General features: G+C 41.2%; 1 protein-coding gene across 1 annotated transcript; it reads right to left on the reverse strand.

Annotated features, from left to right (window-relative positions):
- Window positions 1-20345: 20345 nt before the first annotated feature.
- CPO (carboxypeptidase O) lies at window positions 20346-45264 on the reverse strand. The gene is made up of 9 exons (XM_019446235.2): window positions 45128-45264; window positions 34538-34637; window positions 32375-32476; window positions 30800-30904; window positions 29642-29752; window positions 28423-28513; window positions 26560-26762; window positions 21614-21698; window positions 20346-20751 (listed from the first exon to the last, which is right to left on the reverse strand). Exons 1-9 carry the CDS (start codon window positions 45193-45195, stop codon window positions 20489-20491), a joined length of 1128 nt encoding a protein of 375 aa, XP_019301780.2. The 5' UTR covers window positions 45196-45264; the 3' UTR covers window positions 20346-20488.
- Window positions 45265-60948: the final 15684 nt, after the last annotated feature.

Raw genomic sequence — 60948 nt, forward strand, 5'->3', positions numbered from 1 at the left:
GTCTGTTTGATACTTGTACTAAAAATCTCTTTATTGAGGCAGTGTCTATGATGATTAAGTGGTCAAGGTTATTATTCAGCCTCCTTGTACTGGAAGTGTCTTGTTGGGAAGGATGGGTTTCTCCTGCGGTGATCCAAGGGAGAAGGGTCTCTGCCAGAAAGTTACAACAATCTCTTTGTTCAAGGTTATCTGCCATGTACTTCTATTTCCCCTTTTATGTACCTGTGTTCTCCCCAACTAAACTGAAAGCTTCTTTAGGGAGATGACTCTCCTTACTCAACTTTTCATCCTCTGTAGCACCTGGACCATAATGCTATTAAATTTGCTGACAGTGTTTATGTAAAAAGAAAAAGAAAAAAATAATAAAGAAACTTTCTACTTCAATAATTTTGCATTTGGGCAAAACTTCTTTTGCCTTGATTTAGGAAATAATCACATTTCTTTCCTTTTTTTGTTGTTGTAACCAATCTCTCTCCTCAGCTTTGTGTCAATGAGGAGATAGGTTTATTTAGCCAGTAATTTCCACTGCAGAAAATCTTGGGCCCAGATTGCCCTGCAAAAGCAATATGTTCTGTTTTATTTTTATATTACATTATATTTATTTTAATTGCATTCTCCATCTGGTCAAAGATAGCATTAGGCACCATAGATGGAGAAAAGAAACAAAGAGATATCTAACCATGATAATAACTGGATTATTATTTTTAAAAAAATCATCCAAGGGTACTATAACCCGCAGGCACGAGACACGAAACAATAGCCCTCACGTTAAAGAGCTCTAGAAGGATTCTGGAGAAGAAGAACAATGAAGGGAAATGGACCAGACCAGGACTCTTAGTGTCCCTTGAATGGCCCAGAGTGGACTCTTGCACTCACCCCACACCTGGAACTAGTTCAAGGACAGTGTGGGCCCCAGTGACAAATGATACATATAACCCCTGAGCTATCTTGAGCATTTCTACTATTTCCAAAGTAGTTTCAGCAGTTCATTAATGCACAGTTCCAGTCACATGTTTTATGAATAAACTTTAAAGAGACCTCCATGAGAGAGGTCATTTTCTTCTCATTTCGGGGGATGTTTCTGCAAAACTCTGCTAGCACCTGGAGGTCTTCCAAATGAAGCTGATGTTCTGTCAATGGTTTAGCAAGTCAAAAACCAAATCCTAAAATTGGATGCCTGCAGTGGACAGCTAGGCGCTCAGTTTCCAGGTTAGGATGGTTTATGAGAGGTTGTCAGAGATGCTGAATCAACTGTTCCTGCTTTTAAATCTGAACAAATGAGGGGACTCGAGGGGAGGGTTTACACGTGAAAGTTTGCCAAAAACGAGTAGGTGGTGACATTCCCGACGATGATCCATCTCTCCTCCCACCCTCTGCAGTCTATCGCTTAGGATAGTTTATGTTTCAAGAAACAAAAATCCATTTGAAACTGGCATCAGCAACTAATGGAATATGTTGGTTCACATACTGACGGATTTAGGGGTATATGGCTTCCCGGACGGCTGGAAGCAGAGATTCACCATATTCTCAGGGCTCTGTTGATTTGAAAGCCTTTTGTCCACTTTTCGTGTCAGATCTTTTCTTCAGGTTGGTCCCAGGCTCAAATTCCAGAAATGGAATCACATCCTTTTCCCATGTCAGTCAGAAGACAAGACTACATCTTTACTAGTCTTTAATAAGACAAAAGAAGCGTTTTCACCCAGGACTCCAAGAAAAAGTTTCCTTGTATTTTATTGGCCCAAACCAGGTCATGTGCTCACTGCTAAGGCAATCCTTGTGCTTGGGAAGGGGTGCGTTGGCTCTGCAGATTGGCTTAAGTTTATCAGAGCTCATCTCTGGAACAGAACAAGGTCATTCCCGTTGAAAGTGGGGCCTTTTACCAGGGGGAATCTGTGATGCTATCATCATGAAAGGGGGGAAATGGATACAGGCAGCAAAATCCCAGATACCTACTACAACGTTCAGAGCCATGAAAGTACCACTGTCCAAACCTTTCCCTAGCTGGGCCCCTTTCACTTACAGTTACTACTCTTAATGCTAATTTCAGTATATTTTGCAGAATAATTAAAGAATCTGTATACCAACAAAAGGCAGAAAAGGACAGCTGTTATTCATCAGGGGAGAGACTTTGTGTCCTGAGAGGTCTAACAGGAACTGTCCTTGAAACAGCAAGCCCAACAGGAAGGTGGGTTTAACCATTAGAATGAAAGAAGGCTGTCCTAGACACAACTGGTTCCTCACCTATATCCCTTTTATCGGGTTACAGGCACCTTTCCCCAGCTGCTAAGAGCTAACAGCTTGAAGTTCCCCATTCTTTGGGGATGAACTGTGATTGGCTGATGGTCGTTAAGCCCTGCCTTCCTCCCTTACTCCCAGCCAATCACCAACTGATGAGATACAAAAGCCCCACTCCCTTTCCGCAAGCTGGGACCCACCTCTGGTGTGTTTTATCTCCTGAATGCCTGTGCTTCAGGGTGAGGCTAGACTCTAGCATCCTTGCTCAGCTCTTTCCCCTTCCTTTTGATTCCCTTACAACTTCTCCTTGAAGAGCAGCCCCTGCATAAATACACCACCTGAATCTCTACCTCAGACTCTGGTTCTAGAGAACCTGACTTAAAACAGAGGCCACATGGTATAGAAGAGGGAAAATCAAAATACAAACTAACAAATGGGAACCAGGAGCCTTTGTTCAAGATGAGTTCCCAGAGCTAATGCATTATAAGAATCAGAAGGTATTAGAATGAGTTAGGACTTTACTGTTTTCCCAGGAACAGGAGCCCCCACTCCCAAAGCGACTTAAATGTAAAAGGGAGGAGGTATTAGAAAGGACTGGGTGCCACAGAGGACCTAAGGGCTGCAGGCAACCCTCGGTAGAAGGCTGTTCACAGAATGGGCAGCATCAGCTGCTGCTTCTTTCCTGCTCTCTCTCACTCTGTGCTGGTTTCATTGTTTTCTTCTCTACTCCCCAGGACATGGAGGTGGAGGAGGGGACAGAGTCACCCCAGAGCTATGAATATTTCTCTCTTATACCCAGGAGATTGGACTGGACTCCATTGTCCAGTTTGGTTCCAAGAGAGGGAACTTTGGCTGACTTATATCAAAGATGCCCCGGACCAATCAGTCGGAGCCAGGGAGCAAAGTTATTTAGCAACGACGACTGCTTACTAGTCATTGACACCACAAACAGAGAGACTTTTTTTTAAGGTTATTTATTTATTTTGAGAGGGGGGGGGAGGGGAGGGGAGGAGAGGAGAGGAGAGGAGAGGAGAGGAGAGGAGAGGAGAGGAGAAGAGGGAAGAGAAGAGAGAAGAGAAGAGAAGAGAAGAGAAGAGAAGAGAAGAGAAGAGAAAGAAAAGAGAAAAATCCCAAGCAAGCTCAGCACTGTCAGCGCAGAGCCTGCCTCGGGGCTTGAACTCACAAACTGAGATCATGACCTGAGCCAAACCAAGAGTGAGACACTTACCCAACTGAGCCACCTGGGCAACCCAGAGAGACTTTAAAACCCAGTTCCCAGGTTAGATGGGTTATCTGGAAATACAAGCTTAAGAAAAATGGAACCAAGAATGATTTGACCAGAAGGGAGAAGGCCTGAAGAAATACCAAGACAACTGCATTCAGATACTCAATAAGTTGTCATGTAGAAAAAGAAATAAGGCTGGTCTCTGCTGCTTAAGAACATAAAAAAAGTACATGAAGTGTCAAATAGAGAGAAGCAGAGGCAGATTTGTGCAGAATAAAAAGGAGCTTGCTAACAATTAAGGATGTTCTATGTGAGGGAATGGGCTTTATTTCCAAGTCTACACAGTCCTTGCAAGTGTCCAGGAAAAGACTGAAGGTTAACAGGGGTAATACTAGCTGCCATTGTTGAATACCCGCTACCTGCCAGGTTCCATGGTAAGTGTTTTGTATACACTATCTCAAATTCTCACAATAATCCTGCAAGACAGAAACCCTATTATTCCATTTTAGAAATGAAGAGCCTGAGGTCTAGAGGATTAAGTGACTTGTTGAAGATTGTATTACTTATAAGGGGCAGAGCCTGGATTTGAACCCATGTCTGTTTAATTCCAAAGTAGAGATGCTGCCGAGTAGATTCCTGCCTCAGAGGGCAGTTAGATTAGACAACTATTAAGGATTATCAGAGTAATTTTGCCAATGTACTGGACCTCAGTTTCTGCCCAGTAAAGTTCATGACCTCTGAAGTCTTTACCAAAGAAAGCATACCATGATTCTAAGTAGGACCTTCTTTTGGGAGAAGAGACCAGATGTTCTACCTCACTGAGGTCAGAATAAAAGAAAATCGATCTGTCAGTAAGTATAGGCCGCAATGATGAACAATTCCAAAACCTCAATGGCTTATCCCAATACCTCCAGCAGAGGTGAGCCAGGGAGCTCTTCCCATGACAGTCAGGGACCCGGGCTGATGGCCCATGCTTGCATTACCACAGCTGCAGCAGGCAAAAAGCACAACGAATTGTGCACAGGCTCTGGATGCTTCTGCCTAGAAGCGACACACATCCCTTCCAGTGACATATCTTTGGCCAACTCCTGGTCACAGCTGACTTCAAAAGAGGTGAGGAAGTATAATCATATCACAGGACCAGTGATGGAAAGACATAGATTTGGGATTGTATTAATGAGTTCCACAATAGGAGTTTGACAACAACAAATAGTAAGAGTTCACATTAAGTAATCATGATAATTAAGAATTCTGAGAGGAAATTGTGAAAATACAGTGTGAAATTCATTCTCTGAAAATTGGGGGGACCATAAATTGGCTCACCGTACCAGGCTGCCAAAAGATGAACCAAGCCGGTCATTTTCATTCTGTGCCATGGAATGCCTCAGATACCTCTGTAAAAAGTTAAGGGTGGGGTTCTGGATTCCCCTCCTTTTCTCTCCTCAACTATTTTCACCTGTTTCACTTGGGGTGTGTGTGTGTGTGTGTGTGTGTGTGTGTGTGTGTGTGTATGTGTGTGTTTACGTGTTTGATGGACTGGATGTGTTTTGCTTCTCAGCATCCGTTCCTTCTTTCAACCAACACCCCAATAGTCACTTGAAGAATTACTTTTTCTATATTGTATGCAACCTTAAGATGTCCTATCCACCAGTCAGAGACCACCGGCTCCTTTTACTTGCAGCTCTCATCATCCAGGTACAGCCAAGCACGTGATCAAAGCTTAATCAGATTCTCCTTAAATTTTGACCCATAGACCTGTGACTACAACGGCAAAAGAAATGGTCAGAATTCATTCAAGACCACTTTGGTTCCTGCTACCTTGTGTATTCTCAGTCTTATGCTCCCATCCTTCCTTCAGTCATATGAAAATACTAATATATTTCCAGTAAACTCCCTTATGCTTACAACCAAATAACCCTAAGTGGATAAAGTTTCATTAAGATTGGTTTTTCTTTTTTGCTTGTTTGTTTTTTACATAGAGTTCCACTGCTAAAATATTAGAATTTGTACCAGATGGTTTCAGATGTCGTTCCTAGTCCTATGTGTTTAAGTTTAAAGAACAATAACAGAAGAAAATGCTTATTGCAGATCAGGCAGCTGACTCAATACAAACATTACCACCAACGGGGAACCACAAAGAAACCTAGGTCAGTAATATGCTTGCATAAAAAATGTCTCAATATCTTTCCCACCGATCTTCCTGCACTGGCTTGTGAAATGCAGCTCTTTCTAATGTCCAAACATTCAAAAGCTGCAGGCTTGCACATTCTGGGGCTGTGTGATTTGGGTTTCCTTTGTGAACTTCACCCTATACTTCTCTCTGTAATGGAGGAGAAAGATCATTGTCCCATGCACTTGCTGACTTTGAACGAAGTGCTCTTTAGGTTTGCGCCATTTCTGTACAACGGAGACACCATTTTTGGTGAATAATTTGTATGATCCTGGCACTACCTCCTCAATCTTCCTGGCTGATATTTACGAGTTTAAATATGGCTAATGATATAACAATCCTGCCAGATGGTCAATAGGAACTACATGGATTTAGATATCTGAGCATCAGGCAAAAAGCTTGATTCTTTTGACTGAGACTCAAACATAAAGCCACTTCTGGAAAATAATTTAATTGTGAGGCGTCGTAAGCACTGTAAGAAGTAAACAGAAGTAACCAGCTCAGGTAAATGAAACAAGAAAGAATGGTCTTAGCGTGGACCATACATTCTTGTCAGCCGTTGTGTCTCCAGGGCCGGCCCGTGTCTTAGGACTCTCTGCTCGTGGGTTCTGTCTGGACTACCAGTTATCAAAGGGGCTGCAGACAGTTAACGCATCTCTTCTGTGATCTTCCCAATATTTACTTGTTTTGTTTGGAGGACCTGGCTGCCTCGTTGTAACTGTGCATAGATTTTCCTGATCGTTTTCATCACCTTCGTGGTCTCCACTGCGTTTCTCTTGTAAAGTGTCTCGTATGATAGTCTGAATATCCATCCTGTCGTGCTCTGTCTAGGGGGTGCTTCATACTCTTGTTCTCTGCCGAGTCTCTACCCTGAATGCCCATTCTGTAGTGCCCCCCGGCCTCCCTGTCTCTGCCTCTCTCACTTGCTTATCGACGGTGTCCTTTGAACTCCCAGCACCCATGCCGAACAGCCCAGTTCTGTGCTCTGAATTTTTTCTCACTCTGTGCCAAATGTATACATCTTCCTACTTGCCCAGAAAGCAGCTGGGCTGCTGCAGAAAGGCTGGCCTCTTGAAAGAACACCATCCCAGCACTCAACACTGAGTTTTATCTGTAAATTTCCATTTGTTTGTTTGCTTTGTTTTCTAACTTTTAAAGTATCACTCGGCTGTGGCAAAGGCAGGCGTATATCAAGTGCTGTCGGCAAAGCATGGAGACGCTCCTCCCGTGCATTTATTGTCTATCCTTTAAAGGCTTTGAGTGAGGATTACTCTTAGAATTAGGGAAGAGGGTTGAATGAAGAAAGCGTTTTAACGGAAGAAAGGATTTGTGGAGACTATAGTACAGAGTTCGACCGGAAGAGGGTCAAGGAAGACAGAAAACAGCTAGCTTTCTATAAAAATTAAAGGGAAATCACATACAGACCCTGGAAGAGTTCAAAGACACGTAAAGACTGGCTGCCGCTCCTTTAAGTATCATTTTCCTTTGTACAAATTTCCCAAGCAACCCACCTGGCTGACCTTACTGCTCTATCATCCATATGGAGGTCTCTGGCAAAGTCCAAGGAGCTATAAACAACAACAAAAAATACAAATAAGAACCCTGGAAATAGAGACTCAGGTCCCAAGCTATGAACACAGCTAGTAAATTATGTGAAGTTACTAAAGAGTCGTCGCAGTCCTCCTGACCCTGACCTTATAGGGCTCATTCATTCTTATAAATGCGCCTGTGGAAACCAGCCTCAGCCAACAGCTTCCTTCAAGGGAAAGATATTTGCCTGTCCTCTCTTCCGTCCTCCATCTTTTGGTCTGTCCTGAGATGTCGCTGTCACGTCTTGGGAATTACAGCATCAGTCTGCCACACCAGTAATGCGGTCAGCGTGAATACCTTTCTTAACGTGTGCATCACACACGGTGACTCTGTCCGTGGCCACTATTCTCCTTTGTCCCCACTCCTCCCCGTCACCCCCACATCGGCATTTCCCTAGCTGTGTGGGATCCGGGGCCAGCCTTGAGAACAGCTCTGCCTCTCAGGGGAGAGGCTGATCGGCTATGCTCTTCACCCCGAACGAGGAGCCCTTTCGCTTGAAAAGAAAGATGTTTTATTTCCTCCCGGATGAGAATAATGAAATATTCCTTGTAAACCTGGAAATTAACATGCAGACAATACATGTCCTTCAGTTCCCTTTTATTGGTCTTCAGAGGTGAGCCCAGGAAGAGCTGTAAATACGTATCAGGGTCGCTGCTGGCCTGGAGGTACTGAAACACTGCTGACAGCCAGGCCAATTGTTGCTGTCTGGTGACTCCAAGAGCCCCCTCTCATCTCCTCCCCCCACCCCCCGCCATCTCACTTCCGTCTCCCTACCCTGTTTACAGTGACTTTGAGACTGGTAAGAAGCATTTTGAGGTGACACTCCAGCCGCTGTATGGTCTGGAATGCATTATAATGCTATGTCTCAATTACAATGTTCTTTGGTTGATGCAGAAGGCATGAGCCAGGGTCCAGCCTTAGAGCACACTGCCATCTCCTGGAAAACCCTCTATACACGAGGCCTGCTGTCATTGCTCCTCTCGTGCCAGGGATCGGAAAACAGGCCTTGGTCATGGCCCGCTGTCGTTAGCACCAAAGATCTGGGTGCACCGATCTGGGTGTCCCTTCAAATGGGAACACACCAGTTCCTGAAGGAAATGCAAAGGTGTTGTATTGGCATCTTAATTAAAAGCAAGTAACTAGGTTGGGGAGGCCACTGGTGCCGAGACTGTGATTACTACTCCTGCCTTCTGCTCCCGATGCTGGTAACAGACGCTGCTTCCTGTAAATGAGTGCCTGGCACCGGTACAATCCTGCCCTCGGGATCTTGAGGAAAAGCAGCAACCTTATTCACACTATTAAGGACAGCACTGAGGACTCTGGGAAGAAGTCACCGGCCCAGGGAGAGCGTCAGAGAGAAGAGAGCCCTGAGTCCTTCAGCCATTTGCTCTGTGGCAATTGTTTATCGAGATCCCACTTTACACACAGACTGGGATAACTAATGAGATATTTTCAGAAAGCACCAAAGACACAGAAAAGCACCTCTGAGTTTCCATTTACATTCACAGCCTATGAAGACCACCCAGCAGTGTCGTAGGGGGCCGGTGGATTTCCTAAGACACAGCTTTAGTGATTAGAGCTGGTTGGTCATCAGATTTTGGCTGGAACAAAATGCATTTGGGAAGATATCAGATTTTTCATCATGAATAAGAATAGGGTAACGGATTTCTCTACTAACAGCTTTCTTTTGAAATAAATGATTATCCGCATAAAGACAAATACAAAATATTCTCATTAGCTGAATTAATTGATTTCAGTTAACTAACTGAATTGCTTAATTTTCACTAGCCGCCCTCTCAATGAGTAGTTCTTATCTCTTGGAAGACCCTTTGAGCAATCTGAAAACGTACGTATCCTTTCCCCGGGAAAATGCGTACATGTTCCATATATGATTTAATAAAGTTCATTACCATCATCATCAAAGCCAATTAAAATGCAGCTAGAATTCTTTTGCAAGCCTGCCTTTAAGTTTTGGGTCTCCTGGGGGAAAATAAGGGCCACAGGAATATTTGCAAATGAGCTGACCTTTGGGTTGGCACCTGCAAGGAACGGCCAGGAATATTCCCCTTCCCTTCCATTCCCTGGCCTTATATTGAAAATAGGTTTAAATGTTTGAGAATCCTGGATTTGCAGACACACATACCTGAGAACACCTTGGTTCAGCCTGGCTCCAGGAAAACAGAGTGGAAGCACGTGTTCTGCTCTGGCACCTGGTTGGACTCATCCTTTGTTTTAACCCCCAGAGAGCAACCCTAATGCAAGTAATTTGAGAACACAGCCTTCCACGTGACAGGAGGATCAGACACCGCCTCTTCTGACAAGGTCATGGTGGTAGCCCCACAACCCTTTCAGGGGACTCTTGTATATGAAGAAAGGAGCACATCTCATGACATGAAGGGTGGGATGGATTGTAAAACCTACATTAAAATAGCAATAAAACACTGACATACAGAATTTATCCCAAGGTTTGGGCTTCTCACCAAAGACTTGTATCTTTGGCTCTGTGTTTTCATCTTTGTCATCAGTTAATAGCAGGAAGCCTTTTGTCTTCCCTTTCTCATCTGTTGCCAGAGGCTGTATGGTCACATGAGCACGTTCTGATTCGAGCCTTCAAAGAAGTTTCTATTCTCCATTTTGGCTTTACGTGGATCACTCCAGCAGGCTACTGGGAACACACCCTTGTTTCTCTGTCTGAAGGTGATGCAAATGGCAGTGTTTCATATCTATATAATACTTGTAACTTTTTGGAAATTTCTCCTACTTCAGCCTCATTTCTTTCCATTTAGCAAATGGGAAAACTGAAGAGCGCATAAGAGAAGAGAAGGAGCACGAGCTTCTTGCACACAGTAATGATGATGACAAGGAAGCACGAATCGGTTCTTGTATATTAGGCAGTTTGTTTCGCACATCACATGTCTTGTCTCGTTTACTGTCCCCAACAGCCCTATAAAAAGGTACGATTATGATCCCTTCTTTTTAAGTTAGGAAACTGGGAGGAGATTCAGTTAGCTCTTGCCGCAATAATGCTGTGTAACAAACAACTACATGTTACCAGTCGCGTGCAACAGTAAGTAGCTACTGACGTCATGCATTTCTGGGTTTTCTGGATGTTGGCTGCACTCAGCTGGGTTCAGCTGGGGTGGTTCTTCTCCCTCTGTCTCTCATCCTCCTGGATCAGTGGACTAGGTGGGCCATATTCTCCCCGCGGTGCTGGTAGAGATGAAAGCAACAAAGTGGAAACGCACGAGGCCACTAAAGTCATAGACTCAGGACTCATGTGGGGCTGATTCTTCTTAACATAAAACTAACCAAAGTGAGTCACATGGGTGAGCCCAAACTCAGAGAATGGGCAAGTACACCCTGCCCAAGATGAAACCATGGCAAGAGTAGATGTAGGGAAACATGAAGAACTGGAACCCAAGCTAGCTAAGAGGCAGGGTTAGAATTTGAACAAGACTTTAAACCCAAGTTCTTAACTACTATCTTACATCACAGGGACTTAACAAAAGGCCACCATTGTTATCTTGAAAATGCAATTTGTCCCTTTATGGATTAAATGGATTACTGTAAACAAACAAATGAGAGTAGGAGACAAAAGCTCTTAATAAGAAGCCATGGTGGAAGAATAAGAAATGGGACAGAGAAGGAATTGGTAACGATAAATCAATTACCCAGCGCTCACTATTTACAGAATACTTTGCTCCTATTTTATATCACCATTTCATAGCAAATGAGGAGAATGTCTCATTTTTGTCTTCTGTCTATACTGGCATGGGTCAAATGTTTTGAGATTCAAAGTCACTTTTAAGTCGTGATTTGGGACATGCGCCCCATTTTAGTGGCACGCTTAACTTTAGATAAGTCAGGTACACTGTACTCTCCTGGAAAGGGTGCAGGGGCCAGAAACATCAGGCTCTGACCTCAAGAGGAACAGCAGGAAAGCAAGCCAACATCGATGAACCAGACGAAGACAAATAGAAAGGAATGGGCCAGTGGCTTAAAATGACCCACGAAGACTAATGAGATTGGGATAAAATACAGACACGGATAAAGAGTAGATGAATGACACATAAGAAACCTTTGCCTCCCAGGAAAGTAGGATGACCTAGTTTCTGTAACTTTGTAACCTCAATTTGGAGGTAGATGGCTAGTGTCAACCACAGATAATCTCATGGAAGGTCAACCCTTGTCAGGGCCAGTTATCCAAATGTCACCCTCCAGCAAGAAGCCAATGAAGGCTGGAGAAGAGGTCATTAAAAAAGAATTGACTGACCCCCTCAGCCATCTAGGACCTTCTCACTGGGTTTCCTCCTTTTTTTTTTTTTTTGGAAGTGATCTGTTGGGACTACCTTACACAATGATTCTACTTTCCATCTCCTCTTCCCCTAACCTGAAATCATATTTAAAGGACTACTGATAACCTGCTATTTGCTGTACATGTGTATGCCTCATTGCTGTGATGCAGAAACTTGTCTTCTGGAAGGAACAGGGAAGAGATCCCAGAGAGCCCAGAGAGGACCAAGAACAACTCTGGGGTCAGCCAAGGAAAAAGGCAATGAGAGGGAGAGGTACTTACAAAAGAAGGGAGACAATGGGGCGCCTGGGTGGCTCAGTCGGTTGAGTGTCCGACTTCAGCTCAGGTCATGATCTCGCAGTTTGTGAGTTCAAGCCCCGCATCGGGCTCTGTGCTGACAGCTCAGAGCCTGGAGCCTGCTTCGGATTCTGTGTCTCCCTCTCTCTCTGCCCCTAACCCACTTGCATTCTGTCCCTGTCTCTCTCAAAAATAAATAAACATTAGAAAAAAAATTGAAAAAAAAAAACAGAGAAGGGAGACAAGATCCCCCTTCCTGGTGACATCAGTGAGGTGTGAGTCTCAGAGTGAGTCTCAGCGTCGGTGCTGAGGCCCAGCAGGTCGCCAAGATGTGGGGGAACCCTGTGGTGCATTCTGGAGTCGTTCACTTATACTTTGCCTCCCTCCTCCACCCCATCCCTCCACCCCATCCTTCCATGCCAGGTGTCCTTGAAGGACAAAACCCTCTTCAGTGGTGCCACTGTGAGACATCTTACTGATTCCAGCATAACAGAATGCTGACAAACCAGGAGACAGAAGAGAGAATATTGCGAAGATTTAGTCATTGATAATCACATCAGACATATCCTGGGCAAGGCAGGTCACCATGGTGGAGGACAGTTAACAGTTCAATATACCCAGGCATGCTTTCCTTTTTATTGTTACTCTATGGTGAGAGTGCCCTTCCTGTACCTTGGAATTTCCCATGAGGGCTGGGGAAAGGGGTACTAGAAATAATAGTTAGTCTCAACTCCTTACGTATAGCGAGCACTTACTCTGTGACTAGTGAGGTGGTCTAGGGTGGACAAGTGACTTTGTCATGGAAAACCAGCCCCCTTCCAAGTGTTTTACAAACATTATCTTACTGAATGTTCTCAACAACTGTGTAAGGTAGATTGTCTTAGTATTCCCATTTTATCAATAAGGCCGTTAAAACATAGGTTCAGTAACTTCCCCCAGATATACAGTCATGAAGTAACGGGGCTGAGCTTTTGACCTTTTGAAGCCTTTTCAACAAGGCTTCAGAATTTTTGCCACTGACACTACCCTGTAGTTTCTCCCATAGATGAAACCTGGGAATAGTCCATGAAAACAGTTACCTGCAGAACTCGTGGGGAGGCCCAGAGACATTGTTGCTACAATCAGGTAGACCTCATGATTAGAATGGGCTTTACTTTGGTTTGGGGGACCTTGAATCTAGTTTTGAAAATATGCCCAGCGCACAGTTTCAAGAAATGTTTGACTTGCTTCTTGGGAATATGATCCTCGGAATCTGTTGGAACAAATTCTGAGAGAGGCCCTTCCCTCTCCCTGGTAGAGTGGTCAGCTTTGCTTTCTGACTGACCGGTGCCCACCCATCCTTCTTCCTCTACAAGTGCCTGACTTCACCCCTTGTCTCAGTCTATATGGTTTGGGAGAGCTGATCTATGAGTAGACATGTGGCCCAGGCCTGGATATCAGCATATTCCCACTTCTTGACCCAAGGAGGCCCATTCTTGGGTCTTACTGGAACTACTGGAAAAGAGAAGCACTTTTCCTGGTAGCAAAGAGGCTAGGATACAGTCCTGGAGCTGTTAGGGGTTGCTTGTCCCCAAATGGGAAGGGTCCGCTTCAGTGAAACCAACAGAAAAAAAGCAGATGCAAAATTAAAATATGAAAAATCACCAACCCTGAGAACATATTTGGAATTCCCAGATCCTTCTGTTCCTGAACTCCCTAGTCTAGACATTTCTGTTACACAAACCGATAGATTCCCTTTTTAAAGTTTAAAGCCAGATTGTTTGAGGTTCCAGTCCCTTGTATCAAAAAAAAAAAAAAAAAAGAGAGAGAAATCTGGCTGGGACACCTGTGGACCCTTGGAGGAAGGCACACCCCTTAGTCCTAGGACTTAAGAACTCTATTCCTTCAGAAGCAGGGTCCTGGGCATTTCCTCCTATTATCAGGGGCAGCAACTGACATCAGATGCTTAAGGCAAAGATCCAGAAACAACCAGATGTTTCTGGACTGAGAGTTAATTCCAGCCTTTTCTTCCCTGCTTGAGAGAGGGTTTGTTCAGGCTTATCCCCACAGCCACTGCTCCCCTGCAAGCCCCCTGGCTCCCGATTCTACTCCTCCAGTCCATCCCACCCAACCCCATTCTGCCTCATAAAAGACTTTGAGAGCATTCTTACTTACAAAAACATAATTGAATGGGAAATCTATAGCCATTATCAGGATCTCAAATTCAAGAATGTGTCTTGCATGGGCTACAGGTCATTTACGCAATCTGACCATTTCTAAGTTCTACTCGAGATTTAAGACAACTAGGTGAGGGGCACCTTGGTGACTCAGTCAGTTAAGTATCTGACTCTTCATTTCGGCTCCAGTCAGATCTCACGGGTTTGTGGGATCAAGCCCTGTGTCTGGTTCCACACTGATAAGGTGGAGCCTGCTTGGGATTCTCTGTCTCCCTCTCTCTCTCTCTCAAAATAAATAAATAAACTTAAAAAAAAAAAAAAAAGACAACCAGGTGACATTTTCCCTGGCCCTCACCCACCTCACACAGGGGCTAAGTTAATGGCTCTTTCATTCTTAGTTAGTTCCATGTATATGGCCTCTGTTTTAGTCCTTATCCTTAAGTGAGGTTTACTTTTCTGTGTTTTGAACTAGACTCAAAGTCTCTTTGAGGGAAGAGACCTATCTTTCACATTTTACCTCCTTTCACTCAAAAAATAAATCAAAGCACTCTCTGCTCATCTAGTGGTGGTTTTATCCTGATTTATTTTATCCATGATTATCCCCCAAGTGTGTTCCCTGGAGCAGCAGTATTAACATCCCCAGGGAATCTTTCAAAACTACAAATTCTCAGGCCCCACTTGCTGAATCAGAAACTGAGATGGGGCCCATCAGTCCACGTTTAACAAGGCTTCCGGATGATTCTGATACGTGCAAATTTTGGAGAACTGCTGCTCTAGCCTCTTGCCACTCAATGTGTCGGAGGGTACCCATAGCATCAGCATCACTAGAGAGCCTGTTACACATGAAAATTTTACGCTCTGCCGCGGATCTTTTGGCGTGGCCCAAGAATCGGTGTTTTGACGTGATTTCCAGGTGACTTGTGTACTCTAGAGCAGCACTTTCGAAATTTTCAACGTTATTAAATTACCTAGGGATCTTGTTAAACCCAAATTCTGATACCCGAGAATCTGAATTTCTAATAAGCTTCCAGGTGAGGCTGAAGCTCCTGGATCGGGGACCACACTATGAGTAGTGAGGGCCTAGAGTGGAAACAGGAAGTGTTTCAGGGCTTTGGGGAAATTGTGGGAGGGGGCTGAGGGGTGTCTCTGGACCCTCCTCCCTGTTTTTGTCTGACGGATACATCATGCCGTAAGGTACATTTTTAGTCGAAATAGGAATTCTGCTGTAAAACAAATCTTTGAAGCAACTGCGTTAGAGAAAATAGTCAACCTTTAAAGTGATAGACTTGCGAACCTAATTATAAAATAAATGTCATAGGGTACATTAGCGTATGTGCAGGAAGAAGTTGGTGGATATTATGGGTTTTTTTAAACTTTTTTTAAAAGCTTCTACCAAGTTTCCATATTGAAGGAAATTTTGAAACATAAGATTGAAATGAAGGTTGCCCGTGTCTAGAGACCCGATTTAAAGTTGGAAAATAAACCTAAGTTTCAGCTGACGCTTCACCATGACAATTTCATATTTCCTACTTCCTGTCTGAAACTCAGTGGTTTCCTCATTTTTCCATACTGCTTCCCTTTTGGCTTCCATAAACCCACAAGTCCATTTTCAGCATTGGTCTATTGCACCTTTCTAGCTAGGGAGGGAGGAAACAAATTTGACTTCAGACAAGTTCTCATGATCTTGTAGTTCCACAATTATTCTAGTCATCCACTCCCAATGATTTCAATGTGCTTTTTTCACATTTCCGTGTTCACATAGACCCCACATTGAATCTTTCTGAATAGCACCTCTGATTTCTGTCCCTTGGTTCCATTTTTACAGCCACCAACTCACTTGAGTCTTATTTAGTTTATATGTGCACAGTATATTTTCTGAACTGTTTGCCTCAGACTTCTCCACTCCAACTGTCTCCTTCTAATTCATCCTCCCAGACTTAACTTTACATAACATGTGTTTATTTATCCTCCCTGTGCAAAAGCATTGGTATTCCCAGCAGCCTATCGGGACACTATTCGAACCGTTTGACATTCAGGATCTATAACCACCTGATTCCACCTTGACTCTCTACCTCACTTTCTCTAAGATCCTCTATCTAGTTAACTGGGTTTTCAGGGAGTTCAAACCTATGAATACATACTACTCTTTGCCTCCTCTGTGTTTCTGTGGTTGCTTTTGCATCAGAAAAGACAGTCGCCTTTATTTGCACCATTATTTTGGAGCTGACTTGCTCAATTTTTTTTTTTTTAAAGAACAAGTTCTTAGGGGGAAAAGAAAACCTGATAAGAGCTCTATGGGAAAGGCACACGCAGCTTGGGAAGGAGTTAATACACTCACCATTTAAGCTCTTTGGAGCTTTACTTTTTATTATTATTATTTTAAATGAATGACTCCTGAGAAAGAAATAAAATTCCTTTTTCAGGGTAGCTAAGAAAAGACTATGCAGTCTTGATTACAGCAGAGTGGAAAACTGTTGTAAGTGGCCATTATTTTCTCATAAAGTTTTATCGTAACGCCAAATACTTCAAAATTTACAAGTCCATAAAGGCTAATCTTTTTTTACTTTGCTTTCAATAAAGACAAAACTGGAAATGCATATGTTTTCCTGAAATAAAAGCCTTATCTGAAACCAGATTCCTCACATTCTAGAATGATAACATCTTCAAAATACAAATATTTCTGTTCATGCAACATTGATAATCCCCAGGCATATTCTGATTATTAAATCCTAGCGCTACTCTTATTAAAGGTCCTTTTAGGAAAGTATGACTGTATTTTGTTTGGATAGTCATTCCCACGGGGGGTGTCTTACGTTGGGTTCCCTAGATGTAGACCTCCAAGCGTGGGTTCACGCACCAGTGGTTTACTCAGGAAGTGCTCCCAAGAGAAGCTGGTAAGGGATGGGGGAGAAGGACAGGAAAAGGGAAGCCATGCACAGTTGTAACTTCAGAGAAAGTTCTTCGGAGGGTAACTTCAACCTCATCCCACAAAACCTCTCCAACATGAGTTACACTTGGGAGTTTTCCCCCAACCCACTGCAAGGGGACAGAACTTTACACTCATGAATTTAATGGTTCCCATCCAGGCAGTGCCTAGGGGTTTCTGGTGGTAGGTACGAATCCCATACACGTCTCACTCTCTGTGACTATAGGAGAAGTATGTGCAGTAGCCAAAAGTAGTCTTCAGAAGATGAGTCACACATGTGTGAACGGTTGGAGGCAAAAAATACCTCCGGGGCAGAGATAGATACAGGAGAAGGGGCCTGAAGGGATACGGATGAAGCATTGGCGGTGGTCGCTGGACAGTGCTTCAGATATCCTGGAGCCAGAAAATTCCTACAAATATGAAATTCTCAGTAATTATTTGATCAACCAACAATTATTAAGAGCAGTGTGACCACAGTCATGCTACTTTTCTTTGTCTCGATTTCGTCTTCAAATAAATAAAAGTACCCAACGGGAATCGTATGAGTATTGCACGAAGTAATATGCAATCAAGTATTTCAATCGCTTCATAGTGAAGCGGAAGTGAGTGATTATTCATTTTAATTTTTTAACTTCTTTACAGTTAGCATTGTGATTGTATATATGTAGGCAGTGGGCTTCTCTTAGTGTCATGATACATTTATGCCAGATTACAACGTATGCATGAGATGCGAATCATACTGGGGTGATATGAAGGATACATTTTTAGGAACATATCAAAAGATGGCTAAACTGCACAAGAAAAGGAAGGGAAACAGGAGCTCGGTCATACATAGCAAAAACAAAAATATAACTCATTTTGCCACTGATGTAGAAAAAAATAGGAGTTCGAGGTTTGGCTACTTTGGTGGAAGGAAAGTAACAGAAAATGCAAGATATTCAAACTTTCTTAAAAATTAAAGAAAAGGCACCATGGAGACACCTTTATTAGCCCTGAGAAATTATGTTGAACCACATAAAATCACCAACACTTGGACTTTTTGACCTACGAAGACAGCAATTTCATATGACTCAACCTAATATAATATCTGTTGGGAGACAGTCATCTATGGACTTCTCTTGCTCCTATGCATCTTGCTGCCTATGCCAAGGATGCAAGGTTCTGACCACTCTTCACCTGGCCCATTTCTCTGAGTTGTGTTTGCAGCAAGCAAGCAAGCAACTGTGAGTAATAAGGAAGTGTCTCCTTCTGGGATAAAGAGCGGTCTTCCTGACTGCTTGCTGTAAAAGCAGTGAAGTCCTCAAGCTCAGTGTTTCTTTCCTATGACACCACTCACTGCAAGAGCAGGTGTCATCTGGGCTCTTTTGGAACTTGAGAGCAAGAGGAACCGGTGCAAATATGTTGATGCTCAAGCTGATTATTGCACCGTGAGTAATGTTGTCCTGTGTCTCTGACTCAGGAGTCGCATGTCTTTCAACATCCATGAAACAGTAACAAGCTAAGTTCTTAGCTTTAAATTGGGGTAATATCAAATCCCAGACCCAGCAACATCACAGTACAAACTTGAGACACTCTCAAGTTTGCATTAATTACATCAGTGATGAAGTTTCCCCAACCTACCGCCATTTAAGACCAGGAAGTTGAAAGCTTCCTTAAGAAAGATCTGTGTGGGGAGTGCCTGGGTGGCTCAGTAGGTTGAGCATCCGACTTCAGCTCAGGTCATGATCTCGAGGTTAGTGAGTTCAAGCCCCGCATCGTGCGTGCTCATGCTCGATGCTTTCAGTGCTGAAGCTGTCAACTCAGAGCCCTCTTGGGATCCTCTGTCTCCCTCTCTCTGCCCCTCCCCTGCTTGCATGCATGCCTGCTCTCTCTCTCTCAAATAAATAGACTTTTTCTTTTTTTTTAAAGAAAGATCTGTGTGGTTGTTTATCACCTTTAGATCTTTGCTCTTAGGATCCTTTCACAAGAAGTAAAAAAAAACTTCCAGAAAAAGTAACATACATGTCCTGGCCCTCAGATCTCCTCATGCTCTCAAAGCCATGGGAAGCCCCCCAAGAAAGCTATGATTGTGTCCTAGACTCTTGGGAGAATCCATGTAGGAGGTTTCAGGCAAGCTAATAGCTTGCATTTCCATCTGCTCCCTTCTAATTTTATTTGTCCATAGGCTCAGTCTTTAGACATGAATTAAGTTTTGTAGGTCAGAGTTTCTATAGACTTGGAGGCTCAAATTGTTAAAAGACAACCATAGAAAGTAAAACACAGGCTAGATTAAGGCTGAGAACCTGTGTCCCGAGGCACAGCTCCTTGGCTTTCTTCTTGAATATAGCACTGGTGGTCACAGTAGGTTTCATCCCTCCTGGGTTGACTACTGAGGAGACCCTACCGTTTTCTCCTGACAACGCCACAATTGTGGAGTTGGCATTTTCATGTAAATAGCTGCTGTCTGATTCATTAAGCCCTATTGCCCCTGACATTTTTTTTTTTTCTTTCTGACCCTCATTAGCCGCACACTGGCAACACAGGAAGAAAGAAAGAGGGCAAAGAAAGGCAATAAAAGGGTTACGACCAAGAAGTATATTGTGACTGTGACCAACAAGGAAATTTGGAAATGGGTGACTGAACGCCCAAGGATGCTCTGTCGGCTGGTTACAGCCACAATATTTGTTCAAAGCCTGACAAGTGCTTAGCACCATTTCAAGGTGTCGCATAGAGATACATAGGAAATGACAGTCATAGACACTACCTTAAGAGCACTTACAGTTTAATAGACAAGATAGTACAATTAAATGCCTGTATTCCCATATATGTATGATCCGGCCCTTGCTTACCTCTCTACTTACTCTTTATTTCTCTCATAGTATCTGTCACAAGCTACAATATTCAGTTTATTTATTTGTGTTCTTAATCATTACGGCTCCCCTGAGCTGAGATTTGCCTTGTATGCAACAGGGTGTCCATTTCAGTTATTTATGGCTACCATCCCCAATCTCACCCACTGAAATAGAAATTCCCAGAGGACAGGGACCATGTCCATCTTATTAACCACTGTAAGCCCAGAGCTTAGCAAAATGTACCTAGCAGATTCTCAAAAAAATTTTTCAAGTAAACAAATAAATAAAATATTGAATAAATTAAGGCAGCAACAGCCACCTAGAGGGATTACGTAACATCTTCTGAGTGCCGCTAGTAATTCGACGATACAAAATTAAGTGTGAACCTGGTTCAAAAACACAAGCAAAATTCTCAAAATATTTCGATGAGAAAAAAAAAAAAAATCTCCGGGCCCTGAAACTGACCGCAGATGCGTAAGTGAGCGTGGCCAGGATCAGCAGACCTTCCTCGCTAACCGATAGATTCATGAGCCACTGAACTTTGGTCTGATCGTAGCAGTATTATAGCAACAACTAATACTCTTTTAAAGTAATAAAAATTGATCACCAGCAAAACACACATGAAAATGCAAACGTGATTCGTCTTTATTGAAATGGGAAGTATCTTTGGTTAAATTATTTGATACCTCCTTAACGACAACCAAGCACCATCCCCGCAACCACGTTCTCGTCACTGGGGCTGAGCCGGCGTGGGGAGCATGCACTCAGAGAAGAGACATGAAGGAGAATAGCAGGCCCAGCACCACGGCGGAAGATGCCGCCTTTCCAGCACTGTCCACGCCCCAGTATTTCTCATAGACGTCATCCAGGACCGAGAGCATAGCTGCCATGCTCTCCTCGCAGGTGGCCTGAATCTGAGCTTCTGGCAGAACAAATCCGTATGTACCATTGTCCCGCAGCTCAAACGTGTATGAGAAGGGGATCCCAATGTCCCGAGCCCAGTCTCTTGAAGACCCTGATGTGGCATCTACAAACGAAAGCATGAAGGCAGAGGTAGAAGTTATACTGGGAAAGGACCCGTCTCCATGGCCATTTCACGGAGGAAAGGCTCGGTGCAGGAAAATGAGTAGACTTTTTCATAGTAAGGATTCATGGGTAGTTGTCTTCTCCCTCTCGTTGAAACGAAGCCCCCGTAAGGGCAGGGATTACATCGTGTCTAACTTCTCTGTTCCCTCTCGCCCGTCTCCCAGAGTACCTCGCATCATGCCTGGCACATAGCAGAGGACTAGTTAAGCTTCTCAGCTGAATCAAAAACTAGGAAAACCCAGCATTACATGGCAAGTGAACTGACATATAAAGGAACTGAAGCAAAATGAGCAACAGGGAAAATATTATGCAAATATCATCCAGGTGGTCCTCAGGTGGGTGGGAGATGTGGTGGCTGAGGATGGGGAAAAGCAGTGCATTGTCCTTTTAACTAAATTTTTTATTGTCTTAGATCCTTTCTCCGAGCCCCACCTGCTTTGCTTTTCAGCCTGATAGGTCCTCTGAGAACTGAATCAACTGACCAAGGGTCACTGGAAAATGTCCTTCCTGTTAACTCCTGTACCTTCTCACTTGCCAGCTCTTTTTAACTGAAGCCAGAGGGAGTTCTGGTATGCGCCAGTATATTAATTTTTTTTTTCTTTTAGCTCACACCTTATCCCTAGAGAGCATAATTCTAGATTGGTACAGATTCCCTTTTATCCTCAGTCATTTTGATTTGTACAACTTCCTGTTGACCTCTGGAGCTCTTCCGTCCTTCTCCTGCCCATCCCACTCCCCAAAGTCCACTGGTTTCTTTTGTTCCTTAGATACTATTGAAGAGGAGAAAAAAAAAAGCTACTTACATAAAATATCTGCACTCGATCCAACTCTATAATTGGTTCCATGCTTTTCTTTCAATGCATTTGCTGCCTTCTGTCCAACTTGGATCTGTAGGTGGGAAATGCAGAGACAGATATCTGGTGTTAAAAATAAATCCAACAATCCAGAGGGTTTCATATTTTGTCCAAATCCTTTTCCAGAGTTCCAGACCATCTTCCTAACTTCCTATTGGACCTCTATACCTAGGTAGCCTGCTGGTACCTCTGACTCAAAACATTCACACCCAATTTCATCATTCCCCCACTAATAAAGCTATTCTGGTTTCCATATTTCTGATGCCCCATGCTCCTGCAAACACATGTAAAATCTTGCCCTCACCTTTGACTCTCTTTCTTTCAAATGGTTACCAAGTTGCATCTCCAGTGCCATCACCCTATTTCAGTCTCATTACCTCTGAAATGGACTATTGTCATCTTCTAGTAAGTTTCCCTTCCTTTCACCAATCCTTATCCTAACCGATCTCCTCTGGCTTCCAGGTGAACTTCTATAGAGGAGAACTATGATCATGATCTTGCTCAAAAGCCCTACGCTTAGCTGCCCATTGAATTAAGCCCAAGCTTCTCAGTTTCATATTTGAGATTGTAGGCTTATAGAATTTCAGAGCTGGAAGCAACACCCTTCCTCACACCTACCACCATGTTACCTGACTACACGGGAAATCCGTCAGAACCGGATGATTTCTAATGTTTCAACCTTGCTCTCTGCAGACCCTTTTCTGAGATCAGAGCCACCAATACTGAGAGACCAAGTGCATTGGCTATGTTTAGTAGCCTTCTGATAAATCTCCTCACGTACCCTTTCAACAGTCTTCTCTAAGTATTCTCCAGCCCGGACTCCCTAATGTTTCCCCTTAGATTCTACACAAACACCACCCAAATCCTCTTACCCACTCCCTGCCTAGACTGGGATCTACCTTGGCTTTCTTTACCTCTTAGGGCAGCCTGACTGATCTTGCAGATGCATCAGTTCCCCTGACTTCTGACTAGGGATGAGCCTAACTTTAAATCTTGTCTTTTCCTTCCTGGTCCTGTGTTGTCCAGGTGAATCCTAAGGTATGACAGAGTGGCGCTTGGGTAGAGTAGGGATAGGCACAATGAAATTCAAAAGGAAGAGTAAAAAAGGTAGTAAGTCGTGGTGGGTCACATATAGCAGTTGAGAGTAGCATCCTTAGGGCATTTGGGACTTTCTGTGTGTGGTGAAAATAGAAGAAAAAACATTCAACTGAACATATATATTTAAGATTTTCGCGTCTTTACTCAATACTGAGAATTCCATCTTGGGCCATTCACCTTCTCTCTCTCTTCCTGAAAAGAGATTCTACGTCTGGCTTCGTTCCTGGTCTCACGTTGTCCAGAATTGACAGGATGGGTAGTAAGGGCTAAAGACGCACAAGAAATAAAGCTGGTTTTCATCATTAACACTGCAAAGGGGTATAAGAGTTGTCTGTAGAAGAAGAGAAAATGATAAGAAGGAGAAGAAAGTCAGAGAGGGGATTTCTGGAGAGAGAAATTCTGCTAAGGAAATAAAAATGAAAGGCGAAGAGAAAGGATCACGGTAGTTGCTATCCATAGTGAAATGAACAGCCAGGGGAAACAATTTCTGTGATTTACCAACTACAGTTCCTTTCGAAGTTCTTTCAAAGTCCGGTAGAGATACAAATTGCTTTTAATTATTTGTCATTCCTACATGTCTCTGCATTTCTTTGAGTGAAACTACATGCTGACTGGTCCATGTGGGCCTTAACTTTTATTTGGATTATATGGACCAGCTCCAGGCTATATTTTCCTTCCAAATGGCACTTGGATTTTTTTTTTCTTCTGCACTTCACCCCAGATGATGATTTCCCTCTTCTGATTGCCAGCCATTACTTATTTTATCCTACGTAATTCCTTTCCCTCAAATCCTGGCTGTGAACTTCTGATTTTTTTTTCAATGATTCCATTAGCAATTCTAATGGGGAAGTCGATAGGAGTAGGAAGAATAACATAGAATAACATATAGGACAAGTATACAATGGTGGCCCTAGCTTATAGACTTGGTCCTTTCCAAGAAGATAAAATAAAATGCGAAGATTCTGACTTCTATCTTTCGGGGTGGACCTCCTGATTATTCTTCCCTCTCCTTTTGACACTATACCCCGAGGCCATACAGAGCCAATTTCTCCGCTGCCTTCTTCTCAGCCTACAGGAACTTCAGTCAAAATAATAAAAATCCCTTTGCCAGTAGCACATAGTTTACATTTCTAAAGACCTCAAGCCTCCTTCATAACTCCTTCACTGGGCCCAGAGAATTTCCTATAGTCGTATATGCCCAGGCAGACACACAAAAAAAAAGGTTGATGAAGGCCCTGGCATGTGTGTGGGGGGATGGAGCTTGGGATGGAATCTAGAAGTTGAGAAGGAAAGGGTTCAAATGAAAGAATGTCTGCATTTAAAACATTAGAATTTTTACAGCTATTGTAATTTCCAGAGCCATTTAGAACAGGGCTATATATAGTTATGTTTCCCCTACATAGTGATTGCCAAGTTGTCTATCATGCAGTGTAGTATTTATCATGATTTCTACAAATTTCTGGTTTTGTAAATATATAGAGATTAATTGCTAGTCTCTGGTCGTTGTAAATAGTACCCAAACTGGAAATCTCCTTAAACAGTTGGCTTGATTCCGTGCCTCTGTGCACTCTATCAAAGCTTACCCTTAGGTTCTTAACCCAAAACCACTGCTAGCTAGCTTCAACAAGGTTGACACAAGGTGGCAAAAATTTCACACTGTCTTTTTTAGAGATGATTGTTCATGCTAACTCTTCAGCTCCTGAGACTGTAAGAGATACGGAATTGAAGCAACCTTTCTCAATTCAATGTCTCAGTTTCTGCCTGTCGTTCTAAAGTGTTCTCAGTAAGTCCCACCTTGGAGTTACCATCCAGTAGTGGTGATATCTGTGTGACAGGTCTCTCCTGCCCTCTTGCCTCTTCTAGCCTGTGGCCAGAGGGCTCTAACCAGAGAGCCAACAGCACAAGAACCTCTCACCTTTGCATACAAACCTTGCAAAATTGTCACCTAGTATCTGTTTCCCTGAGCCACAAAAGGAACAAAGTTCCCTAAAATTATACCGGGGTTACAGGCTGCTTTTTTATTTTGCTGGTGGAAGGCGTGTCCCATCAAAGATCTATAACAGCCTGTCTTTGGTGGTTCATTTGTGTTTGCCACAGATCCCTTTGAGCAGAAAGTAGACATCTACAACAAATGCCACAGAAACCGGGATATAAAAAGGGTTCTGGGCGTCTCAGCTGAAAGCCCTGTTTCTACAGTTTCCTTTACAGAAGAAATGAGATTTCTAGAGCTCAGGGATAGGAAGAACTAGGACACAGTGGTCTGGGCATCTAAGTTGATAGGAGTTCCTAGAAGCTGCAAGCCGTTTCAGAGCAGAGAGACAGTTATGAAGTGACTAAATGAATGTAGCCTCTGGAGTCTGAAGACATGAGTTCCAGTCCGGACTCTACCAACCACTGCCTGGGTCCCCAGGCCTCTGTGATCGCAATAACAAGTGTTGATGAGCATGTGGGGCAATCGGAACCCTTGCACATTGTTGGTCGGAGTAGAAAATGGTGCAATCCCTATGAGGAACAGTATTTTCCTCATAAAATTAAAAATGATTCATCGATTCATTTGATGATTCATCGATTCCATGTCTGGTTGTATACCCCCAAAACTGAAAGTGGGATCTCAAAAGAATATCTTTGTATACCTATGTTCATAGAGGCATTATCTGCAATAGCCCAAAGGTGGAAGCAATTCAAATATGCAGTGATGTATAAAGAAAATGTGATACGTACACATGATGGAATACTAAGCCTTAAAAAGGAAGGGGATTCTGACATATGACACAACGTGGATGACCCTTGAGGGCATTATGCTACACGAAATAAGCCCGTCACAAAAAGACAGATATCATACAATCCTACTTGTAGGAGGTTATCTAGAGCGGTCAAGCTCCCAGAAAGTGAAAGCAGAATGGTGGTCGACTGGGAGCTATTTTTAATGGGTAGCAAGTGCCAATTATGCACGACAAAAGAGTTTTCTCGAGATTAGTTGCACAATAATGCAAATACACTTAACACTCCCGAACTGCCCACTTAAAAATGGCGAATTTTAGGTCATTCCAATTTTGTCATAATTAAAAGTCGAAAAAAAAAAATAATGCTTTACAAAAGATACCAAGCATTCCAACAATTCTAAATGTCCTCTCCCTTTACTTTGTGTCTTTTGTCCTCGGGTTCCTGAAACGGCAAAGACACCTGTCCTTTTCAGCAGTTTTGCCCGGTGCTCGGGTAAACACAGCTTCAGAAGAGCCAGGTGAGACAAAGTGCAGTTTCCCTGCCCGGCTTGGGCCTCACGGGCGCTCCCCCTTACAGACATTCCTAGGCAAATACTAGAAGCAGAGCTTAGAAGAAAATAAAGCATTGTGTTTAGCAGAGAAGAGAGCAGATATTATTTAGCCATGTTATTTTAGATATGCCATATTCCACTAACAGCTGGCAAGTTCTTTAAAGCACGGTTCAAAAGCTATAATTGCTGAACGGAGCTTCAAGAGAATTTACAGAAATGAAAGCACATTCCTGCAGATTATTAACATAATCGTCTCATTTATATTATAGACGAATACCTAAGATGTCTCCCAACTTGACACTTTGTGAAACAGGTAGTTAATTAATGTAGGTAAAGCAGCATTTAACCTGAAGCCTTCCCAGCAGGCGTCTGGCAAGGTGTAAAAAGCAGACGAAAGAAAATAAGGAAGAGCGGGGAGAACAAAAGCGGGGCTGGAGCCAAAATCTCGAAAATGGAAACCGAGGAAAGGAAGGCAGGGGTCCCATGGAGGCTTTTGTTAAAGACTCTGCTGCTGTGGGCTTACCAGCTCCTCGTGGTTACTGGACTTATTTTTAGTGTAGCCATAAGGAGTGAGAATGAGCTGCCCAAAAGAGTGCATGGTCAGGAAGCACACGATGTTGTCCTTCTTGCTCTCTATAAAGCTGGAGACAGCTTTTGTCTCTGGTTCCGATACCGGTCCTGTCCCGCAGAACGTTATATCTTGGCAGTTTCTAGATGCGCCGATGCCTGGAATATACGGGACACCACGGGAAGGTCAACATGATGCCAGTTGAGAACTGAGGACAAGGAGTCACCCTTGCTCGGGGCAACCTGTGGGTGGAATCAGGGTTTTTCCTGGCTTGTCGAAGTTAGTTCCCGTTAAATTCGCGAACAAGGATGGTCACTCAAGGAGGAACTCAGAAAGGCAGGAGGGCTGACCTTCAGACTTAGAGACAAACTCCACGCTTCCATGGGCTGCAGAGGGCGATGCAAAATGAAATGGCATTCCTTTTACTTAAATCTATGCGGGGCCCTGAAACAGACGTTTGGGAACCAGTTCGTGGGTTCCTAGGTCAGGCTCTGCCATAGCCTTATTGGCCTAAGTCTCTTTCACTGACTTTCTGGCTTCCATATCATGAGAGTTATTTTGCAAGGACGCAGTGGCCTGTTCTCACTGATAGTATAAGGACCATCAGCCGCACACCTTGTACGCACTGGGCACTGTGGTTGGCTCCTCCTCTGTGGAAACTGATCAAATCTCCACAACAATCTACCGATTGGATGGTATGACTACGGGCCACATCTTATTTTATTTTATTTTATTTTATTTTATTTTATTTTAGCTTAGTTTAGCTTAATTTAGCTTAGTTTAGCTTAGTTTAGTTTAATTAATTAATGAATTTATTTTGAGAGAGAGAGAGAGAGAGAAGAGGAGGGGAGGGGCAGAGAGAGAGAGAGAGAGAGAAGGAGAGAGAGAGAATCTTAAGCAGGCTCCACGCTGTCAGTGCAGAGCTCGACTTGGGGGTTTTGCATCTCAGGAGCCATGAGACCATGACCTGAGCCGAAATCAAGAGTTGGATGCTTAACCAACGGAGCCACCCGGGCGCCCCCCCAGGCCACATGTTAAATAAGAGAAAACTAAAGCAGAGAAAGATGAAGCAATTTTTCCAAGACCATACAGCTGTCAACCCTTATCATCTGGTTTTTAACCAGACTGCTCTGAACTATTTTTTTACCTCTTTATTTGCTTCTGATTCCTTGGGCATGTTGAGATTCAGAAACATGAAAATGCTTTAAGAAAGAAATGTTTGCCTTATTTACTTCTGCCTCCCTGCTATAAAAATAATCTGCACGGATAATTCTCTGACTTTTCTTTTCTTTACGGTAATTCGTATATTTAAAAATAAGGTGTGGGGCACCTGGGTGGCTCAGTTGGTTAAGTGTCCGACTCTTGATTTCGGCTCAAGTCATGATCCCGTGGTTCATGAGATCGAGCCCAGCATTGGTTTCCATGTTAATGGTGTGTAGCCTATTTGGGATTCTCTCTCTCTCTCTCTCTCTCCCTTTCTCTCTCTCTCTTTCCCTCTCTCAAAATAAATCAACTTAAAAAAAAAAGAATTGAAGTTTTAAAAAATAAGGTGATAGATTTCAGACATATTCACTTGATCTAGGTTTTCTTTGCCCTTGTTTACCCCATCCCACTTGATGAGAGTCCTGCATTTGAGTGTTGCTGGTTCTTACTATATAGATGTCATTCCTTAGAACAAAAACACTGGTCAAGAAGTCCAGAGAGTTGTGCAAAATTAGCTGTCTACTTCTGTAAATTATATCTCTAGTAGTTCACCTCGGTCCTAGCTTCTCCTCTCTGTTTTTTGTTCAGCAGGTCATCTACTAAACATGTACTTACTACACCACGATACATTGAAATTTCGATTGAGATCTGTCCCAAAACATGTGCCATTATTGTGTGATGAACGGGATTTCCTCCAAAGCCGATCCTGTAACAGAGGAACATAGAAATGCTGCTGTTCTAAGGTCTCATAAATCACAGTGTTGGTAATGATTGGGTGGCTCTCAAACATAAAAATATTCTCTAGGATTGTCTGGAAAAACTTGCCTTTAACATAATGAAGCTTGTGCATGTAATTTTTAGTCTCACAGAGGGGCCAGCAACCCCCAATAACAGAAACATCTGTACAATCCAAGCGTACCTACATGTAAACCATCAAATTGGATGGAGTATGGCCTTTTCCTCATGAGCAGATAAGCAGTGCCTGGTGGACGTGATCTGCTTAATCAGGGATAGCTTCAGAGAGTCATTTTTTATGTCCGAGTGATACAGGATGAAAGGTAAATAGCTTGGCAGATGGAAAAGGGCTGTTCCAGGTGTATCAGTGATGGTCTCTGCACATTTCTGGAAGCAAAAGACTGATGAGCAGAGATGAAGATAAAGACAAGTTTCTCCGGACAAGCTCAGAGGAAAGAATTTGATTCACACCCACGCCGAAAGGCTATTGCAGAGAAAGGGGTCCCAGGAACAGCTTTTGGAGGAGCAAAGGGGGAGAGGGAGGAATGGATACTCTTTAGAAACAGGGCTTCTTGTTTGTGGAGTGATATGCTTTAGTGAGATTTTAAAGAGGAAGCTTTTCTACTAACTAAAAACCTTATGAGATATTGGTTCCCTGTGTGAATGATCACAATGAAAAATGAAAGTTGGGTTAGAGTTTATATATCATTTGTGCTCCTCATGCTTCAAAACTAGGTGGATACTAGGCAGCATATGAATCTTATACCAATCTGGCAAGCAATCCCCAAACTTTAAGGAGGTGGAGTTGGAGTTGGAGAAACGTTAACTCTGGCTGGAAAACTGGGAATACGTTAAAAACAAACAAACATAAAAATATGTGTTGGATTTCAACTGTAAAAAGACCTCAGCTCTCTCAATCCTAAACCTGATGTAGATTGTTGGCTTAACATTATTGAGTTGATTTTTATTCCAAATGGGGTTTCTTTCCTTCCATGGCCACAAAACATGTTGGTCGCTCCGACGACTAAGGTCAGAAAAACGAACCTGAGTCAAGATCTAGTTCGTGAACTCATTCCAGAACCAGACTCGACATACTCACAGTTGTCCAAGTGTAGATATAACCATCTATGTTCAGAACGGGAAGCACATAAAAGTCCAGGTTTCTAAGCAACTTTTTTATCCTTGAGTCGTCTTTATAGTTTTGTAGAATCTGAAAATTTAAGAGAGAAACATTTGGAATGCTCCTGGGAAGAGATATTTTCTTTCAATTTTCTAACAATCTCAACTTAATTACAAGAGGTGATTGTACATGGAACTTCTACCCTTCTACCCTCCAGCCTGCCTCAGTTGTCCTGTTTGTTATGGTAGTGGTTCTCAAGCTTTATTGTGCATCAGAATCACCTGGAGGGTTTGTTAAAATATACACATCCTGGCTCTCTTCCCTCATTTCCATCCCCTACCCCTAATTCCCTAGGTCTAATGTGGTAAGAATTTGCATTTCTAACAAGTTCCCAGTTATGTTGATGCTGTTGATCTAGGAACCGCACTTTGAGAACTACTCTTTGTAGGTATCTTTCTGTTGGTTTCTCAAGACTTATAGGGTCCAGCTAATAGGTAACAATTCACTGAGCAAGGTATTTTCCACATGCTAAATCTCTCCATCCATACAACAGACCCCCCTGAAGAAGCCACTCCATGCTCCTTCTGCTGGTGAAAAAGTAGGGATCCTAGTGTTAGAAAAATTGCCCAAAATTATTTGAAAAAGACAGCACCAGGCTTTACTCATCTCTGACTTCCAAGGTGTATTGTCATATACACTTAGGTATGTTAACCTTCCAGTAAAAATTATTTAGGATCCACTAAAAAGAGATCAGAATACCTAACCCAGTTTTCAGTAAAGCTACTTATACATTCCATGTTCCTTGGAGTGAAGGAGTAATTCATGCCTACATGTGAAAGAAGCATGCTTTCTAAATAGCTGTTGTGACAGGTATTTTGTTGGGTGGTTAACCATTATAAGAAAACTAAAGAGGGACGCCTGGGTAGTTCAGTCATTTGAGCAGCCAACTTCAGCTCAGGTCATGATCTCATAGTTTGTGAGTTTAAGACCTGTGTCTGGCTCTGTGATGACAACTCAGAGCCTGGAGCCTGCTTTGGATTCTGTGTCTCCCTCTCTCTCTGGCCCTCCCCCCCCCCCCCCAAAAATAAATAAGCATAAAAATAGAAAAGGAAAGAAAAGGAAGCTAAAGACACTTACTTCTTTCACAAACCATTGGCAAAAAGCTGGGGCAATCCATTCCCTGGCATGAATTCCACAGTCCATCCAAATGATCTTCTTGGGATTATTGGATGGTTGACTGATCTGGAGGGACATTCATGCTCTGTTACCAAACAATTGCTTATAATCATAAGCCACTGTGCAAAGTTATCAGGGTTTTTTTATTCCCCCACAGGTCCCTTTCTTCCTCAACTCTGTGGTTCCAAGCACGAGGCAGGGATGATGGCAGAGACATTTACCAATATGACCCTTTCCATGGCTGCTCTTGTTCTCCTGCTAGGTACCTTGGCTGCTATTCTTAGGACCATATTCTGACTCCCCGTGTCCCCCACCCAAAGCCTGGCCTTCCCTTCACCCCTATTTCCTAATTATAAATAAAGGCAGAAACCCCCAAGTTATAAACCAGGAGACCAAGTCTTTATAAACCTTATAAAGGCTTACCACATAGGATTCACTCAGAGTGGTAAAGTACCTACAAGAAGTAAGGTTCAAGTAGTTAAAAATGAATCCGGGTCTTCATTTAAACTTCTTGGAACTGTTGGGGTGCCTGGGTGCCTCAGTCGGTTAAGCACCCGACTTCGGCTCAGGTCATGATCTCATGGTCAGTGAGTTCGAGCGCCGTGTCGGACTCTGTGCTGACAGCTTGGAGCCTGCTTCAGATCCTGTGTCTCCCTCTCTCTCTGACCCTCCCCCATTCATGCTCTGTCTCTCTCTGTCTCAAAAATAAATACTTTAAAAAATGTTTTTAACTTCTTGAAACTGTGAATGGATCCAAATACATAACCTCCTGCAATATCTACTAAATTCATTAACTTCCCCTATTCCTTAGAGACTTTTCCAATCCCAGTCAACCAAATCTTCTTTCCTTTCTCCCTGTGCCATTCTTGTACATCAGTTCAGCCTTAGAGGGGTGGGGTGAGTGGGGATTAACCTGGCAAGTGTGGATTCCCTTTGATGGAAAAGAGGTTGTGAACACTCCCAAGTTTGTAACAGTCATATCTGTTTTGAATGTAAATGGCCTAGACTCTAGTCATTGAAAGCCTTTGGAAGAGGTTGATCAAGAGTCTCCCTCTTTATCAATGAGAAATTTACAAATTGAGATAAATACAAGACTGGATTCATCATATTCAAGGAACCTTTTCCCTCTAACCTCACCCATTTTCAAAACTGCCAGCATATTTCCTAATCCACCTTTTATCTTAACTCTCTTTTATAATTACCCCTTTTATGAGTGTGTGTATTTGACGATTAGTTTCTTTTTATTGCTTCCTTATTCTTTAAAATATGCCCCAGGCAGAGGATATTTACCCATCTTTTTTGGCTGACTTAGCTCAGAGTTTGATGGCCTATTGAAAATCAGGTAGGTAGTGAATGAGCCAATCATTCACTCAATTCCTGAGTAAATTCTATTTCAGAGCCAATACAACTTATTTTTTTGTAGTTATAGATAACTCTCAAATTTGGGAATGTGCTTTGTAAATTAATATGTCTACAATAAGTGGTAATAGGACAGTGAACCAAGGAATTAAGGTAATTCTCAGCCTTCTCACTCACCTTCAAATAATACATGGGCCGGGTCTCATAGGTCATTCCCAAGAAATGCTGTGTCACGACTTCTGCGTACTTCTCACTTATCTGGATCATCCACTGATAGATCTGAAACAGTCAGGAAGGACTGCGGATATCAATAAGAAAATCGTTTGCTTGCCTCTAATTAAGATAACTGCTTCTCTCATTAAGAAACTGAACTCTGGACTATTTGTTCTACATTACAACCACTGTGTGCTAAACACACTACAAGACTCAACCAATAAAGTATCACTGACTGCCTCCCATTTTCTTTAAAGATCTACTCTGCCACCCAATCTTAGAACACCTTATTGAACTTTACAAATAAATTATTGAGAATTCATAGTTTCAATAATCCACTGATAACAGGGAATATCAGAACATCATACTGGGGCAACTGGGTGGGGTGGCTCAGCCAGTTAAGCCACTGACTTCGGCTCAGGTCGTGATCTCACAGTTCATGGGTTTGAGCTCTGTGTTGGGCTCTGTGCTGTCAGCTCAGAACCTGGAGCCTGCTTCAGATTCTGTGTCTCCCTCTCTCTGCCCTTCACCCACTCATACTCTGTCTTTCTCTCTCTCTCAAAGACGAATAAACATTAAAAAAAATTTTAAAGAAACATCGTACAATAACACGTCCTTCAAATGGTCACACACCTCTAGGCTTCCATGTGGTACCCAATCATGCCAGAAGTTTCAGTCAGGCTTTTGGGGGATCTTTTGGGATCCCAGCAATATCCTTTGCTAATGCCCATGGATCCAAGATTAGAGAGGAGCTGGATATGCCCTTTACAGAACATGCCAATAGAAGTTCCTCAATCAATCCCAACTCAATCATTTTGATTCATGTGAGGAGACCTGAATGGATGTTGATTTAATTAAAAGTCTTATACCATGCTTGGAAAAGCAGGGTCTTATACCTTCACCTGTATGTCATTACTATGGGATTCTATAATGGTGAATGGAATAAGGGAATTCATAAACATAAAATATATTAGGATAGTCATTATCCTATTGAGTGTGGGGCAGTCCCACACTCAATATCTGTATAGTTGAAACATCTGTTCCGTAAGGGTTATGGTAAATAGCAATAATTACTTTGGGATAACAAATATTCTATTCAAAGAATTTGTATCTCGATTGAGATACATGGAATATCTGTAGATAAAATTCATTATTATAACACTAGTAATAGGTCAGTGGGGTTTTTTCAACTCAGTTCTGTTGACTGAAGAGAGCAACAGCTTATCACGTGGGTATTGTGCATGCTTCTTGATGGCACTGAGACAGATGAAGGTGTCTTAAGCCGTGGGAGGGCTACAAATAACAGCACAGCAGGAGCATTTATTTCTTTATTGTTTAATTTTTTTAATGTTTATTTATTTTTGAGAAAGAGAGAGACAGAGTGTGAGTGGGGGAGGGACAGAGAGAGAGAGAGACACAGGATCCGAAGCAGACTCCAGGCTCTGAGCTGTCCTCACACAGCCCAATGTGGGGCTCGAACCCATGAACTCTGAGATCATGACTTGAGCTGAAGTCAGACGCTTAACCGACTGAGCCACCCAGGCGCCCCCCTTCATCATTTAATCAGATGTAGTATAGTGTATTCCATTCACTCTCACAGAAAAGCTGCAAGATAGGTACTGATTTCCTGTTTCGCAGACGAGGAAACTGAGGATCAAGGAGGTTAAATGTTTCGGTCAAGGTCACAGAGCAAGTGGCCAAGGCAGGTGTGACCTTTCCTGATACCAGAGCATAATCTTTCCAGGGGCCTTACTGTGCCTTCTTCAAATTTTTAGAATCTTTACTGCTTGAGGGTGATTGTTACAGAAGAATGTGTAAACTTGTTCCTGCATTCTTTGAAAAAAAATTCCGGAAATTATTAATAGACCCCCCAAATGCTGAGAGAATTCATGATAAAGCCTATTTGGAAAGCCACTTGGGCATTTATATAAAAATTTAGATGTGCTTATCCTTAAACCCAGAGATTCTATTTCTAGAAAATTTATACTTCGAAAAAAGCTTGGCGTAAAGTCACAAATATGTCTATAGAGTAGCTAATTCTTTCCTGTATCCAGTTTCAAAAACAACAACATCTTAGTAGCAATACAAATATTTCTTTAAAAAAATTTTCCCTGTGTCCTTGCTTACCTCCTCCATGGGGTGATATCTGGTATAAGAATAGGCGTCCAGGCCTCTCCTCTGGCTCACTGTCTCTTCCACAACCTCTCGTCTGTGTTGTGCTAGGGATCTGCAGAAGAAAGCCAGGCTGAAAGCAGGGAAGAAACTCGGATGTCCTGAACAGTGAAAAGCTGATAAAAAGGTGGTCAGAAGCGATGGGAACAGGATTTGAAGGAGAGAAATTCAATGTTAGCGTCTTCTCGCTGTGACTTACTGACTGTGAGACCTTGGGCAACAATTGAGTCTCTCCAAGCTGTAATTTCTTCACCAGTTGGGTGAGGGGAGGACAGCCACTCCAATCTTGCAAGGAAGCTGAGATAATTCAGTAAGATGTTGTAGACGAACATACTTTTCAATTTGTAAAAGAAGTAACAGCTATGATTTATTGAACTGAAACTTATCATGAGACACTCAAGCAATTTTTTTTATTTTTTTTAATGTTTATTTTATTTCTGAGAGAGAGAGAGAGAGAGAGAGAGAGAGAGACGGCAGCAGGGGAGGGGCAGAGAGAGAGGGGAGACACAGAATCCGAAGCAGGCTCCAGGTTCTGAGCTGTCAGCACAGAGCCCGACACGGGTTTCGAACTCACGAACCGTGAGATCATGACCTGAGCCAAAGTCGGGCGCTTAACAGACTGAGTCACCCAGGGAGACACTCAAGCAATTTAAATCTCCTTCACTTCTCTTGACCACTCTGGGATAGGTACTCATAGTATCCCCATTTCAGAGATGAAGAAATTGAGTCACAGGGAAAGTGTTGGGATTGACGATAACTGACAGCCTGATTGAAGAGCCTGCAGTATTCTTTAAATTATTTTTAAAATGTTTTTGAAGTATGATTAACATACAGTGTTACATTAGTTTCTGTTATACAATATGGTGATTCAACAATTCTATACATTTCTCAGTACCTATCATGGTAAGTGCACTCATAATCCCTTTACCTATTTCACCCATATCCCCATTCACCTCCCCTCTGGCGGCCATCAGTTTGTTCTTTGAATTTAATAGTTTGGTTTTTCTGTTAGTCTCTTTTTTTCTTTGTTCATTTGATTTGTTTCTTAAATTCTACATATGAGTGAAATCATGTGGTATTTGTCTTTCTCTGTCTGACTTATTTCATTTAGCATTACGCCCTCTAGGTTCATCCAGGTTGTTGCACACAGTAAGATCTCATTCTTTTTTACAGCTGAGGACTATTCAACACATGTATTATAATAGGAGAAGATAGGCTAAAATAGGCAGAGAGGAAAGGATTAGGATCTGAGTTCCCGGTGGGGTGGGGGGACACATATTTTGCAACAATGCTGGGAGTGTCTGACCACAGCAAACCCCCTCAAGGCTTAAGGTTCCTCTTAAGAATGTAACAGACCTCCCCCGCCCCCCACTCTGATTTCCCTTAGGAATTTGACAAAAGACCTAGGTTCCGCCAGAAACCACCCCTCATACAATGGAAACTAGCCAATCAGGGACAGAGAACTCAGCACCTAGCTAGCAAGGGTAGAACCTGAGAAGGAACAAGGGAGAAGTGAAGGGGAGGGGGAGGGCTGACCAGAACCTTATAAAACAAGGACCCTTCCCTATAGTCCTGGGGCATTCACTTCTGAATGTCCCTTCTCTGTAAAGAGAGCTTTCCTACTATTCTTCCTTTCTAATCTTATACTCTGATAAACTTTTGCCTGCTGCTCATTTTGTGTCCACCTCTTCATTCTTTGAAGTGGCAAGACAACAAATCCCGGGTATTGTGGTAAAAAAAATCCTCCAACAGTATTGTTTACTTATAATACTCCATTATATAGATACATATATAATGCGTGCATATATATATACACACACATACACACATATATATATCCACCCCCCCCACACACACACATATCAATAACCCACATCACAGTGGAACATTTGTTATATTCAATGAACCAACATCAACAGACACATCTTTATTTTTCAAAGTCCATAGTTTACATTAGGGTTTACCCTTGGTGTTATACATTCTATGGATTTAAACAACTGTATGATGAACTGTATCCACCATTGTAGTATCATAGAGTCTTACTGTCCTAAAAATCCTCTGTGCTGTTAATCCCTGTCCCCCATCCCCCAACCACTGGCAAACACTGATACCTTTACGGTCTTCATTGTTTTGCCCTTTCCAGAATGTCACAGAACTGGAATTACACAGGGTGTAGCCTTTCAGACCGACTTCTTTCACTTTAGTAACATGCATTTAACTTACCGCCATGTCTGTTCATGGCTTGATAGCTCATTTCTTTTTAGAGTTGTCTCACATTTCATTGTCTGGAATTACCACAGTTCACGTATCCATTCACCTACCAAAGGACATCTTAATTGCTTAACTGGCACTCATGAACAAAAATATCACAAACATCTGTGTGCAGGGCTTTGTGTGGATGTAATTGCCAATTCATTTGGGTAAATCCCAAGACACATGATTATTGGGTCATACGGTTAAGAGTATGTTTAGTTCTGTAAGAAATTACCAAATTGTCTTCCAAAGTGGCTCTCCCAGCCTGTGTTTCCACCAGCAATGTCTGAGAGTTCCTGTTGCTCAACCTTCTTCACCAGCATTCGGTGTTGTCACTGTTCAGGATTTCGCCCATTCTAAGTATGTAGTGATATCTCATTGCTTCCACTTGCAGTTCCCCAATAACATGATGTTGAGCATCTTTTTGTACCCTCACTTGCCATCAGTAGATCTTCTTTGGTGAGGTATATGTTCTGGTCTTTGGCACATTTTTAACTTAGGTTTTTAATTTTCTTATTGTTAGGTTTTAAGAGTTCTTAGTATATTTTTAAATAACAGTCCTTTATCAGGCGCATGTTTTGCGCATATTTTCCCCCAGTTTATGGCTTGTCTTCTCATTCTCCTGACATTGTCTTTTGCAGAGTAGAGTTTTTTAATTTTGATGAAATCCAAGCTATCAATTATTTCTTTCATTAATTGTGCTTTCGGTGTTGTATTTAAAGTCTTGCATTATCTTCTAGAAGTTTTATAGTTTTGCATTCTAGATTTAGGTCTGTTAATCCAATTTGAGTTCATTTTTATGAAGGGTATAAGGTCTATGTCTAGATTCACTTTTTGTTGTTTGGCATGTAGATACCCACTTGTTCCAGTACCATTTGTTGAAAAGACTATTTTGCTCTGTTGTGTTATCTTTGTTCTTTTGTCAAAAATCAATTAATTATATTTACGTGGGTCTATTTCCAGACTTTCTATTCTGTTCCAGTGATCTATTTGTCTCTTCTTTTCATCGATACCACATTGTCTTCATTACTGTAACTTTATCATAAGTCTTGAAGTCAGGTAGTTTCAGTCCTGCAACTTTGTTTTTCTTCAATATTGCGTTGGCTATTCTGAGTCATTTGTCCCTCCATATAAACCCTAGAATCAGTTGGTCAATATCCACAAAATGACCTTCTGGGATTCTTATTGAGATTTCATTGAATCTATAGATCAACTTGGGAAGAACTGACATTCTGACAATAGTGAGCCTTCCTATCTATTAATATGGAACATCTCCCCATTTATTTGGTTCTTCTTTGATACCTTCCGCTAGAGTTTTATAGCTTTTCTGATAGATCTTGTGCATATTTTTTTAGGCTTATACCTAAGTATCTTATTTTGGGAGGTGATAATATAAATGATAATATGCTTTTATTTTCAAATCTCTCTTATTCATTGCTGTTATATACAAAAGCAATTGACTTTTGTACATCAACGTTGTGCCTTACAACCTTGCTTAATTGCTTCTTAATTCCAGGATGGGTTTTTTGTCAGTTCTTTCAGATTGTCTACATGGGTGATCATGTCATCTGTGCACATAGTTTTCTTTCTTCCTTCCCAGTCTGTATACCTTTTATCTCCATTACCTGTCTGATGGTATTAGCTAAAATTTCCAGCGCAACGCTCAAAAGTAGTTGTGAGAGTGGACATCCTTGCCTTGTTTCTAATCTAAGCGGAATGTTTCTAGTTTTTCACCGTGAAGTATGATGTTAGCTGTAGATTTTTTTGTTGCTACTCTTTACGATGTAAAGGAAGTTCCCCTCTATTCCTAATTTACTGAGTTTTTATCAGGAATGGGTGCCGGTGTTTGTCAAATGCCTTTTCTGTATCTATTGGTTCTGCATCATATGAGTTTTTATTTCTTTGCCTATTGGTGTGATGGAATTGCATTAGTTGATTATCAAACATTAAGCCAGCTCTACACGCTTGAGATAGATTTCAGTTGGTGGCTGTGATGTATAATTATTTTTATATATTGTTGGATTCAACTTGCCGGTATTTGGCTGTAGATTTTTATATCTATGTTTATGTGAGATATTGATCTGTAGTTTTGTTTTGTGTTTTTTTCATAACGCTGTTTTTCTGATTTTAGTATCCAGGCAATGCTGATCTCATTGAATAAGTCAGGAAGTATTTCTTCTGTTTCCATCTTCTGATACAGACTGTACAGAATTGGTAAAATTTTCTTTAAGTGTTTGGTAGAACTCATCAAAGGCCCCATTGGGGCCTCAGCTTTCTGTTTTGGACAGGTATTAATTATTAATTATATTTCTTTAATAAATATAGGCCTACTCAGATTGTCTATATATTCTTCATCTTTTGATAAACAGTTTAATAAAACTATTCAGTTCCGCTCCGCTATGCCAGATATTGTGCCAGCACTTAAGAGAATACATTCAGCACATTATATAATTTATTCTCATTACAACCCTGTGAAATGTTATCACCCATGTTTTATAAATAAAACAACTGAGGCCAAGAGAAATTCAGTAACTTGCAAACGGTTGCGGAACTAGTAAGTCGAACAGCTAGTACCCTAAGTCATGCAACTGATAAATATTTTAGTTTCCTAGCTAAAAGGCTTTATTTAAGCAAGAAGTATATATTTTCATTATGAGCACATACCAACTGATACTTCATTCACCCAACAAATATGTATGGAGTGATTATCATATTAAGAGCACTAGGATGGGAGCCTTTGGAGAAGCTGGGGTGTGAACTTTTGGATTGTGACCTTGCACTGCAAGGATGTGTCAGAGATTGAATTAGTTAATGTTTCAATGACTTTTATCTATTTTCTCTTTTTTTTTCCCCTCTGGACATTCGTGGTATTATATCTGCCCTTTCCCTAAACCTTCATTTCCTTATCTGCAGAATGGGAATAACCATACCTTCCCAAAGGATTCTTACGAAAACTAAATAAATTAATACACTTACCCATGTTACAGTGAGCATAATTCTGACAACTAGTTAATGCTTGATCAGCGTTAAGGCACACTAGTAGTTCAAAACAAAGCAAAGCAGAACGCTATTTAGCTGCAATCGTTTTAAAAATAAAAATTGTGTGGAGAATACTTTAGCCACCTAACTGGTATTGTCTTCACACAATACTGAGCAACAAAATATTTTGAAAGAATTAATTAAAACTCAAGTTCCATTCGTAGCGACAGAACTCCAGTAACTGAATTGACTAAATTTTATTTTTCAATCTGGTTCATTTAGCACCATGTACCACAATTACCCACTGTAATAGAAATCAATCTCTCTAACATAATTCCATGGCTTTCAACTTGGAACCACATTTATTATTTTTAATTGTTACTAATATTTATAAGAATAGCTAATATTAATAAGAATTATTATTCTAAATTTAATAACAGTATGAATTTTACCTTATTCACTCTGTGCAAATGAAAATCTCATGAGATAGGATTGTCTAAATAATCAGTTAAAATAATGAAAATGAATTTTAGGGGATTAAAAGAAATAACTGTTATTAAAATTGTAATAGTTAAGAAACAACATGTTATTCAGGGATTGGTTTCTAATATTTATCATTCATTTGATTTTTTTTTTTTTTTTTAGTAAGCAAGAGTGCTTCATTCGGGGTGAGCAATTCTAATATAAAATATATATACTGATGCAAGCAGTATGTTGAGGCTGATCAACAAAACATATTATCTTGTAAAGAAAATATGTACAACCCTGGTGTGTTTAATAAAAATTCAATCTACACATAAATGTTCAAGGGCACATTTCATGTCTTTATCAAATAATCAGAAGATATATATAGATATATATATATATTATGATACCAGCTAATCTTTATTGAACACTATATGCTAGGCACTGATAAAAGCATTTACTTAATTCATTCAACAACCCAAGAGGTGGGTGCTCTTGGTACTATATGCAAAATTAGTAATAGATAATAAAAGAAAAGTCGATTTTGTTTTTACAGACCTTAAAATCTACTTAAGGGAATAGACATAAATACTCAGCCATTAAATAATAAGCCATAAAGTGTGAAAAGGAAAGTGCCCGATTGACTACCAGTTCAATGGTACACTAAGTGTACTGGAGACAAAGGAGGGAGAATTCTTAACCTGAGAATAGCCAGTAATAACAACCAACTTTGTGCTAGCAATTATACGTGCCAGCACTGTTCAAAGAACTTGATGCATATATATACACTTATTTAATCCTGACAAAAATCCTTAAGGTAAATACTATTATCCCAGGTTGTTGTTTTATTCTGAAGATGTTGTTACATAGGTAAATTATGCATTTATTGTACCCTAGGGAATCAGCATAAAATATTTATTAGCCCATTTAAAACTTTGTCTACCTCTAATTTGGACTATGAAGAGAGCAAAATAAGAACGAGCATTATAAAGTCACTAGAAAACAATTTTAGTGCTTTTCCTGGAAAGAGGGAGAGAGGAAATGAAGCAAAGTAGAAGGATATCTTTTCAGCCTTCCCTTCATCTTTCCTCACATTGGCTGTCCTGCCTGTCCAGTCTGGCCCAGAAATGAGATCATCAGAGAGGCTTTCACAACACTGTTGGGACAGAGATGGTCACTATTCAAAAGCGACCCTGTTCCATCCTTCATATAGTTCAGCATTTATGGTTGAATATTTATCATAGTTATCTACTCAGCAGGGTAGGAAAGTGAGTACACAAAAAACAGGGCTGGTCCCTGGTGAGTTCCTGTTTCAGTTGGGTTGATATTCTCTGGCAATTCCACAATAGAGAAGGGAAGAAATTAAAGGTAACTGGGCACCATCAAGAAACAACATTTGGCTTTCCCCTAGCTAATGTCTGCTAAATGTATGAGTACCTTGCTTATTAAGCCCAACATTGAATGACTGAGTTCATTAAAATGCAAAAAAAAAAAAAAAAAAAAAAAAAAGAAAGAAAAGAAAAAAGGAAGAAAAAAAAGAACCGTATGGGATCTGAGTGAAAACATCTGATATTAAGAGTGCTTATCATTTTTCCATGAGATTAAACACAATACCTAAATCTCAGAAACCCAAATACTTAGTTCAAGCAATGTTTAAACCATATACTTAGAAAAGGCAATTCCTTGTTTCTAGGCGATTTCTTGGATGATGCATAATGCATGCAGAGAGGGAAGAAAAGCTGGCTAATCCCCCAAATTATCACCAGTCTCATCTCACTGATCAAATGAAAAGATTATTGTACTTTGTGTATTCTTTTTGAATAGGAATTCATGAAATGTTTAACAGAGAAAATGATCCTTTGGGGTACATTATTAATAAATACTGTGGATCAAAGATTGTCTAGTGGAATTTTGACTGGAATGTATAAAGAGGCAAAAATCTAATGAACACTGAGGCAAATTTTGTATTTTCAATACTTAGTAAGGATACAGTTACATGAATATTTCATGACAGTAATGTATTTTCAAACTTTTTTTCCCTTCTTATAAAATTAGCATACACTTAACCATGGAAAATTTAGAAAGTATGGAGAGGAGAAAAATAGAAAATAGAAAGAAGGAATAATCCTTAATAATCCCATCTCCCTGAGTCCACTGTTGATATTTTGGCATATTTCTTATCTGTATTTTATCCGTGCACATTTTTTTTCTTAAACACAATGCAGATTATATCTACATAAAATTTGTTTTTACTCCTTTGTATTGCCTATCTACCAATGAAAACTTTTTATAAACATTAGTTTTAATGACTGCATAATATTTCACAGTAGGTATATATTACTAAGCATCACTTATTTAAACATTGTCATCTATGCTACATATTAAATCTATTTCTCCTTTTGTTTTTTTGCTATTGTAAATAATTCTGGAGTTAATGACTTTTTGCATAAATCTTTGTGCTCATTTCTGACTATTTCCTTGAGCTACATCCCAGGGAGAAGAATTAATAGGTCAAAGAGGATGAATATTTTCAAGCATTTAGGTCACATTGCTAAATCCCAAGTGATTTTACAGACTGACACTGTCTTGGGAGTATGCAGTATATAGGAGTTCACTTCCCTAAACGCTCAAAAGAAAGATTACAAAGCTTGTAATCTTTGTTAATCATAGGTTTTCTGGACCTTTATTGCATCACATGTAATGAATAGAGTATCAAAAATGGCAGGTAACCGATGTTTTGAGTTGGTAAGAGCCATAAAAAAAGTGGACATTATTTTATATTAGTAAATAATAATGAAGATGCAATCAGTCACTAAGGACCAAGACTAGCAGATTTAAAATGTTCTCCTTAAGAACAGTCATAGCTGCACTTGAGTTATCCGATGGGAGTCATCTCATCAGAGTCCCATTGCCTGAGCCAAATCATTCCCCTAATTTAACCTGGGCTTGAAAAATATTTTTTTCAATAAAAGTTTTATGCATCTTTATTGGAGAAAATTCACAAAATGAATAGTTGATATTCACAAAATGAATAGTTGAAGGTAAAGGGGGAAAAAAATCACCATCCAAAGATAACAATGACCATTTTGGCACATACTTTTTCTTTTCTTTTTCTAGCTATTTTATTACATTTTTCCATTCCGCACCTTGCTTTTGGCATAAAACATGCTTTTTCTTATTCTATTAAAATTTTTTCATAATCATTATTCTAATGGATAAATAATACTCCATTATCATAGATCATATATCAACATGTATATAACCTAATATGGGACATTTAGGTTGTTTCCAAATATTATAATATTTTATGCAATATTTATGTTATTAATAAAGCTACATCTCCGTGCATAAAATTCTTTCTGTGCTTAGCTTATTTTCTCAATGTAAGTTTTCAGAGACAAAGCTACTACTTGAAACAACGTGTAAGTTTTAAGGCTTTTGATATTTTTAAGCAAGTTGATTTTTTTCCCAATCAAAGCCCCATGACATATGCAAGTCTTTGTCTCTAATTTGTGAAGAAGAACCTCAGGTGGAAAGATAAATGCAGTATATATATATATATATATATATATATATATATATATATATATGAAACCAAGTAAACTGATGGAAAACATGAGATGGACTGTTCAAAGAGGTTTTGGCACCGGAAAGATCCTAGACTCTCTCTATATATCTGAAATAAGACTTCCTATCAAGCTAAGAGATAAGCTGAGATTGCACTGTTCATCTGGGGCAAAAATCAGAGTGAACTTGCCTGTTCTGTGAGAGTGGGTTTATTGCAAGATTCTTTTAACCATGAAGCAAAAGGAAAAAATACTATCTACAACCATGCATGCTTGATGAGATATGCCAAATGAGCAGGATAAACCATGCATGAACAAAGGAAAATACACACTTTATGTGAAAACTATACCCCCCAACACACACAGATTTGATATACATTATATGTTTTAAAAAGTTATGATTCATTATGAAGAGAGAAAGAACACAAACATAAGCAAATGATACGAACAGGCAATTTATAAACTAATAAAATGACTAATAAGACAAAATCAACAAAATTTTATCAGAAATCAACAAAATGCAAAGTAAGGCAACTGGATATTTTCACACACAAACCGATGCAAGTTTTCTAGAGGGCAATTTGGCAATAAGCAATATGATTCTTACGTTTTCCTCAGCTTCTGAATGAGGAATTCTACTTCTAACTTATATTAAGAAAATAATCAAAGACTTGCAAAAAATTTTTATGTGGCTGGATGCTCACCATGGCATTATTTGTAAAAATGACAAAGTAGAAATCAAGCATATGCCCCGTAGGGTACAAATGATGGGATATTATTAATGATTGTAATATGTTTTAAATGAATTATGAATGTCAAAGGAAATTTTCAATAATACAATTTAACAGAAAAATTCTGACAATAGTACTGAATCTATCCATCTATCCAAAAACATTAATAGTAACTATATCTTAGTGAAATTTTAAACATTTTTAAACATTTTCTCAAATAATTAGCATAATCTTATTTACCAATTATGAACCTGTAAATAAAGGATATAGAATTTTCATTAAATTTCCTTTTTTCAATCACACACGACATGTCTTTGGTATTTATCATATGTTATGTTGGAAAATATTTGTCAGATATTTATCTATTTATTCAAAGATTATTAGAGTAACGTTGAATGACAAAACTTCCACAATCTTTAGTATTCTTATTTCATGGTGGTGCATATGGGTTGGAAAAGGGGAGAATCCAGCTATACTGATCTTGAAAAAAGCTTTCCATTTAGACAGTCTAAATCAAGATAAATCAGCCCCTCTTCCCACTTCACTCTCACCCATCATATCCCAGCTCCTCAGAAACCAGGATCCCCAAGAGGTAAAGGGTCCCAAGCAGCAGCTTCATTCTCCTGCAGAAAGAACTAGATAATCCTGGGCTTCTCTTGCAGGTTAATGGACCAAGCACCTCTGAGAATGCATAAAGGCAGAGGCTCTCACAATCAAGATAAGATAAGTCAGTTAATGGATGTCTCAGCAGAATTTTATGTGAGCAGTTGCTTTATTAACTCTATCGTGTCCTCAAATAGCTTTTTTTTTTCTTAAGTAGTGGAAAACACTACCATTTTATTTTTCATTTCTCCTTGAAAACCAAATTCACACAAGCTCTTGGCTCCACTAGATCCGGAAAGAAGTTCTTCCCTACGGGAAGTCCTCATTCCTAGGCATCCCCATCACCTGTATTTACTTAGAAGCTGATTATTCCTGCTGTTCTCTCCACACAGGTCTCTGAGCATAATGGGTTGTATGTCTTCTGCTCTGGGTATGGTGGGCATGGTTATTATCAGGATTTCCACTCCCCTCTTAAAGCTTTACGTTGGGTCAAATTCCTTCTCTTGTTCTGAGAAATCACCCCACCAGCTTCTTAAACAAATCCACGTCTCTCTGAATCTGAGCAGTGAAAACATTTTAAATCCCTTCCCCAGTGGATTTTCCCACACACCCCTCTCACATAAAGGACTCTGTCACACACCCCACCATGTTTCCAGACAAACCCAGGATATGCCTGAATCTCAGTGATCACTAACAAGTAAAAGTTCAAGTTAAGATTGTTGTTAAAAGTCTAATTGAGCAAGACAAGCTTTCGTGCAGAGAAGTGGAGGATTTAAACAGAGTCTTTGGCATTTGGAGACTTAGTCTAAATCCTGTGCTCCGTATTCATTCATTTATTCGTTCGTTCATTCTACAACAATGTAACAAATACCAACTACACACCAGGCATTAGTACAAAGATGAAAACATACAAAGATGAATGAGGCAGACCATGACTCTGCTTTATGGAATTCACAATAGAGTGGAGAGAACAATATTCAATTTCAAGTACAATTTCAAGTAAAGGGAATCAAATTAAGGAGATAGAGAGTGATCATGGGCCAAGACTATACTGAGATGGAGAGGTCTGTCCTGATTTAAGATAATATTTTTTAAATGTTTATTTATGTATTTTGAGAGACAGACAGAGAGAGAGAGAGTAAGCGTGAACAGGGGAGGAGCAGAGAGAGAAGGAGAGAGAGAGAATTCCAAGCAATCTCTGATCTGTCAGCAGAGCCCAATGTGGGGTTTGAACCCATGAACCACAAAGTCATGACCTGAGCTGAAATCTAGAGTTAGATACTTAACCTACTGAGCCCCTTATTTAAGATGATTTTTGAGTTAAGTTCTAAACGATATGGTTCATGCAAAGGGTTGTAGGAAAAGTATGCTAGGTGATGGGGCAGCATGTGTAGGGGTCCCAGGGAAGAAATAAGTTTGGTGCCGTTGAGGAACCGGAAAAAAGCCAGTATTTGAGTGAAGTGGGCCTTAGAGATGATGGAAGATGGGGTCAAGGAGATAGGCAAGGGCGCTGGTCTTGTAGAGACCATGAGCCATAGTATGGACTTTGAATATTATTCCAAGAAATCACTGCAAAGGTTTTGCTTTTATATTTTAAATAATTTGCCTGGCTGCAGTGTAGAGAGTAGGCAAGAATGGAAACACAGAGGCCAGCTGGGAGGACACCATAGCAGTCCAAGGGAGAGATGATGGGGCCTCGGGTTAGCCAGTCACAGTGATATCATGTGACATGGTCACACTGGGAATTTATTTTAAAAGCAGACTCAACAAACTTGTTATGGAATACTAATGAAGTGTGAGGGAATTAGGAAACTCAAGAACTACTCGTAGACTTTGGGACTACAAAATGGAATGACTAGTGGTGACTTCTTATGAGATGGCGGCAATTGAGGGAGATGAGATTTGAAGAAGGGGAAACTCAAGAATTATGTTTGGCTCTGATAAGTTGAAGGTGCGTATTATTATATATCCAGGGGATTGTCATGTGGGCAACAACAATGGCAGGCTGGAGCTGAGGAAAGTTGGAGTGAGGTGCATAAATTTGTGACTCTTCAGCTTGCAAAAGATGATGCCTGAAGCCACATGAGGAGCTCATCTAGGGTGTGAACATAGATCAGGAAGGCAAGAACGAAGACTGAGCCTTGGGCTGGTCTAACATTTAGAGGTCTGGGTAGAAGAGAGGAATTCAGCAATGGAAATTGAGAAAGAACAGCCAGTGAAGTAGGTGGAAAACTGAGAGACTGTTGTATCCCAGAAGCCAAGTGAGAAAAGCATTTTAAGAAAGTGGGAGTTACCAGCTGGGCCAAATGTTGTTCAGAAGTGGAGTCAGATGAGGACTGAGAACTAGCAGTCTCATCCAGCAGGATAGAGGCTCCTGGAGACCTAGAAAAGAGCAATTTCAGTCAACATGTGGTAGGGACAAAAGCCTGACTGGAGTTGGTTAAAGAAGGAAAGCAAAGTGAGAAAGTGGAGGCAGCGAGTATAGAAAACTGCATCAGCATAGCTTGCCTAATGGAAACTTCATTGTTATGATCTTCCGCCATCCCTTTGGGATATTGTCAAGTCAGAAATCTTGAATTCATATATATTTTTTTTTAATTTAAATTCGAGTTTGTTAACATACAGTGTAATCCTGGCTTCAGGAGTAGAACCATCTTGCACATGACATCCAGTGCTCATCCTGAAAAGTGCCCTCTTTGATGCCTGACACCCATTTAGCCCATCCCCCCCCCCCCCCCCCCACCTCCCCTCCATCAACCCTCAGTTTGTTTTCTATATGTCAGAGTCTCTTCTGGTAAAATCAGATAAAAACAGAGAGGGAGGCAAACCATTGAATTCAAATTTTGATGATGTCCAGAATGAGAGGTAAAATGCAACACCCGACACTTTTCCCCTCACCCAAGTGCGGGGACAGAGCAGTCACCTCAGGGTCTTCATTCTGAAGCAAAGGTTTTAATGGACCCGTGAGTTCCACAGAGGGAGAGTGGAAGAGAGGAGTTGAGGGTGTTTTCTTTCCAGGCTCCTCTCTGCCGTGAGGCAGAGAGACAGAGAGGAGTATGGGGGTAGTCCAAATAAAAGGTGAGATTAGAATAGGCTTCCCCCTCCATCAGATATGTGACTGTATGCAGTTATTCCGAAGCTAAAGAACACAAATAAAAATAAGAAATACATGAAAATGCATAAACAATATATACAAATTGCTATTAGAAGCCTACAAATAATTTTTTTCAACTTTTTTATTTTATTTTATTTTATTTTTTATTTTTGGGACAGAGAGAGACAGAGCATGAACGGGGGAGGGGCAGAGAGAGAGGGAGACACAGAATCGGAAACAGGCTCCAGGCTCCGAGCCATCAGCCCAGAGCCCGACGCGGGGCTCGAACTCACGGACCGCGAGATCGTGACCTGGCTGAAGTCGGACGCTTAACCGACTGCGCCACCCAGGCGCCCCATAATTTTTAAAACTATGTTATGAGACTTGGGTGCTCGGGTGGCTCAGTCAGTGAAGTGTCCAATTCTCGTATTTCAGCTCAGGTCATGATCTTATGGTTCATGAGATAGACCCCCGTGTCGGGCTCTGGGCTGACAGCGTGGAGCCTGCTGGGGATTCTCTCTCCCTCTCTCTGCCCCTCCCTAACTCTCTCTCTTATGCACTTGCTCTCTCTCTCTCTCTTTATCAAAATAAATAAATAAACTAAATTTTAGAAATATGTTGTGAGCACACTTGGCATTGCTACACAGGGTTTTCCTAACAGTCACTGATAATTGGATTTTCCTCAATCCTCGTGTCCAAATGCACTGCAATATGTGGTTTCCTGCCAATTCACTGGCCAAAGATTATCTTTCTGCAACCTTATGGAATGAAACCAGTAACCTAGAGCACCCAGAGCCAATGAACTGGAACCACTGGACTCCTCACTAACAAGGGTGAATTATTATCACATCTTTCCTGGTGATTAGATTATTCCTCACTGTTGTGTTTTATGGCTTTCTAGTTAGTCCTCTCAAACAATTTATTCACAATAGTACTGTTTTTTTATTATTGCTGTTTTATAGTTCCTATAACAGTAAAATTTATCCTCAACTCTATTATTACGATATTCAACTACTAATGGAATTTTTGTTTCTATTTGATTGTGTTTTAAAGCCATAACAATAAAATTTACTCCCAAAACTATAACCGCAAGTTTTATGTTCTTTAAACTACGCGATAGCATGCTCACAAACACATGTGGTTCTTTAAACCCACATGAGAGAAGACCTGCCAAACCATAAACGTTGTTTTATGGGGGGAAAAAATGGGAATTTGTTGCTATTATGGTGAGACCCATGTTCTTTGAGAGAATAAGTAATAGGATAAAAGAAATGAAAGAATCTTAGCGACTACTGATTTGGAGGATGATTACATTGTAATTGGCAGAAGTATTTGTTTAAAAGATCAACCTCTTTTTATTACATGCCAAACCCTAGACATTTCCACCATCTTCATCCTCCAAAATAATGTGGCCTCAGAAGGAGGTCCATGATTTCCCATGGCTGATTGCCATATTTGTTGCAAAGAAGCTCTATGAAATACTAATAACAAAGACCAGGGTCATTTTGAAGGTAAACAACTTGAGTGGCTTAAAAATTGAAAGTTATACAGCCAAGCCAGTTCACCACCTCTGCTGCTCCTTAGTTTTTTCCACTGACCTTGAACCCATGGACATTGCAGTAAAACTCCTCGCTCGCCATGCACGTTTTATGCCTGGTGATGTGACTTTCACAACTGGGTCAAAGGGCTGGAACATGAATTATCATCCACCCAGTGGAATAAAATACCAGCAGGAAGCAAGAAGGAGGTGTGTCAGACAGGCAAAAATTGGGCTGTGTTTAAGGGCTTGGTCTCAGATGGATAATAGGTTGACTTATGGTCACAAGTAGGGACGCAGGCAGATTGCAGGGAGACACAAGCTAGTTGTCACTCAGAGATTATGGCCTTAGTGGCAGAAGAGGCAAACTCTAGATTTGGTTTGTGTGGCAGCACCTAGCATACGTTCGTGTCCTGACAGAAGCTTCAGAGAATACTGCTGTCATCTAAGACAATAGATGAGTGGATGGGTGGGTTGGTGGACGTGTGGATGCATGCATGCAGGAGTAGATGGAGGGATGCATGAATCTATACGCCTGTTATGGACAGACGGCATAAATCCATTGGCTAGATCCAGCCTCTCACCTTTATGGCTCGGCACTTAATTTTCTGTGACCATCCCCTTCCCTTCTGCCAGATGCGGTAGCTGTGATTATGCCAGCAGATTGAGATCCACTTTCAAGAGAAAAACTGCTGCCAGTCTCTGGCTGTGAGTACTTTCAGACTCTGACTCAGCATTCAAGCTGAGAGTAAGTGCTACCTAAGAGGCATTCCCTAACCAATGACTGAACACAGAAGTGGCACAAGGGCTTACCACTGTACCTGTGCAGGATTCCTCTATTAGCAATCTTTTTGGAGTTGCACTACAGTCTGAGGCCTTTCTTACTCAATCCCTCTTTCCTGCCCTTCACTTTTCACAGTTGTCAGATCTGGGTCATGCTCTGAAGGCTCTCCTTGCATTTTCCTGTCTCCTCTCCCTTCTATCTTTCCCTAGGATTACCCCCCTGTAAATCTCTTCCACTTCTAAGTTCATCGTGACACCTGCTTCTCAGATGGCCCAGCCAACACATCAACCAGACCCCAGGACAAATGAAAATAAATGAACACAACTGTTCTTGAGTCACAGGGATCTTTCTGGACTTTGCGGATAGTTAGATGCAGAAACAGACAAAACTGAAGTTCCGAAGAGCAGGGACCATCCCACACAGCCAGTCCTTACCAGGCTTCCAGAACAGCCAGTGAACTACAGAAAATCACATGCTGGCTAGATTGCACGCCATACTAGTTGGCTCAGAAAACAAGCGTCGCCTGTCTCATTGTTCGCTTGCCTTGCCAAATGTGTTCACAGTACTGTGTGACAGGGTCCTCAAGGAGGGAGATGATAAACTTTGCTCCTTCCCTCGTGCTAAAGTATCTTTCATTTAGATCATCATGGAAAGGAACAGGAGCAGAGGGAAGAAATACATGCTCTCAAGTGTCAACAGGAGAGGCGGGAGGGCACGGAGATGGAAGAAGTCCCAGAGAGGAGTTTGGATTTCCTCCAGAAATCTTTGCCACCTGTCTGGATGAGGGGTGGGCATAGAACCAAGGTGTGGTAAGGGCAATTACCTTGGGAATTAGTCCTTTGGATACTTTTCCGTCTCTTTCCCAGTTGGATGGTATTTCACTCAGCATTAACCACCAACTAATTTTCAAAACAACAACAAGACACTTTTGATTCATCACCCTGGGTCATACAATACGTATATATACACACACTATATATATATATACTAATATGATATCATTCATCTATGAGAAAGAAGGAAATCCTGCTACTCGTGATAGCATGGATGGACCATGAGAGCTAAGGGAAATAAGTCAGAGAAAGATAAATACTGTATGATATCACTTACATATGAAATCTTGAAAAAGCCAAACTCACAGAACAGATAGTAGAAGGGCGGTTACCAAAGTACGGGAGGTGGGAGGAATGGGGAGATATAGGGCAAAGGGTACAAACGGTCAGAAGATGACTAAATTCTGGGATTCTCATACACAGCATGGCCATTACAGTTAAGAATACTATATTATATACTTGAAAGTTGTTAAGAGAGTAAATCTTAAATGCTCTCACCGTAAAAAAAGAAAAGGTAATTATGTGGCATGATAAAGGTGTTAGCTAATTCCATGGTGGTAATCAGTTTACAATATATAAGTGTATCAAGTCAATATGTCATACATCTTAAACTTACACAATGTTATATGTCAATTATATCTCAGTAAAGCTATAAATATATATATATGCAAAGATATATATATACACATATGTACACATATATATGTATGTATGTACATGTATGTATAAAAGAAAGGCAACACAATTAGAACAGGCTTTCTTCTCTTCTCTGGATTTTCCCCCAGCTTCATTGCCCTAACCTTTCATCCCTGTTGACTATATTTAGCAAAATCATTACAGATTACTAGAGATTATTACATTCATTGTCAGAATCTCAGTGCATTACTAGATAGACCATGTACAGAGCACTGGGTTAAAAGTCAGAAGTCTTGGGCTCTAATTTTTGTTCCGCCATTTATTAGCCATATGATTTGGGGCAAACCTCACCTGTCTTCCTTCATAAACAATTGTAACAGTCTGCCCTCCCACTCAGACTTGTGGAGCATATTAAATGAAATAATCTATGTAAAAGCCCTGTGAAGATTGTAAAAACTATCAAAAATGTATGGTGTAATTATCATTGACACTAATAACAAGGATCTGTAACCAGTTTATAGTTCTGCACACGATTATGATAACGTATGATAACCACATTCTATAGAAAAGAAAAATCAAACTTCCAAATAGCAAAATGTAGAACTGTTTTCTCCTTTATTATCAAATTTCCTAATAATATAAAGTTCTCTAGAGAAATTTTGATTTTTTTTTATTTTTTTCTTTTACATTTATTTATTTTTGAGAGAGAGAGAGAGACAGAGCATAAGCGGGAGAGGGGCAGAGAGAGAAGGAGACACAGAATCCAAAGCAGGCTCCAGGCTCTGAGCTGTCAGCACAGAGCTTGACACGGGGCTGGAACTCACCAACCCTGAGCCGAAGTCAGACGCTCAACCAACTGAGCCACCCAGGCACCCCTCTAGAGCAATTTTCTAGAGGTGAGGCAGAGGGTGGAGGGGTTTCTCAGCTTTATATCCATTAGCAAAACGGATATTTGAAAATGAGCATCTGCTGAAAATGAGCTGTATATTAGCTACTAAAATCAGCTGGATATAATCTATATAATCCTAGCTTTCTGTTTATGACCTAAGAACGTATTAATATGAGAATATCCCTAATTTAATGTATATTCCTATTCTCATGAGTTTCCTATGTATCGAAAATAAAAACATAGGAGTAAGACTCCTACTCTATTTCACATATGGAGATTCATTTTATACAGAAAAGTAGTTACTAAAATTATTATGGGGTTTAATAAACCCAAGTATACTAAAAAATTTCAGTTCCAGTTCCACACTTGTACTCTGAGACTACCACATTTCACAAGATTCATACCTGTTATTCTCTTGTATGGAAATAACGTCAGCAAAGCATTCACATCCCTTACCCTAATTGTCCTATGTCCTCATCATTTCCATTAGCATTTCCTTAACCCCCCAGGAGGATGCCATTTTACTCTGATGGGAAGTCTTTTAAAAGCTAAAGCAAATTACAAAATTATAAGGAAAAATTTTAAGTGAATACTATATTCCCAGACGCTATGCTTTAATGCATAAACAACCTTCATGTAGTAGGATCAGTTATTGACCCCAATTACAGAAAAGGAAACTGAGACCCAGAGGTCTGCATTGATCATGCTATCTAAAACCAAAAATTACAAGTCAGAATATGGACTGGGAACCAGCATCATCAGCATGACTGAAGCAAGGTCAGAAAGGCCAAATCTCCATCCCAGACTCTCCATTTTAATAAGACTCCCCCGGGGGCGCCTGGGTGACTCAGTCTAGGCTTCCGACTTGGGTTCAGGTCATAATGTCACGGTTCATGAGTTCAAGCCCCATAACAGGCTCTGTGCTGACAGCTCAGACCCTGGAGCCTGCTTTGGATTCTGTGTCTCCCTCTCTCTCTGCCCTTCCCCCGCTCCCACTCTGTCTCTCTCTCCCTCTCTCTCAAAAATAAATAAACATTTTAAAAAAAACACTAATAAGATGCCCCCAAATGAGTCCTATTTTGTTACTTTTGTATTCATTTGTTTATTGTGGGTCCTCTTTTCTTCTATCAGCATTTCCTTAATACTCTAGAGGAATGTTATGTCACACGCTAACCAAGATTTCCCTCATTCTCTTAGCAGCACCCCACCCTTCCCTCACCTCCATCCTCCTCCCCCCTCTCCCCCGCTGAGGCAAGTCACCAAGTCTCTGGGAGCCTTTGTTTCCTCCTTTATAATATAAACAAGGATGAAAATACCCCCCTTAGGGGGTTACCAGGAGGGTTAAAATGAAATGGAAGATCAAAGAGCACTTGTAAATTGCCTAGCACTGTAGTTTGCTAACGTTGTTTCCTTTCAGAACCATCTGGAGAGTTGTGCGGGGCACCTCCCTTTTCGGGGCAATTACATCAGAATTTCTGATAAGGGCTCCCTGGCCGCAGCATTTTTACATTCCCAAAGGTGATTTGAATGGGGAGGCAGGTTTGAGAATCTCTGGCACCCATTGCCATGTACTTTGTAGATGTTGAATGAATAAAATTTAGCCTTGATTATTATTTCTTCTATCCAGTCCTTGTCAAAGAGGAAAGCTCTCTGAACAGGCCATGCTGATTTCCTCTGCATCTTATTACAGCAGGCTCTACCTTCCCATCTCTCCTGGGCTTTCTGAAGTCCTGACTCTGAAATCATACCTTTTCTCTGAAGTCTTTTCTGGTTACTCCGCCCTAATCGCCTTCTTTCCTCAAATCCACTGGCAACCTGAAGTCTCTACTGTAAAATCTACTCATTTGCCCACCTCTCTTAGGTGTAGTTTGTAACTGTTTCCCTTGTGTCAAATTACCTGTTTGCCAGGCTTGGTGAGTTCCAGGCCCACATAGGGAACCTGTGCCGGCAGCACCGGGCCTGCTTAGGATTCTCTATCTCCCTCACTCTGCCCCTCCCCTGCCCCCCAAATAAATAAATAAACCTTAAAACAATTGATTCTATTTACTGCATTAATGAACAAGAGAGCAAATAGGAAGTTAGAACCCGTTCAAGGGAGAAGTCAGAGAAACACAGATATATAGGCAACAAAGAATGCTATATTGAATTTACAAAAATATGCAAAATTAGTCATTTCCTTCCACTGAACACTTTTCAATGGTATTTGTTTGTTTTTTTTAAATTTTTTTAATGCTTATTCATTTTTGAAACCTGGAGACAGAGCGTGAGTGGGGGAGGGGCAGAGAGGCAGGGAGACACAGAATCCGAAGCAGGCTCCAGGCTCTGAGCTGTCAGCACAGAGCCCAACGTGGGGCTCGAACCCACAAACCGTGAGATCATGACCTGAGCGGAAGTCAGACGCTTAACTGACTGAGCCACCCCAGGCGCCCCTCAATGGTATTTCTACGGACAAGAATCATTTGGATTATTACTAATTTTTCACAATGTACAGAATTGTAAAATATATCAAAAACAATGAAAACCAGGTAGCCACAAACAGTGCTGTAGATAGTGTTCTTCCTTTACCATTGTAGATGCCCCATAATCCTCGTGGTCCATTACGTAGCTTTTCACAATTTTTCCTGACAACCCTCTGCATTATTATGGTCTATTCATTTCGGGGGCAGTTAGAAAGGGTAGTTGAAAATCAGGTGAAAACCTTCACTTATGTAGGAATTTGTGTGAGATTAATTCAGCTATTGGTATCTTCAAATAACTGCATCCAAGGTAAAGCCCAAATCCAAACTTTATCTGGAGTAATCCAGACTTTTGAGATGTCTGTGCAAATTTTACTAATAAGGAGGTCAAACTTCCAATGTTGCTTGGAACGTTGTTATTATCAAGCTGGTCCAGCTGGGAAAGAAAGGCAACTTTTAAAATTGATAATGACAGGGGCGCCTGGGTGGCTCAGTCGGTTAAGCATCCGACTTTGGCTCAGGTCATGATCTCGCGGTTTGTGGGCCCGAGCCCCATGTCGGGCTCTGTGCTGACAGCTCAGAGCCTGGAGCCTGCTCAGATTCTGTGTCTCTCCATCTCTCAGCCCTTCCCCTGCTCATGCTCTGTGTCTCTCTGTCTCTCAATAATAAATAAATGTTTTAAAAAAATTAAAAGTAAATAAATAAATAAAATTGATAATGACAAAACAATTATGACTGTTAAAAACACATATGGATTTTAACACTGACTTGGCTGGCCAAAGCCCATTTATTCAACTTTATTCATTCTGAAATGTATATTATTAGTCTAATGTTAGTCACTGATAACTTCTGATGAACATACAAGTATCTGGGGTGTATTTCCTTAGGACTTACCAAAGTAGAATGAATAGGTCTACAATTACTTTGTGGAAAATTGAACTAAATTATAAATTACAGGACTCCTGCAATAGTCTCCTAATTCATCTGCCTGAAGCCATTCTTTCTCTCCTCCAATCTGTTCTCTACTCTGATTCCAAAAAAAAAAGCTTTTCAAATCCCAAATTTGTTTATATCTTTCCCTGACTTCACATTGCTTTGAGGGTTAAGACCATCTACTTGTCATTTCCTAGGACCCTGTGGTTTGACCTTTCTGATAACCCTACCCTAGTTTAGGTAACAACCATCACTGCCCCCGTCATACCTCAACCTATTCATTTCTCAAGGAGGTCTTCCTTGGCCCCCTCCCGCTCCTAATTGGGGTACCTCTTCCTCTTACAAGTTGTTTTATTAGTACTAATCAAAAGTCCTTTATAGCACTAATTAAGGCCACAATTTCATACTTACTGATGTGATGATTTGGTTATTGTCTGTCTTTGCCATTAGACTATCCATGAGGGCATGGATGTATTTCCATTGCCTAGCATGGGGCCAGGCCCAGAAATGTATCCAATAATTATGAACTTAATAACTGTATAAACAGTCACCAGTTACATACAAACGTAGCAGTTTCTTCTTGGTCCCCAGAGCTTTATCAATTTATTTGCTGGTGTGTTTTGCCTGAGCTTTTCTTGTTTTGCTTTCCTTTGTTGCTGGTTTTATAAGATTGCATCATACTAAAGAGAAGGAGGAGGGGTGCCTGGGTGGCTCAGTTGGTTAAGCTTCTGACTTTGGCCTAGCTCATGATGTCTTGGTTTATAAGTTCGAGCCCTGCATTAGGCTCTGTGCTGATAGCTCAGAGCCTGAAGCCTTTTCAAATTCTGTGTCTCCCTCTCTCTCTCTGCCCCTCCCTGACTCACACCCTCTCTCTCTCTCTCTCTCTCTCTTTCTCTCTCTCAAAAATAAACATTAAAGAAAATTATTTTAAAAAAGGTGGGGGCGGGGAGAAGGAGGAGACATGAACTGAGCAGGTACCAGGCCCCTCACAGCATATTTTCACATGATTTCATTTGATCCTCATAATCTATATGGCATGTATTATTTTTCCAGTTTTACAAAGATGACACTGAGGCTTAGAGATATTATGCAAGTTACACCACCAGGAAATGGTAGAGCTGAGTTTGAACCCAGATTTGCCTTTTACTGCTAGACTTGGCATCAAAGACCTTGCTTGGTCAGCGGGCTGGGAGGTTATCTTCTGTACCATGATAGCAAAGCTTTGGGCCTCAGTTTCTTCCTCTACAAAATAAAGGCTAGAAGCCAATGTTAATATGCATTTCTTTATTCACTAGTACTAAAATCAAGTTTCCATGCAATGATCTGCTATTCTGTGTGAGAGCCGCCTGTCTCCTTTGCCAATTACTGACGTGGGGTAGGTTACAAAAATGGCCATGGATCTGCCTCTTCCCTGACTCTACATACTTTGGCAATGCCCTCCCACATGGACTCTGGGACTGATCATGTGATTCTTTTGGCTCATTGAACAGTAGCCAACATGATGCAAGCAGTGACACGTAGAGCACTTGTGCACTGGGGTTTGCCCCCTGGCTGCACTTGGAACCCATCTGCCGCACATGAGCAAACCCCGACAAGACTTTCGGATGATGGGATCAGGTGCCCCATTGCATCAGCCAACAGCTGGCCTTAGGGGCCAGACCACCTAACTGACCCCAGATGCCTGAGTAAGCCAGTGTAGACCAGCAAAGGAGCCGTCAGTCCAAACTACCAACCCATGGACTCGGGCACTAAATAAATGGTTATCATTTTAAGCCACTACATTATGGGTTCTGACTGTGTACATAGAAAATTTTGTTTTTAACAGTAAATTTGTGTTATACGTTGATCTTATAATTTTCCCATTCCAGGAGAAATGGGTCATATTTCCTAGATTTATTCTATTAAATGATATAAAATGTATAACATAATAGGCACATATCTCTTCTTCATCGGTGGGAGAAATAGGCTTTTTTATTTTCTTCTGATTGTAGTACAATTTAACCCACTAATTCATTTGGAACTTAATGAAATTTTAGGGATGAGGCATGGATTTAAATTTTTTTCCTCCACATTAATATTCAATTGTGACATCCCTTACCATTTAATAACTCCTTTCTCAACTGCTGTATTGCTCCTTGATCCTCAAGCATTAATTTCATATAATGTAGTAGTTATATTCTCTGGGATTGCTGTGGCGTTCTACCAAGTAACTTTTCTTTTTATAATTTAATACCATAATTTTATAACAAATTTACTATTCATCAATATAAAACATATTAGTAATATGCAACTCATAAAAGTTGTTTGTTTCTAATAGTGTAATTAATGAAGGCCCTTTATGCACCGCAAAAAGCAGTTTCTTTCTCTCTGCTAATTTCCATGGCCTTTTATCTTCCCTCTGGCTCCTCCACAATTCTGCTTCTCTTGTAGTTATTTCTGCCATTCCCGGCATTCTCCACCTGACTGTAAAATTCTTGAGAGCAGGAAGAGTGCGTATTTTCCCTTTGTTCAGTGTTTTCCACAGAGAAGATGTCCAGTACTTGTTTGCTAGAGTGATGTGAAATTTCATATCCCGGCAGACATTCATTCTTAATGCAGTCTTCCTGAGCCTGTGAGCGCTCCTCACTCACGAAGTTCTGAAAACTGTACAAAGCGTGTCTTGTTGTCCTGCCTGGTATTGTGTAAACAGGATATCTGCAAGCTAGAAAGGGAAACTTCTTGGGTAGCTCAAAAAATAGGCATGTAAATTTAACTGATCGGGGTGTCCGTGGAAATAGATTCTAATTATTAGTGCAGTAAGTGAATGCAAGACCTGGGGACAGGTTTTAGGTCAATGCCAGCCTATCGGGCAATACCCCCACATGCTGGGCCCAGGGCCTACAAGGGTGACTCGGTATGGGCCGTGCTTTCAGAACCGGCATAAAAATACTGACCACTATGAGAGCCGCAAAGTTTCATGACGTGCTTTTGCAAATCTCATTTCAACTACTTGGAAGAAAGATTCTCTGTAAGAACTGAATGTCAAGACTGTCATTGAAAAACCTAGTTCTAATGTCTGCTTTCTTCTCCCACTCACAAATCTGTTTTTCAAGGAGAATCTATTTGCTGTTTAAGCTTTTTCCTCCTCCTTATCCTTGACGGTGGGAGGTTCCCACTAGGTTGTGAGGAATGCACTGAGAAGTAGAATGTCAAGGCCAGGAGCACAGTTGGACCTGCCAAGGTCATAGCCCAGCCCTGCTCCGTCTCTAGTGATTCCCATAAACACTCCACTCCCAAGGCCTCTCCCCAGACGTTTTCCTCACCTTGGCATGCACCACCTCTCAAATGCTGTCCAACCCAATCCTCACGGAGCATCATGTGTCCATAAGGCTCTTGCCAGCACCCTTAACGTCTTCACCCCCAGCTACACCCACCTGAAAATCTTCTAATCACTCTGGACCATTCACTCCATCTGCCTCTTTTGCGTCTCGACCCCAGCATTTTTGAGGGAATGGAGAAATCTCACAGCTGCCATATCGCTGAGGCTTATTCAACCAGTTTCGTTGAGTACCTGCTAGGCACTAGAAACAGTAGAAGAAACTATCCTAGACTCAGAAAAGAATACAACAGTGAATGAGAGAGAGGTTCTTCTTCTTCTCAGAGCAGGGTAGCTCTACAACTACACCATAGTGTTATCATATGGGAAAACAGAGTACCATGGAAACGCACAGGAAGGCACCTAACCTAGAGACTTAACGGGCCGAGGAAGGCTATGTCACTTCAAATTCATGGCCTTCAACTCCAGGGGGGCCCTTGGCACCACTCAGCAATTATTTTATAATTGTCTGGTCAACCGCAAATTCCCAAAAGGAGTAGCTAAGCCTTCATGGCTCTCCTAGAGGGCCCCAATCCACTCGTCGTCCTCATCTCTCAGCAGGTGAGATAGCCCCTGACTACACTGAAGAAGTCCGGTCCGTGTGTATGAAACCGTTTCCACTGCAACTCTTCCCCTCCTGACTTCGGAGAAAAGGTGCTCTTTTTTTAAAAATCCTCTCTCTCCACCATTATCCCCAATTCTGGGACCAGGGCCTTGACAAGCTGGTTGATTGGACTCCTTCAGAGAGACTCCATATACTCTTTCATGTTCGAGCTCTTCCTCTTAATTACTCAAACACAGCCAATAAATACAAGTCTCTACTACCCAAAAAGTAAATCATAAATAAAGAAAAATATAATGCAACCCAAATGCTCTCGGGTTTCACCAGTTTCCAGATTAAACCCGAATCGTACCGGGTTAAAAAAAAAAAAAAAAAGTTTACAAATGCTTTCCTGCACCTTGCCAAGTATTCTAACCCCAACCTCCACCTACCTCTGCCTCCAGCCTATGTGAGATCCCCAGAAGGAAGGAGGATCTTACATGTAGTCATGAAAATGCTGTGTTTGTTGCTGCTGCCTTGCTAGAGACCTACCTCTCCCAGCCCGCTCCCAGCCCATGTCGGGGTTCTGTCATCCACTGCTGGAGAGCTACTGCACTGTTGTCAAAAGGTCCGCGGCCTCCGAAGATTCCAGCTGAATCTGCAATGCGCCTAAATGCTGGCCCCACTCTGCTGAGCTAGGACTCCATGCCG

This window comes from Panthera pardus, unplaced genomic scaffold (genome assembly GCF_024362965.1).
Source record: "Panthera pardus isolate Hobbes unplaced genomic scaffold, ASM2436296v1 HiC_scaffold_10, whole genome shotgun sequence".
In the NCBI taxonomy this organism is placed as follows: Eukaryota; Metazoa; Chordata; class Mammalia; order Carnivora; family Felidae; genus Panthera; species Panthera pardus.

Bases quoted from the DNA above. Each gene is read 5' to 3' on its own strand.
- CPO (XM_019446235.2), bottom strand. From the start codon at position 45,195: ATGAAGCTGCTGCTTGGGACCCTTTACCTCTTGGGGATCCTGGTTTCT. The intron at 34,638-45,127 runs GTGAGAGTGAAG...TTTCTTCTGCAG, and splicing joins GAGGAGCTGGGATATGATGG to ATCCCTAGCACAACACAGAC. The intron at 26,763-28,422 runs GTAAGTACATGT...CGTATATTCCAG, and splicing joins TTTCAATGTATCGTGGTGTA to GCATCGGCGCATCTAGAAAC.